Source organism: Eulemur rufifrons, chromosome 8 (assembly GCF_041146395.1).
Source record: "Eulemur rufifrons isolate Redbay chromosome 8, OSU_ERuf_1, whole genome shotgun sequence".
In the NCBI taxonomy this organism is placed as follows: Eukaryota; Metazoa; Chordata; class Mammalia; order Primates; family Lemuridae; genus Eulemur; species Eulemur rufifrons.
The window spans coordinates 110,178,699-110,250,566 of NC_090990.1; the positions used below are offsets into that span (position 1 = coordinate 110,178,699).

Below are 71,868 nucleotides of genomic sequence, written 5' to 3' on the forward strand. Positions count from 1 at the left end.
TGACTTTACTAACAAGTCAGAGTAAGTGTAAATTGAGTCCCTTTCCCAGTAGTAAGTGGCAGAGGTGATGAGCTGCACAGTGACGGTGGTCAGAAAACACAGGGATTGGACAGCAGTAGTTGCTGGTGTGGTTGGCATTATGTGGTCTCCCTTGGCAGGGCAGCTTGCTAGGAGCTTTGTGGGAACTTATCTCCCCAGGAAATTGCACGGCTCCAAGCTGCACCCACCGGCCCCAGAGTCACAGTGTTGGTCCTCTCCTGGTTGGTGCGGCGCAGCGCAGAGGAGAACTGGGCAGGGTGGGGCTCCTACTGCAGCCTGAGAGGGGCATGGGGCGGGCTTGCTCTCCCCGTGTTCCGCCGGGTGGACACTCCACACGTCACTGTGGGAGCAATCTGTGGGACTGACCTGCAGCAGTGCAAAGAGCCTGAGGGCACATGTGGACAGCCAGGCCCCCGTGGGCTCGGAAAGGCTGAGCTCCCCTGGCCAGGTGAGGGTGGGAGGGAGTAGAGACTGGGTGGGCAGTCACAGGGCTAGGAAGGGGCTCTCTGCTTCAAGACAGTAGAGGGGCAGGATCAGAAATGGGACAGGTAGGTTTTCTCTTTGGGAGAAATAAAAAAATCAAATCACTTAACAGCTGTAAACTGACAGTGCACATTTTTTGTTGTGATCTTTCTCTGAAGAACCTAAGGCAACAAAGAACAAAGATGAAGGCAGGCATTTCCTGAACTGCCCACGACATTCGTGGGTGACGTGGTACTGGACATTTACATACACAAATACAAATGTGGACGTGCAGTGACTGGTTTCCTGAAAGGGATTAAAGATGCGTCCCCTAGAAATCTACAAGTGGGTCGACCCGAAGCGATGGGGGACGTGGTCCGGGACGAAAGGCGGGAACTGATTGTTGTAAGGCGAGGCTCCCAAGAATGCACCAGCTCCGCTTTGGTTTACAGCTGTGACAGAAACTCCAGGGAACGGCTTCTTGAGAAGTCCCAGTTACAAAAGTCAGATGTCATCAGTCACTTTTTTTCAGGGTGGACATCCCCTGCTTCCTTCCAAATAAAGTGCAGATGGTCAAAGGCTACTGGTCTATCATCTGCCAGTTTCAGTCAGCAATGGAGAATAAAAAAAGGACACCCCTCTGGTATACATATATATATATATCTATATATATTCTTCTTTTTTTAATATAAACCCACAAATATAGAACTTTTAAACCGACGTCTCAGACTGTAAGCGAAGGACAAATTTGTGAGATTTGGGGTCTATGAACTCTTCAGAGAGGAGGATGAATGGAATTTTCTTCACATTGACCACAAGGCTGAAGTCCAAGCATTTAAGGACGAAAACAATCCCATCCCGTAATCCGTTAGTCACAGCCTCGTCACTAACAAGCCTCCACTGCATAGAGAGCCAGCGATCCTTGTCATACTGCAGGGTGGGGCCCGCGCTGAGGTAACGTTCTAGGAAGGCCTGAAAGCAGAGGAGAAAGGCTATTAGGGAAGAAACACCTCATTTCCAGGGAAGTCCTGCCAGGTGGCCACCCATTCCTACACCTACAAAAAATGTTTTCCAAACAGACCAAGACCTTAGAGCAGAGCCCAGATTATCACAGCGAATTCCCACTGGACCTTCACAATTGCGTCATCGCTGGGGAGGGAAGACTTCTTGGACTTCCTCCTCCTCCTTCGCAGGGTGGTGGTAACCATGGAGGTGAGGGAACGTGGGCTGGCTGCCATCAGCGTTCGCCTGGAAGCCATCGCTGATTCCTCACCCCCTCCATGGGTACAGGCCCCACTAGGCATGTCCCTCTACCTCCTTCTCCTCCTGAACTGAAAGTTCCTCAGGGCCCAGGCAAGGACCAGGCCCGAAGAAGCACTCAGTGAATGTGAGCTAATAGGCACAGGAATATTCTGGCAGGAAAGAAAACTGCTTGCTCTACCACTTCCTGGTTGTGACTTTGCACAAGTTATTTACCCTCTCTGTAAGTGGTGACAGTAACACTACCTGACTCACAGGGCTGCAGTAAGGGCGGAAGGGTTTCCCTCAGAAGGCGCTCACAGCAATGCCTGGCTGTGAGGGAGTCAGTGGTGATTATTTCATGTTGAACCGAGTGCGCACATGGCTATGTGCACCTTGCCTCCCTTCCTTCCCGTGTGTGCTATGCCATCACATGTGCTCTTCCTCCTGCTAAACGCTGTCACGCAGCACGTTCCTCCTTGCCCTTCAAATCTTCTCAAACCACTTCCCCTGAAGCGCTCAGGCAGATTACCACGCCCTCCTCCAAGCCACTATGATCACCAACTCTCGTGTGATGTTTTACCTCCGGAACAATTATTGCTGACTTGCTTGTCCACTCCTCACGCGAGACCTCACTCTCCTGAAGGGCAGGAGCTATGTTTTTTTAAATTTGAATTTCCAATGTGCCTGGCACAGAGGATGAGTTCAACAGCATGTGAATTCAATCAAATATTAATACATACACTGACTTAACTGTGAGAAAAGGGAAAAAGAGTGAGCCAGTAATACTGTTGGAAACATACCGGGATATGTCCATCTGGTCCCAGTCAGAGTCAAGGACAGTTTCTAAGTGGTCTCCCCTTGCACCCACACCTCACTGCTCTGGCCAGGTATATCATGTCTGATCTGTGTGGCATCTACTGCAAGGCAGAAAATAGAGCCTTGCCTATTTTCACACTCTAATATAAAAACAGCACTTACGAATCATTAAAAAAAAAATAACTCAATGATTAGAGAAATGAAACTAATAATTTACAGAAGATTAAATATTAATGGAAAGTTAACATGAAAAAATCTTCTTTCACATAAATAACTAAAGAAATATAAATTAATTTAAAAACATTTTCCTCCTCTTAGATGGACAAAGATTTAAAAGAATGATATGCAAAGATGCCATTTATATGGAGAGACAAAAAGTCCCAGACACCAGGCTGGGCGCGGTGGCTCATGCCTGTAATCCTAGCACTCTGGGAGGCCGAGGTGGGAGGATCGCTCGAGGTCAGGAGTTTGAGACCAGCCTGAGCAAGAGCGAGACCTCATCTCTACTAAAAATAAAAATAAATTACCTGAACAACTAAAAATATATAGAAAAAATTAGCTGGGCATGGTGGCACATGCCTGTAGTCCCAGCTACTCAGGAGGCTGAGGCAGGAGGATTGCTTGAGCCCAGGAGTTTGAGGTTGCTGTGAGCTAGGCTGACAGAGTGACACTGTGAAGAAGAAAGAAGAAGAAGAAAATGTCCCAGACACCAAAGGCAAAAAGTATAAAATGGCAAAACCTCCTAGAAGGACAATTTGGCAGATCTGTAACTTTGATGCAGCTGTTCCTCTACTGGAAATTTATCGTTCAGAAATACTTTCACAAATACTTATGTAAAGAAGTATTCCCTGCAATACTGTTTAGACTAGGGGTTGGCAAACTTTTCTATAAATGTAAATATATTCAGTTTTTTAAGCCATACTATGTCACAGCTACTCAACTCTGCTGGTGCAGAGTGAAAGCAGCCATAGGTCATATGTAAATAAAAGGGAGTGGCTGTGCTCCAATAAAATTTGATTATCAAAACAGCCAGCTCTCACTTTGACTAATGAAACCCTTAATCCAAATGTGCATCCACAGGCAATCAGTTTGGTACAGTAAAATGCAGCTATTAACAGAATGAGTTAGATCTGTATTCACTGACATGAAAAGACAGCCAAGGGATAGCTTTAGGTTAAAAAAAAAAGCAAGAGATATACATATACACATATAGAGGGAGAAAGAGAGAATATGATCCCATGTCTGCTGTTTTCCCATTTCTGCTTTTAAAAATATACAGACATACACCTGAAAGAACATACACCAACTCCTTATCATACGAACTGTTTGAGGTGGATGAAAACTTCACCTTCTACATTATACTTTGCTTTAATGTTTGAATTTTTATACAAATAACAGGTATTATTTTTAATTTAGAAAAGTACAAAATTTTTCAATGAAACAGAAAGCAACCAGGAAACTTAAGAGCCTTGAAAAAAGGAAAACAATTTTCATTCTACATGGCACATGCCATCCCTTTGCTAACGCACACGTATTTTCCTCATTTGCAACCATAGTGTTCATACCTTTTTGCACTCTGCTTTTTGTACCTTAATATTCTAACAAAGATTTTTCTGTGACTCAAAAGGTGATATATACCATAATTTATAAGCCACTGTTACAGTTTCAATTTATTTCCAGTTTGGAGTTATTACAGCTTATTTTACAAAAACCATCTTTGTGTATATTCCTGTATATATCTGATTGTGCGGAACACTCTTCCTAGGAGGGAGATTAGTGAGTCAAAGAATGCAGAGGACCTTATGGTTTCTTACTGAGTATTTCTGTATTGCTTTCCTAAGGGTTGTCAGTGATTGACCACGTAACCAGTAGGACACACATATGGTGCAATGTCTGAACACGGTCCTTATTCTAAACAATAGCTACCAAATGTTACACGCATGCTACATGCCAAATTCATTTATTTTCTATTATATGATTTATATGCCATGTTGCCATGTTTAATGTATTAATAATTCTTATAAAACAACCCTATCGGGTCGATATTACTATGATCCCCATTTTGAAACAAGTGTAGCGTGACCTGTGCACAGTCACCAACCAGTTAAGCGGTGGAACCAGGATTTAAACTCACCTCTCTTTAGAGAAGTCACATGCTACCCCCTTACTCCAGTCTGCCTACTTGGCCACTCCCCTCTATTAGGTATACAGCTGTTTCTTGTAATATCCCTAAAAGTGTGCTAATATAATCCAAAAGACCATTCAGTAAAACGAATTTCACAATATCCAAAATGCCTAATGGCATTATTTCTACTGCTAATAATAATAGCTATTTAGTCAGTCCTTATCATATGACAGGTACTGTTTTAAGTACTTCACATGAATTAAGTCTTTTAGCTCCCAAAACAACCATGAGGTAGTTATTAGTATTATCACCAATTTACAGGTTAGGAAACCGAGGCACAGAGCCATTAAACTACTTACCCAAGGCCACGCAGCTCACTGGTGGAGAAGCCAGGTTAGAATGAGTCAGCTCGGCTCCAGAGTCCACAGAGCACCCCAGTCGCTACTCTACACTGTCTCTCAGTGAAATTCTCTCCTCTGCTAGAATCTAGAGGCCTTCAAAAGGCACATTTAAAAAGCAAATGTAGTAAGATACTATAAAATAAGTGGGAATCACTAATTCTTATTACTTGGTGTTTTAGAGAAGCAGCCTGTGATTTTATCATGTCTAGTAACACCCGAATACGTGACTGGCCAAGCTCAGTGACAAGTCAGGCTGACGCCGGCAGAGCCAGCCCAGGGCAGCGCACCTTTGGGGTCATGCTGTTGGAGATGCAGAAGGCCAGATGCTGCAGGATGCTCTCCATGCTGTGGTAGTGCTGCTGCCGCGTGGTGCGCAGGTACTTCTGGAGGGCCCTGGCCATGGAGGGGAAAATGGCCTGGGCGGCCTCCCTGGGGTCCATCACCTCCCCGGGGGCTTTCTGCTGCTCCTCGGCCTGGAGACGCTGGATGTGGATGAAGGCCTCTTCCACTGCGACCACCAGCCTGGAAGGCGGTGTAACACAGTCATCAGGACAGGGCCTGCCGCTTGAGAACAGAGTCACGCAGAACCTGGAGAGACACCTGCCCACCCTGCTGTGGCCCAATCATGCTGCTCGCATCCTCAGCTGTCCCCCAGAGGGTTGAGAGGGGAGGGAGAAAGGAAGGCAATGCAAAAACAACATGCGAAATGAGGGCCACAGGGGTGAGGAGGAAGGAGCCTCAGGACTGCGAGATGAACTCTCTTTCCAATTCTGCTACTAATAAGCTTGGGAAACTCACTTCAATCCTTTTTTCATCTCTACAATGAAGGGTTAGATAAAAAGAATTCAAAGGCCTCTCAAACTCTGGCTAAAAAAGGTTCTGGGCACAGAGGTGCCTGGTGGTACAGAAACAGCCTTATAAAGAGCCAGAACCTTGTCCCCTTGATCCAGCCACCCACACCAGCAGCCCCCGGGAAAAGGAAGGAAGAGGCACAGCACACGTGATGGAAACCGACGCTGTCCCCTTCAGTCAACACGATCAGACTGTGAAAACCAGCAAGGCTCTGGAGATGTAGGGCAGGCTCGCTCGGAGAGTGGACCAGCAGCATTAGCATCGCTTGGGAATTTCTTAGAAATGCCAATTCTTGGACTCAACCCGAGACCTACTGAACTTTTGCAAGAACCTTTGCAGGGCCTGGAACCTGCGATCTGTGTTTGAATGAGCCCTCCCAGCGATGCCATCCGTGCTCACGTTTGAGAAACACTGGAGCAAAGTACACTTCAAAGGCTCAAGCAGGTCATATTTATAAACAGAAATCTCACTCTAGCAGTAAGAAAAGAAAGAAGTCTACAACACGAGGGCGTTGGCGCCAAGAGGGTGGTATACCTTGCTTTCCGCTTCTTTACTCGCCGCTCGTGCTCGGCCTCTTCGTAATACAGCTCATTGTGGCTTGAGTCCCTGCGGCGGGCGGCGGCAGCGATCATCGCCCGGGACTGCCCAGTGGCATTGTTACTAGGGCCTTTGGGGAAAGGACAGAGGAGGAAGAACAGTTTTAATACTAAGGGGCTGGAAAATTGAGCAGAAAACTAGTAGCACAGTCTGTCAGTGCTGACACCCAGCCCTGTGAAGCACACACCAATCCTGGAGGCAACTTCCCAGGAGGCAAACAATAGCCCCCACTGCGCTCACTACGTACCCCCAAGGCGTGAGAGCAGGGAAGCCTCCCTAGACCCTGATCTGATCAGTGGAAATGGAAAAAGAACTCAGAAGGGGATGAAGAAGGTTCGACAATTAAAACGTTGGCCAAAAACAATACACAGAGTGTGCCGGAGATGTCACTTACCATCTGTTACATCAAGTTTCAGTTTGGCCATAAGGGCAGCTGGGACATCACATTTCAGCAACAAGACAACGAGAAAGAATGAGAGGGACAAGGAGAACATGGACAGACGGGGAACAAAGAAAGTCAAGGGACATAAGACACTGATTACACGCTGGCAAACAAGCCATGATGGAATGCCATGGCAGCCACAACATACAGAAAATGCCAACGTTTGAGGACACACATAATGGCCCATTTATTAATACAGGTTTACAACTCCTGCCTTGTTCTATGACCACCGACCACCTTAACTCTTCAGAAAGATTTTAGGCTTTCTTGCGGATAACCTACTTGGCTGGTGACTTGGTTTCACGAGTGGGAATCACTGGTTGCTAAGTTTTCAGATCATGGGTAAAATTGCCACTAAAAATTGATACTATATATAAATCACTTGACTTGTTGACAACATGATCCTCTCCCAGGGTTTGCACACTCTTGCCTTCACCCAAGGTACCCAGGAAGAAATGACACTGTGTCCTGTTTCTTGCACTGAACCATCCGATACCCTGAAGCTCAGGCTTCCCCAGCCTGGCCTCCAGCCTCCTGACACCCACTCAACTCCAGCTCCTAGCCAGGACTGAGAAATGCCTGTAAGTATCTCACCAGATGCCTGAGATTTCTAGTCTTAGTAGATTTAGGTAGCTTGCTGAGTCTTTGGGTAATCTATCCAAATTTTGAAAAGCAGCTTCTTCCTAACAGCTTTCAACATAAGGTGTTCCCGGCAAGAGGTGGGAAACACATCGCTATTATTTTCAATCATAAAATCCCAAAATGAATGAGCTTCCCACATAGGTAGACTGTAAGTCAATATTCTTCTAAAAATGTCTACCTGCATTAAAAAAGAAAAAGAAAAGAAATTGCTCTGAAATGAGAAAGCACCATAAAGGTAAGCACAGAGAGGAAGTAGAACCAAACGCACCACGAAGTTGAAACTAAGCAGTCGCCCGTGTGCCCGCCACACAGACCACAGACACGGGTTCCAGGCACATACCATCTACATTGTAGACTTTCAGCCCGGCCATGTGCTTGGCTGCTCGGAACTTGGAGGCTGTTAGGAGGTTCGGGTTATAAATGGTGAAATCTTTGTAGTAATTTTCCAGAACCACCAATGCTGCTCGCTGAATACTGAGAAAAAAGAGAAAATTAATGCAAAACTTTTTGATTGAATAAGTAGTTTCTAAGTGAAAATGTTCTGGGTTCAGGTAAAGTAACAAAACAGCAAAGATAACACAGAAGTCTCCTGGGTTCCACCACACCTTTTGTCTCCAGGATGAGAATTTAAAGATAAAGCTAAGACCCGTGGCCAAGTGGCTTCTGTGCCCTCTTCTGGGCTATGTCATCAGCCACATCCCACCTGGCCAATGGTTGAAAGAGGTAGAAGTTACAACTCATAACTTACATTTGGGTTTAGCTATACAGAGCATTTTCTATTTTTCCTCAGTTTACAAAAGAAGAAACTGAGGACCCCAAAAAGGGCTCACTGATGGTCGCAGAGCTAATGAGTGAAAGAATAAAGAACAGATTCAGGTTTCTTAGGTCCCAGTTCAGGGTTTTGTCCCTGTGCCTCACTGTCCCTGGGTGTAAGAAATCCCGGGGTTTGGGTTTCATACAGACCAGAACAATTGCATCCGTACAGGGCATCCATCCATCCATCGACTTAAAAGAAGGCCTCAGCTGAGATCATTTGACCTTCCCTGGTCCGTGAGGCCCCAGCCCTTGGACTGCTGTCTGTGGCCCTTAGCAGAGGGGCACGAAGGAGGCCATCCCTGTCCCTGTGCCCTAGGTCTCCAACCTACCACCTGCGTGGACCGCAGAGAGCAGCAGGCGAGCAGGGAGGAGGCAATCTCAACAAGCAGGAGAGAGGACGTGGGGGGTGCCCATGCTCAGAAACGAGTTTGGGTGGCAAAAGAACACGCTCTTGGTCTCAGATGAAAAGAATCTGTGAAAGAGATTGGAAGAGCAGCTTGCAATGATACAGCAAGGGGGTTTTACACACCTCATTTATTTGACCCTCACAATCATTCGAGGTAAGAAAACGGGGGCTCAAACATCTCTGACCGGCACAACAGCACACCTTTAATAAACAGAAGAGCTGGCACTCCCCTGAGACTCACAAATCCCCAGCGTGGCCTCTCTCCCCGTCACGTGTGGCCTCCGTGTAACAGTGTACATCTTGACATCTCCAGCTCTCTTAAGCTGCTCACCAACTACCAGTGTGCTAAATGCCACAAATACCTTTTTATCTTGCCCTTTAGATCTTCCTTCCTAGTTCTCTGCTAAGGAGATGGGCTTACAAGGATTAGTTACAATAGCCAGAGTGCCAGGACGGGGCTGTCTTTGATGCCTGGATGACCACGCTGCGTTCCAATACTGTCACAGTGGCTCAGGGATCTGCACTTCACACCGAGACAAATGCAGCCCCTTACCTATCAGCTGGAAATTTTGTCCATCCACCTCCTTAGGTGCCCCCGGGGCTCTGCTTTAAGAGTTTAACAGAGTGTAATCTGGAAGTAAGTTGGCTAAGCTCCCTAAGAGCAAAATCCTGGCAAAGCTTTCTTAGTTCTATCGCCAACAGTGCCCAGCTCGGTGATCTGCATTCGGTTGGTATTTAATGTCATCCTGGATGTGTGCAATCGTGTGAGGCTAGGGAACACCGTCAGGGGAAAGTTGGTGAAACCAAACTTGCATAATGGAAATATAATATTTCTAAGAGCAAATCCACATTTTGAAAGTCCTAGTCATTCAATTACTCAGTCATTCACTTGTCATTCTCATATTTAAGTATAATACCTGTGTCTGCCAAGCACTGCGACTAGACAGCTTCTCCTTAGCCAGGTGCATGAACATAAACCGTATGACAAAAAGTGTGCTCTCACTCTGGGATACATGGGGCTGAGTAAGCACAGAGAAGATTTCTTAACTGCCCAGGACAGGGGAGGGTGCAAGAGTAGCTTTCCTGAGCAGGTGGCTCTTGAGTTGGGGTTCGTGTGTCATTACAGATCTTTATACAAAAGTCCACTCTGCTGGCTCTGACACTCTTGCATGGTGATCTCCAGCTCAGTGTGGCCCTAGCCTCCTCCCTGCCCCTGTCCCCGGCATTGTCCACAGAGGGGCACATGATCCTTCATCTCCTGCTCCATCCAGGGATCTACCACCCCCTCTCTTTAATGAGACACACACACAAACACTCCCTTGTGCACCTACACCACCTGCCCCCGTATGTTGCTTTTCCAGAGTCTCTGGGCTTTGGTGAGACAAGGAGCCCCCCTGCACAGAAATAAGTCTCAGTTTAGACTGGGGTCCAAAACCATGTCATCCCACACTCCTGTACTGACACAGAAACATCTCTAGCCTCCTGATCCTTTAGATCAAATCTAAAACTTAAAAGGCACTTTTCACAGATTCTTTTCAGGCCTGTCTTCAAAGCAAAACTCCCCTGTGGTTGTTGGGTTTTGCTTTTCTGTTCAGCCAGGCCACAAGGAGGAGCCCAGGGAATCTCCCTAACTCAGTCAGGGCCTGTGAGGGACGGCCGGGCCAGAGCTTTATGGCTGCGTGCCTCAGCCCTCTGTCCCGTGACCCCAGACAGTGCGCTGCCCGGAGAAGGAGCTTCTGTCCATGGCCAGCTCCAGCAGGGCTCCGCCATGCCACCTGCCTGCACGGGGCCTCCACAGACGCTCCCCACATGGACAGGTCCACAGCCCACCTGAATGCTGCTCAGGAAGGGCCCTGGTGTCCCCTGTGATGTGCCGGGCACCGTGGGATGGGCCCCATGTGTCACAGGCGTGGCTCTCACCGTCCTCGAAGGATCAAGAACCTTTGCTCAGAAAAACCAAAGAGGGGGAAAGTGCCAGCATCCTTCTCTTCCCCCAGCACCGCCGTCTCAACAGGGCACCAGGTGACTCAGAACCTCGCGGCCCGGCCGGCCTCCCAGGCTGCCAAGCCTACGCCGGAGCCGAAGGGCTCTCAGGACACAGTTTACAGACGTCTAAGAGTTGTGCAGACCCGCACCGACAGAAAACAGTCTGCCTGACGCTGGGCGTCTCTAGCAACATTAGGGAATGAGAATTTCCATATAACTGAAAATAACACATAACTGAAGTGCCCAACTTAGAATGGTTCTGATCTTTTGGAATAAAATCCCATATGCCTTTCTTCATCTTTGTGAAGACAGTGAGCTAAGCAATACATGATTTCAGCTTTGTTAATGACTCGGCATGATGACAATGTGTCAGTCACTGAGCTGCACCATGTATATAACACAGGGATGACGTCGGGTCCGATCAGGAGATAGAGGCCATCTGTCCCACGCTGCGGCAAGCCTGAATACTCAGGCTGTTTTGTTTACATTTTTTCTACATTCCCCCTTGTGACAGGCTATCAGTCACTCCCAACTGCTGTGCCGGGGCACTGGCCTAAGTCACAGCCCCACAAGGCCGGGACACAGGGAGCACGCGTTCCCTGGGCCAGTCCAGGGCTCAGCATTCTTCCTGCCTCTCCTCCTCTGCATCCTCCAAGCACGGAACCACACAGGGGTAAAGCAGGACTGACTCCTTTCAGGAAGCCTTTTCCAACTCTTCGGTCCCCACGATCTGTCCCCAAGCACACAGCATCAACAGCCACCACACGTGACTTGTGATGTCTTTGAGGGAGCCAAGACTGGCCAAGCCTAGTCTTGCCCCTTCAAAGTTTATCTACGTAAGTCCCCCATGCGTGAGGGGCTTTCTCCGTGGGATATAATATTTGTTCGCTTAAATTATTCACTCAGCAAACCCTAGCATTCTCCCAGGTCAGTCCTGAGTATCTATTTCATAAAACCATGAACAAAAGCAAACCCTTCAACTAATCCCAAAGTCTAGATTAGATAATCTCTGGGAAAGGAGGGAGGCAAGAAAAATGGAGCCGGTGAGAACTTGCCAGCTCCCTTATCACCATGACATTGGGCGAGAAAGGGCGGTAACTGACTAACAGCTCTCACGCAGGAACCCTGCATTACAGTAGGTGTGGCCTGAGGTATAAACTGCGGGCCTGGTCCCACCAAAACCCTGTGGCATGGAGTTCTCCCAAGACAGAGAACTCTGAGCTCGATTAATGCCACTTGCCAAGGTAGCCTCCAATGTCACTACCCAGGGAAATGCCCTTTCACAGACCACGTGGATTTGTAGAAAACAGTACCCGGAGATGCCTAGTTGTGAGAAAAAATCACTTGAGAGCTACGTGAAAACACAAATACAGGAATACCAGATACACAAATGAAAAGACAACATGGCTAATGGAATATTTGGAACAGAAGAAGCTGATGTTGTCACCGGTGGGAAAGCAACCTCCTTCCTCAGCTGTGCCTGGTCTAGGCTGGCCCAAATCTGAACTCCTGGTCAGGACAGGGCGGCAATGGCTGAGGGGATGTGACAGCCACATTTTAACTCAAAACTCGCTGCTGACCATGCTGCCTCACTGGCCTGTTTTCTTTGCAGGACAAAGAGGGTGGAATGTGAAATGTCATGGTCTTTGGTGTCTAATCAACCACAAAAGCACTTGCAGTGTTGTTGACAACTGTTAAATGACTGCCATGGCAACGGAGAAGAGGGGCTCACCCTTGTGCTACGTTTCTTAAACAGACTCGGAGAGAAGCACCTTGTTAGTTCACATATTATTTCATAAAAATCTGAAAGACATATTTTTGAAAGATAAGTTCTGATAATAAACCAAATTAATGTCCTATGCACCCTCCACCATGCTTGGGCCTCAGTCTACACACAAAGACCTTGGGACGAAGCACACATTGCGTGGAGGGTACAGGCTCCGGCCCCAGACAACACGCCTTTTGGCTCTTTCACCTTGAACAAACTATTTACCTCCCCAAACCTCAGACTCTTCATCTGTAGGATGGGAGCAACAACACAGAAAACCTGCTGTAACATGGTCAGTGGGCTCCAAAGTGTTCAGTGGCATAAAACGTATTACTGAAAGGCTACCGAAATGACTGGGGCAGGCCTGGTACAGGCAGCTTGCCAGGAATTCCAGTTACAGCCTGTGAGATCCAAATATACCAGCTGCTGGCTGATGTGGACATCACCTTGCAGCAGTTAAATCTCATGAGCCTAAACATCAGTAGGGACAATTCTGAACTCTATGACCTGGCCTTACACTCCAAGGGGTGTTGACAATCACCCAGACAATAAGCACCCTTGAGTGATTCAGAGACTGTGACAGAGCTTGTGCATGGGGCGGGGAGAGTGTTCCAGTTGAAGATCCACAGCGGAGGCAAAGCTGAGGTTTGGAGTAAGTCTTAAAAGATGAATGACGGTCACACCATGCGGACAACAGGCTGTAAAGCAAATTCCAGGCAGAGGAAGCAGTGTGAGCGGAAACAGGCTGGTATTAATCCTCCTGAACATCTACTACAGGAGCAATGGGGCCAGTGACCAGTCACAGGACAGCTTTGAGAAACCTGCTGTAGGGAACGGTGTTTCCCAAAATTTGCATCTACCTGGAACCTCAGAATGTGACCTTATTTGGAAACAGGGTCTTTGCAGATGTTATTATCATTGGTTCAGGTAAGGTCTCACTGGTGTCCTTATAAGAAAAGAAGGCTCATGGGGACACATACAGAGAAGAAGGCCACGCGATGCTGGGGGCAGAGACTGAGTGATGCAGCTGCAAGCCAGAGAGCACCCGGGCGTCAGGAACCACTAGAAGGTAGGCAGAAGCGAGGGGGGACTCTTCCCTAGAGCCTTCGGAGGGAGCACGCCCTGCGAAGACCTAGGTTTTGGACTTCTGAGAAACTGAGAGAGAAAACTGTTTTAAAGCCGCCCAGTTTGTGGTACTTTGTTACGGCAAACTTAGGGAAGGAAGGATAGAGGCAGGTGAAGGGCAAGGCTGGGCTGAAGCCATCACTAACTGAGGCTCTGCATGAATATAAGGTGAGGGGGTGAGGGGAGAGGGTGGGCAGGAGAGAGGGTCAGTGGCAGGGACCACCAAGGGAAGCCAGTACTAAAGGCTGCCTGGATACTAAGGCCACCCATCACCTACTCTTTAAGGTAAGGCTGCATTTCAGGGCCCAAACCTAGGTCTTTGTGAAGACCCCCAACCAAGGCGAGACAGGTGATGCCGTCAGTTTTACCCACCTGCTACTTCCCAGAAGCGTCAACAAAAGCTAAATCTACCTGGATGTGTGGGCTCCACTGCTCCCTGCACGTGGAGATAAATGACTTCCGTCTGACAGTCAGGACAATATTTGTGTGAGTCCCAGAGAAGCAAATATAATTAGCTCCTGAATGCCGCCGCCGCCTTCGCTGACAACCAGACACATGAGTGTTTATATCTCCTGACCCTTCTGCCTTTTAATTAAAATGTGTGTTCAACAGCTGCATTGAAGAAGTCAGCTTACACAAGTCCCACACAGATAGCAGGTAATGATCACCCTGGAACTTGAGAAGGACAAGGAGGGGCAAAAGCTGGATTAGCTCATGTGCATTAACAGGTCCAGGTTAAACTGCACACGAGCTGAGAGAAAGCCTGGGTTTTGTGGGGCTTTGTCAGGATAAAGCAGGAGAGCCAGAAGTTGCTGCCTGAGACCTTGACCACCTATCCCGAGAGGGGAAACAGACCAGAGGCTCTGCCCAGCTGGGGAGGCCCGGCTACCCCAACCCAGCCACGCCCCAGGCCTGCTGGCTCCTCAGATACGTGGAAACTTCAGCAACCAAGTTCTTTGAATCACTACGTGCAAGCTGGAAAGTGCCCCTGGCCTCTGCTTTGACTATCCGGCTGAGGACAAGCCCATGGGGTATCCCCACTGAAAGACGCACAAGCAGACTGAAAGCCTGGGATTCCTAATCCCAGAGCTCCAAGGAGGCAGAATCAACACGACTTGGTACTCAGGGAATGGCCTGCAAGTGCAGTCTAGGGACACCCAGGACACTTCTCCATGCCTTTTCTTGTGCCTACTTTAAATTTCTGATAATAAAGTATAACCCTGGAAAATTTCCTCTCTAATACTATAAAGAAAACCACACCCAGAGCGTGCCCAGAGGAGACCACTCTATCAACACTGGGTAAAGTCTGTGAGAACCAGAAGTAGCTAACAGCTCATGCGATGATCTGGTCCTTCTGGTCTCAGGAACTAAACAACACAGAGCTGTCACGCGTACTCCTGGGCATAACGCCACGATCCAGCAGGCAGTCCCGACTGCAGAGACAACACTGTCGGACAACCTCCTTCTGAGCAGCTGAGCTGGTTGTGGCTGGACCCCTCTGGCTGCCTTCCCCACAGCACAGAGGTGCCGACAGACCGCTCCCGCCAGGCACCCACGAGACAGCTTCCCCTCAGCAACAGGTCTGGCTCTGCCACAGTCAGCTGGGGGGCTGGTGGCTCTGCTTGTCGGCCATGGCATAGACCCTGTCACGCTGTCCCTTCCCTGCATGGTCCAACCTGTGCTGCACCTCCCCTGCCTGGGATGGGAACTCAGCTTTCTCAGCACCTTAAATTATGGTGCTGAATCACCCCAAGATAAACAGCAGAGACGCGGGGATCAAAGACAACTGCCTGTTAAGAGTGCTGTAAGAAGTACATTTAGATACACACTAAGAACATCTCCAGACCCACCCAGATGCTCACCTGCCTCAACACCCGTGGCCTGGCCTCGAGTAAACTACAGGTGCACACAAGGAAAAGTCTGGAGCCTGAGGGCTACTGGCCTGTCCAGCTGGATCTCCACTCACAGAGACCGGGCGGGGCCCAGAGCAGAGCTGTGCTGCGGCTTTACAGGAGAGCGAAAGGAGACCCCGTCCACTGGCCTTCCGGAGTGTCACCGCCTCACCACGTGCTGTACCAAATCACACCCATCGATCTGTGTGAGTGTGCAGAAGGCCAGGCCTGGCCTGCAGCATGAGTCCGTTAGGAAACAAACAGCACAGCATGCACGGAGCTCGACCGGCTCCCAGGGGCCCCTCAGGACGGCCACCTAAGCCAGCTTCACCCACCCGCTCCTTCCCCTTGGGCAGCCGCGCTGTGAGGGCGCAAGGCTTGTGGGCAGAGTCGAAGCCGTCCCAGCTGTGGCTGCTGCCAGGAGGCAGCTGAATAAACACAGGGCTTCAGTGTGCAGCACCTTACACTCTCATTAAAGCCACTTTTAACAGGCACCACAGGACCTAACCACAAACGGCAGCTCCATTCCCGCCTTCGAAATTCTCCCACAGCAAAGCAGAGTCTCAGCAAAAGCCTCACACTCTACTTTTCAGCTCTTACTCGTTTTTATCCTTTGCTTTTTTAGGTAGTAGGGGTGAGGGCTGGCAAAATATCTTTATTGAAAAGTAGTTACACAAGTAAAAAAGCACACATTTCTAAAAATGAGATTGTACATGAAACCATGATCGTAATAATATGAGCCAAAACCTCTGATGATCATTTCAAAATAATCCCCAATGTCACAGCCAATGGCTCTGGGCTCTCCTGAGACCGTTGGTGCCAGCCTTCTAGTCTGGAACATGGGATGGAGGTGGGTAGCCTAGCACGACAGCCAAGTCTGATCAGCAGTACAATCACCCTTGGCTATGACTTGACCCGGGCAAAAGATTTCAAAAGGAGCTGGATATATCGTAGATACAGCCTGGAGTAACTTTAACCTCCCTAGGAGACTCTTCCTTCTTCAATTCAAACTAGAAAACCAAAGTGCAGCCCAGAGAAGCAAGGCCCCATTCAAGCTAGGAGGATACATACACGTGCTAGAAAGGACAGGATGAGCTCTACTTAATCAGGGCAGAGTGGACCCCATGGTTTTCTGGAGCTTTGGGGTCAAAAATCACCAGTGTACATAATATTTCCGTCTTAGCCCAGGCTGTCATAGCAAAATACAACAGAGGGGGTGGCTTAAACAACAGAAATTTATTTTCTCACAGTTCTGAAGGATAAAAGTTCAGGATCAAGGTCCTAGCCAATTCGGTTCCTGCTGAGGGCTCCCTTCCTGGCTTACAGACAGCCACCTTCTTCCTATGGCCTCACAGGGCCTTTCCTAAGCATGTGTGTGCAGACAGAGGAGGTCTCTGAAGTCTCTTCTTCTAAGGACACCAGTCCTATGGGATCAGAGCCCTGCGTTATGACCTCATTTAACCTCAATTACTTCCTTAGAGGCCCCATCACCAAATACAGCCACACTGGGGCTTGGAGCTTCAACGTATGAATTTTGGGGAAACACAAACATTCAGTCCATAACAGTCTTTTTCAACACAACAATGGGACAATCACGAACTTCCACTGTTTGAAAAGCAATCCAAGAATCATTTCTTCAAAAGCACGGGCAGTTGGTTCTGTGATCAGTTACCAGACCAAACAATTAAAATCTGCTGGCGGAATCAGGTACAAGGGAACTTGAGTGATATGAATATCCTACAGAACGGGCCACTGTGAGTAGAAAGTGCCCCAGAGTGCTGACTGCTGCATCTGTCCTTGTGGTTTCTGGCCCGCTCCCTGCTGATGACTACCAGGCACCATTTTCATTGATGGTCATGCATCTCTTTAAAGCAGCTCTTCGCCCAGGCTCCAAATATGCTACTTCTGGACTTTTTAACATACAGAAATCAATAAGTAAATCTGTTACAGCCACACACAGAGTGAGAATAACCAGACTCTGAGGACGAGAGCCCGTCCTGGCCGTGCGAGTCTGCTGCACTGCGCTGAGCTTCCGTGTGTTCTCCGCCTCGTGAGTCCTCGCTCCTTCCATCGGGGCTGGGGCTTGCTTCCATCGGGGGATGCAGCAGGTCACACTGCGCCTGCTCCAGGCCCTGGGCCTCAAAAGGCCTGGTAGCTTCTGCTTTTGTGCTCTTTTGCCCCCTGAGCTGTCATTTAAGAACTCTAGCTACCCTAGTGACAAAATACCTAGGAGAGGGCACGCAAAGGAGGAGAGGACCTCAGAATACATGAAAAGAGCCCAGCCCCAGCTGCAAGCGTAATCACACAGGGACCACGGGCAGGACCAGCAAAATGGTGCAGATCTGTGAGAAATACTAAAAAGGCTGTTGTTTTAAGCTACTAAGTTTTGCGGTAGACATTATTCAACAATAGATAAAAGACATCTTCTTTGAGACGTGTGAAATACAGAAGGTACTGACCAAAGGCTCACACCTACAGCTGTGGTCATAAGGACCAAGCTTGGTCCACTGAATGAATAAAATAACTAATGAAGCTCAGGAACAGACCTCAGAGTCCAAGCCGTCTCTGACGATCCTCTGCACTGTCTGTTCCAGCTCTGAAGCTGCGCTTTAAATGCTAGCATGCAGTCTGGCACGTGGCCAGCACTCAAACACTGCTTGTCAGTTCGTTCACGTGCTCTTAAAGCAGTGACGTGAACATGAACCCTCCCTTCACAGGCAGTGAATAATGGTAAAATGGTTAAGATCATTCTGGAACCAGAGAACCTGGGCTCCAATCCTGGCTCCCACGATTACAAACCATGTGAGGCCTTAGACAACTTACTTGACTCTCCTGTGCCTCAGTTTCCTCATTTGAAAAGGAGAATATCGGTACCCATTTCACAGGATTGTCGTGAAGATTAAGTGAGTTGCACGTTAATGGCTTAGAAGGCACATAGTAAGGACTATGTAACTGTTAATAGTCAAGGTTTTCTTTGTTGTTCTACATCTCGGATCTAATCAACTATACCAGCACCTATGTGCCAATAGTCACAGAATTTTCCTTTAAAGATTTCAAAACTGAGAAACTATTAATCAGGGTAGTTAAGTGTCATTTTTAGTCTTTTCTGTTCTTCTAGGTTACTCCCCAAATACAGTCAGATCAAAAATCGCCAGTCTCTGGTGAAATTCTGGAAAAGTTAGCAGCTCACTGTGAGAAAGAGGCCAAGAAAATGACCAGTGAGGTTCGCAAGGAGAGTCACAAACCGACTGTGCGAGACCCCAGGGTGCTGCGGAGAGGACGGTGGGCGAGAGGTGTGATACAGAGGAAAGCGCTGGCTTCTTGTGACTTTGAACAGGTCCCCTATGACCTGTGGCTCGTGACCCTCAACTGTATGAGGGGGATACCAGCACCTCACATGCTTAGACCCCTGACAGGGCAGCAGGGAGGGCGGGCAAATGAGCCCAAACCTAGGAAAGGCCCTCTATAACTCCTAAGGCACTGGGCAAAGGTTTTAATGTAATTGTGGTAACTCACTTTCAATAACAATAACTTTTTACATTTCTGAAAGTTTTGAAATAAGCCCAAAACCCCATTCCTGCCAACAGCAAGTGCCTTTTGTGAGGGCTAACGAGAAGCCTATTTTCTTTAAGAAACCAAAGAGTAGGCATTCTTTTAACAACGCTCAAAAATAGCTCAGTCGATTCAGTAAAACCATCTTTGAAAACAGAAAAAAGGAATTCACCCGCGCCCCGTGCCCGAGCCCAATAGGTTGCTGCTACGTACGGCAGAGGCTTCACATGAAGGGAGAGCAACGGCCTGCGGTTCCGGCTGGGTCTGGCGGAGACCTGCTATTCTGATCTCCCAGACTCACTTTGTCCATCCCCGCTCCCTCTTCCCTCCTGTCTGTTTCCACACTTCACAAAAGGGCTTAGAAGTTATATTTCTGGCCCAGTGACTCTTCCAGCCACCGCTGGGTTCAGACCAGATTTAGCCCTGGCACCGGCGGGTGACCGGGCCCACACAATGCCGGCAGGGAGAGATGCCCGGCCGGCTCTGGCTCCAGCAGACCGGCTGTCAGACGGGCATCCGGCCCTGCCCGAGGGCTGCCTCTGTAAGCAAAGACGTCTCCTTCCCCAGCCATTCTCTCCCCTCATGACCCAGGGGCTCCCTGTGAGGGAAAAAGGGGGCCTTATTAAAGGCAGGGAGAGGAGGAAACAAACGGCCCTGAAGAGCAGCTGAAAGGAAGAGGCTGGGGACCGCCTCAGAACCCTCTCCCCCAGGGCCGCTGACACTCACCACCCTCTGGGTCTCCCTGGGGGGCTGGGGGCACTGGCTTCAGTTCTAGGAGTAAAGACTGGGCAGCTGTTGGTCACAGTGGGGACGGACTAAGGTCTCAGCAATCCTGTGAGCTGTGCAGCACAATCAGCCCGGCCTCGCCCACCCGGTTCTACCCCGACCAGCATAGCTGTGTGGTGAGACACCAGGGCTGCTGCTAATTACGTTTTCTGAACACACCACAGGCATACTTTCCTCGAGTGGTTTGGTTTGCCCCCTCCCTGCCCCCACCCCATCGAGTGGGCAGCTCTACCAGTCTTAGAGGGAGGAGCACGTGGGAGCCCAGGGACGGGAGTCAGCCCCACCACCCTGGGCTACCGAAGGTGAGAAGACGCCCTTCCCTTTCCCACCTGCACAGGTGGGATTCACACCAACGAGGGCTGAAGGCTCCAAAATAAAACCACAGCAGGCCCCAGTCCTGGCCAGTATCTTGGCTACTTACATTTGCAGAGTCCCAGTTTCACTCACCTCCACTGGGACCATAGCCAGACCTCTACACTGTGTTAACTTCAGCAAGACCTGTTCTCAGACAGACCATCTCCTGCTGGGCTTTACAGCTGCCACAGTCTGAAGTCCCCTGTTCTCCTGTGTTCCTATCGCCCACACCCAGGCCTGTTTCAGCATCTGTCTGCTGTACAGAGGTGCACTGGTCTCTCCCCAAATAACTGTGAGCTCCCAGGTTCACAGACCAAGCTTTGCAGGCAGCCATCCTTGTGTTGCTGGACCCCAAGTTCTGGGCTTGCACTTAGCAGATATTTAACATGAGCCTGCTGGTCCCTCCCCAATGTAGAACATGGGGAAGAAAGCTGTCTGAGATGAGTATGCAGCAGGTACCGACTTCCCTTCGGAACCCTATAGGAATCTGCGAAGCATGTGAAATGCCAGATTTTCCTGTGCAGACATGGGAATTGGACATCGATCCCCTCCATGAATCAGTTAGGGTGGCAGCAACCTTGACATTGACAATTCAGTCCTCAGGTGGTACGAGCTGAGCCAGAGGAAGGACAAGGGTGCATGCCAACATGAACACGGTTTGGCAGCGTGGCCTGACTCCAAACCAGCGCTGGGCCACCCCCCTGGACTGCAGCCAGAACTATGACAAAGCCAGTTGTTCTGAAACCCACTAAGGTGTGCCCTTGCAATCCTGGTTGCTTTGCCAGTGACAATATCACAGAAATAGGTACAATTAACTAAGTTCCTACTATGCACCAAGCAGGTTACACACATCAGCATCTACTGCCCCAGGAGGCAGATAAGCCACGGAGAGGGCAAAGGCTTCTGCAGTCAGACTTCCGGGCTCTGTCTTCACCCACTGACCGGCTGAGTGCCACCTGCGTGCCACCTGCGTGCCACGCTCCAGGCCAGGCACCGAGGGTGCCATGAGGAGTGAGGGCAGCCCCTGTCCTCAGGGAGTGCACAGTTTATACAAGAAAACAGATGGAAAAACAGGCCACAAAACACAAAGTGAGACAAGCCATAATGGAGGCATAACTCAGCCCTGGTTTCACGCCATTTGAGTGAATACTAAACAAGGCTGGCCATAGTATTTTGTGCAAATTACTTAAATCCCCAGGTTCTTCATCTGTAACATTGGGATTAATAATATCTATGTCACAGGGTTCTGTAGAAACTAAATATGCAATCTACATAAAGTGCTTACCCTGAGGTACATATAAATAAAGGATCATCACTCTTTTAGTTAACCACAAAATTAGATTTTATGCATAGATTTAAAGCATGACATCCCAATTGATTTCTAACTTTTTTCCTCATGCATACATTTTCAAAACACTCAACCCTTATGCATTTGGAGTCTCTAACCTGCACTTGATTTTTTATTGGAGCGTCACAAGGGTGACTATTACAATTTATTGCCCAAATCAGGATACCTCTGAGAGTGGGGAAGAAAAAAGGGAACAATTAATACTTCCACTGGGACAACAGAGTAAACCAGATATACCATTCTGGGCAAAATGGAACTGCTGGTCACCTTATCTATCATCTACAGGCCAACTTCAGGGTCAACGTAGGCAGCCATCAGCATGTATATTCTTTCTCCATCACTTGTGGGAGTTGTCAACAACTCTGAGAACAGACCCAGCAAAATCCCAGCTTAGACGAGAGCCAGCAACTGCCCTGCCCCATCCAGAGGTCCAGAGTCTCAGCGCACACAGACACCCCACCATCACCCACACATCCCGGCACTCACAAAGCTGCCCCCCAAACCAGAACAGAAGGGAGTCAGACCCTGGTCCGAGCACTTGGCACCTGTCATCGCCCCTCACATGCTGAAGAGCGTCATCCTTCTTGTCTCCCCAGTGTTCCCCCTTACCTTAGGTGTCCCAAGCTGTAGAAGCGGGACTCGCCGTCAGTGGAGCGGACCACCTGCAGCGTGAACATGGGCTGCAGCTGCCTGAGCTCCAGCAGGACGATGGCCAGGTAGTGGATGAAGAGGAGGGCGTCCACGAGGGAGACCGCGTATTGCACGATGCCCTGGTAATTTCGGTCCCGAGAGTCCAAAATTCGGACCCCATAAAAAAGCCAATAGGAAACCACAAAGAGAAAGATGAGGACCAACAAAAGGGCACGAAACACAAACACGCGTGGCATGTCAGCTCTCTGCTTCCGGAAAAAAAGTGCCCAGGTCCCTATGAGCAGAATGAGGAGTTTGAATGCCACGGAGATGAAGAGTCCCTCACAAATTGTGCCACAAGGCTCCAGCTCATCCCTCCACAGGATCGCAGGTAACAGAACGAAGGCGATGGGGGTGAGGAAAACTAGAAGTCCAAGAAAGGAGGCGATGGTGAGGCCCAGGTAGCGCCTGCAGTCCAGCCCCACGCTGTCCTCCATGTCCTTGCTGATCCTGGCAATGTCCTCCTGGGATATGCTGTGCTCCGAGGTGCCCGTGATGGCTGTGGTGGTCTCTCCCCAGTTGTCATCCTGGTGAGAAGACAACAAGGCCATTTGTTAAAGCCACAGAGAGAATATGGAGGGCCTGCCTCATTTACCCGTGAGCACTCAGGGGCTTCTAGAAAATGGAATGTTCTAACTTTAACAATTGTCATTGAAATTTCCAAACTGTATAATGTGTTTACCTTTTCAAATAGAGAAAACATAATTTAATCTTTTTGTTTGAACGATTCATTAACATTGATTATCATCTGGCTGTGTTGAAAAGTGCTGAGAGGCTCTGAGGGCCTGGGGCTGTTTGCCCTGCAATAAACAATCCAGTAGCTAGACTAGCCTGGTGAGCACTCACCTATCCTGTGCTTTCTTTCCAATTCACTTTACGATTCACGCTGGGTATGTGTATTATTACTACACCCTGTGGTAGCCCCGAAGAGCAAAGGCCTTGGCAAGGCAACCTACAAGCTTTACCTGCAGCGAATACACCTATTTCTGCAAACCTCCATGTGATGTTTGCAAGACCCACTTAACAAGTATCAGGATTGAGCAATGTTTGACAATATTTCTCAGTGACTAAGCTAAGCAAATTTAAGAATCTATCTATGGTCAGATCAGCTCAAAAATTCCTTCCAAAACATGTTTTCATGACAAACTAAACATACCATGAGAGAAATTACTTTTTAAGATAATAGCCGGAAGCAGCCAGGACTCTCAAACACTGCTGGTGGAAGGGTATGACTGTCCAGTGCTTCTAGAAAACTTATCTGGCAGTTTCATAAAAACTTAAATGTAACACTGAACTATATGGCCCAGCAATTCCCAGGTTTTACCCAAAGTTAACAAAAATCTATATCCAGAAAAGACTTATACAAGAATGTTCTTAAAAGCTTCATTCATAACAGCCAAAATGGTGCAACCCTAAGGTCCATCCACCAGGAAAATGGATAACAAATTGTGGTAGATTCATACAATGGAATACTATGCAGAAAAAATAATAAAAGAATGAACTGTTGAAACATACCAAAATATGGATAAATCTCAAAATCATTAGGCTGACGGGGGGGTGGGGGTGGGAAACAGTATGATTCCAATTATATTACATTCAAAAACAGGCAAAACTTATCTACAATGATAGAAATCAACACAAGAAGTGGGGATGGGGCAGAGATTGAGTAGAAAGGGCACAAGAGAATTTCCTGGGGTGATGGAAATATATGTCTTAATAGGGGGTGCGTGTTATATGGGCATATTCATCTGTTAAAACTCATCAAACTGTATACTTAAGATCTGTTCATTTCTCTGTGTGTAAATTTAGGTCAATTATTTAAAATGAAAAAAATATATCAGCAAGGGAAGAAAAAGTCATAAATTCAAAGATATACAATTTGCTTTTTTTTTTATTATTTCAGAATACTACAGGGGTACAAATGTTTTAATTACATGATTTGCTTTTGGGGAATTTGAGTCAAAATTGTAAGTGTGCCATCTCCAAGGTAGTGTGCACTGTACCCATTAGGTGTAAATTTACCCATCCCCTCCTCCCCCCTCCCACCTACTTAGTTTCCGTTGAGTTTTACTACCATATGTGCACATGGGTGTTGATCGATTAGTTCCAATTTAATAGTGAGTACATGTGGTGTTTGTTTTTCCACTCTTGTGATACTTCGCTTACAAGAATGGTCTGTAGTTCCATCCAGGTTGTTACAAAGGTATTAGTTCACCATTTTTATGGCTGCATAGTACTCCATAGTATACATATGCCACATTTCATTAAACCACTCATGTATCAATGGGCACTTGGGTTGATTTTGCATCTTTACAATTGTGAATTGTGCTACAATAAACATTTGAGTGCACGTGTCTTTTTGATAAAACGACTTTTTTCCCTTTGGGTAAATACCCAATAGTGGGATTGCTGGATAAAATGGTAGGTCTACTTTTAGTTCTTTGAAGTATACAATTTGCTTTAATATATGGTAAGTTCACAGGATACAGAAAATGACTTCTTTGTAACACTCTTGGTGAAAACAAATATTGGATCCCGTGTTTTGTATTGGGCCGAGTATTCAGTTGATAATCAATGCTGAAATAATTACTACTAGTATCCTATATTCATTTTATTGACCACTATACTGCTCTGATTTAGCTACTCATCCTTTCACCTGCCAGAGTTGCTAACTAGATCCCCTGTCCATTTTAAGAAATTGTGCATGTGAGCCTAAACATTGTAGATGTACAAAGGGTCCTTTCAAACTTAAGGTTCTTAGAACAAAAGGATCTAAAATCCTCTAATCTAATATCCCAGATTTAAAAAAAAAATTTTTTTAGAAATGAGGTCTTATTACGTTGCTGAGGCTGGTCTCAAATTCCTGGCCTCAAGTGATGCTCCCACCTCAGCCTCCCAAGTAGCTGGGACTACAGACGTGGGCCACCGTGCCCAGCTTAATCCCCTAGATTTTCAAGGAAGAAACTGAGGCCTTCAAAGTTGTGATTGCTCCAGGAAACAGCTACTGAGAAATACAGCCTACAATGTTCATCTCAATGCTTCTCCCACCAGATCATCCTGGGGTAAATACAACAGCTTCCCAGGGTAGCTCTTAGTGAGCTACAAGGTATAGTGAAGCTAAAAAAAAAGAAAGAAATATCTTCCCACTGGGCTACCACCACCTCTGAATCCACATCTAGGAGGAAATTGACCTCCCGAAGCACTTAAGGGTAGTCTAATCCTAGGATCAGCCCTCCCAGAGCCAAGATAAGCAGTACAACAGTACTAAAGGCATATATATGCTTGTCGTGGAACAAACCCCACATTCAACCCACAACTGCAGCTTTGGGTCCCAAGAACAACTTGTGTGCTCTGAGGAATTCCAGTTTCAGTCCATCTATTGGATTATAAACGCCTATCTGTGTATCTCCAGGTGTGCATAGATACATGCTTATCTACAGTAATGTATCTTTACAGCTGTGTATGCATACATTGCTTTGTTTATGTGGGGCAAGGCTGGACATGCTTATATTTCAGGATGTGTGGAGGGTGTGCAAACATGTTTCTAGATATAGCTCAGATGTTTATTTAAATCAGGTGGGCTGCCAGACAGTTGGGAACTGGAGAAGAGTCCACACAATGTTTTTTTTTTTAAATTAATAAACTTCTAATGTTCCAAAATTACATGAAATTGGGATTTCACATAAAATTATAATTCTCAGCTTTTCTTAAACACTGCAAGACCCAGTAACACTGAATCCCTGCATTCTTGAGTAACAATTAACTATCTGGAGCTGAGGAGCTGCTGTTCCCTTGACAGAGGAAATGCATTCTCTAGTTTGCCACAGACTCCTTTGCTCCACGCCATGGCACTGACACCAAGGCACTGCACAGATTGCTATTAATCCCAAAGCCTGCTGATATTTTTGCCCCTTCTTTTTGACCCAGGGCAAATTCATTTATGTTTCCCTACCAGGCCCCTGAGTGTGTAGCCCCTGATTTATTTCATAGATCTAGTAGTAATGCTCTGTCTTCACAGGACGGACTTCCTAAAACTACTTAGGTTTTGCTTTCCTTTCTTACACTGTTCCATTTTGGAATGAGTCTCGGGAGACTCTGGCCTATAACTTTCCCCTTCGCTGCCCTGTCAGCCTCGCGGGCTTGTCCTCAACACCCTTCAGAGCAGGCCAGCCAATCACACGTCAGAAGAATCCCCAAGCTACCCAATGGCAGGACAGGCTATCCTTAGGCCAACAAGAGACCACGGGACATAGATAAACTAATTAACATGCTAGAAAAATAAAGATAAAAACCCAAGAGAACCTACTGCAACAAGACTTAGGAAAACATTTACAGAAAGGAGTCTTGGTCAAGTGGCAGTGTGCTTACAGACCACCTTTGAGCCTTACCTGAACTTCCTCTGTCCGAGTAGAATCATTTGCCAACAGAGGCTCTCCGGTGGGGGCTTGAATGGTGACAGACTTTTCTGACGCTCTGACATCTTTATTACGCGGTGATTTGTGTCTCTCTCTAGTTCTCTCCCTGAAAAAAATCCAACCAGCTAGCATATTTATGCCAGGTTAATTAATTCTTTGGGTTCAGTGAGATGTATTATAAATTTGATTTTGAATTTAGGAAATTACACACACACGTGGCACCCATACCTACCCACCCCTCCTTCAAATGAGTAATCTGATCTTTACTCCCTACTTAATTTTTTTCCTGCCATTCCAAGATCCAAAACAAAGACCATCACTCTTCTTTTCTCAACAGTGATCTCATGCTTCCAAAGCCTAAAACTGTAATTCTAGAATTTCTGTAGCTAACGCACATTTTATTGTAATATTTATTAACTTGATTTGGTTGTAATTTGCCTAAACCAATTTTCTAGGATTTTTTTTTTTTTGACTGGGACAACACTGCAGAATATCTAACTTTTGACTTTTGGTCTGTCCAAAAAACTGTGGGACACACTGTACACCTTACACCTTGGACAAGAGAAGAAAGGAAATTGTAAACCAGTACAGAGAATCATTCACTTCTCATTCTTACAAATTCAAAACTAAAAGTCATTCCTATCGGTTCTAGCTGAACTTGAAGACACCCACAGAAACAAACAAACTAGGACAAAAGACACCAAGAGGTGTGAAGGCTGTGTGTGTGTTTTCAGGCCCTTTAAGGAAGCAAATTGCTTCATCATCTTACTCCAGAGGAACTTCCTGGGTGGTCTTCTAGGACAACTGTGAAAACACCCTGCCTTGGGTCAATCCTGAAATTACAAAAGGAACCAATCACTGTGGCCAAGCCCAGAGCTCATGCTGGTCAATAACCACCTATGGAAACTGGCACCCCAGCCTCTGGCTGCCAACAGCAAATCAGGCAGCCCCCACCAAGGGAGGCCCTCAGGGGCTAAGGGTCAGTAAGTTTCCTTAGCCTCCTGTCCCCACCAGCCACCTTGATATCAGTCCTCCTTCCTGTAACCAACTGCACTCATTCCAACGGTCTCCCAGGCAGGATAGAAGTAGCATCGAGGACGCACATTTGGAGACAAATAGATCTCGGCTCTGTCTGGACTAGATGTGTGACCTTGTTTAAGTTATTCAACCTCTGAAAACCTCAATTTTCTTATGTGAGAAGTAGGGACAATGATAATACCACATAATGCACCGCAGTGCTCCATACGGGGTGTGGAGTCAGAGCTAATACACATTAGCTCTTATTATTGCTATTACTACTAGCCAGTGGCAAAGAATCGTGGACTGACTTTGTGAAGCACAGTAGTATACCTTGGAGAGAGATGTAAATGGAACTAGTAACTCCTCTCCATACACATATCTCCCATTAACCGGCTACTTACCTCTAAAAAAATATAGATTTCTTGCCAAAACTTCTACTTTATCAATACTTCCCTGGCATAAGCACTGATTAATTCCTTCAAAGAGCCAGGAGGCTCCCATGGCCCCAGGGAATCTTTCAGTGACAACAACTCTGTCCCTAGAGCGTAATTTATAATTACGATCTATTGCTAAATTAGATTCTAGAAAGAGATGTGTTCTGGTCAACTCAAGTGTTTTAACAAGGCAGCCAGGGAAACCACCAAGTAGGCAGAGAATTTGGTGGTGTACCTAGAGATGCAACTAATAATGCCAGTCATCCCACCCCCACTCCAATTTATAGAGCACTTTGCTAAGTGTTTTACTATATTAATTTCATTCAATCCTAACGATAACCCTAGGAGGCCAATATTATTGCCCCCATTTTACAGATGAGGAAATGAAGGCTCGCAGAATTTCAGTGACTTCCCAAAGTTGTAGTAAGTAGCAGAGGAGGATCTGAATCCAGGTGTGTTGCCACCACCTCTAATCAAACTCACTATGGGGCAATGTTTTGAAGAGCAATAGGAAGATCCTATAGCATAAATATTCCTAATGCTCATCCTCATACCCGACAAACTACTGGAGCTATGAAATATGCCTTTGAAGCTACTGCTAGGAGTCACGATTGGACTGTGACCTTAGCACAAAGCTGTGCGCCCAACACTCAGGGTTGTCAAAGACAATCACTTCAAAGGGCAACCACTGTGAGAAACAATAAACAATTCGGGAGAGATTTCCCATGTGGTTGGTCAATCCTCAGAATGAGCATCAGGCTAAGTCTGGAGTGCTCCTCTGCCCACCCCACCTTCAGCCAGATGGATGAGGCCCCCTCTTCCGCCTTAATCCATTTGCACTTTCCCCAACCACTCTCACAATTATCACACTCTGGGCTACCATCCAAGTCACGTGCTCACCTAACCCATCTAGCTATTCACTAGTCCCATGGGTCAAATCCTGTGACAGCACAAATTCCACTGAAAATCACAATTCTTTCACTGAGCGCCAATTCCTGTAGCCTGAACACTAGCGGGCCAGAAAGCAGGTGGGAAGCCATCCAGGGCTGGAAACAGCCTCCCTGTGGCCAGCCAGGGCTCTAGACCACCAACCCTCCCAGCCTGGCTCTTAAAGGGCCCGGGGCATCCAAATGCAAAACAACTGTCTAACAATTCCCCTGGTAACATCTGAGGTTAACCAGATAAGAGCCTATTATCTGATAACCCAAGGAAGGCTTCTCAGCCTCCAAGCCTGAAATCTTAAACCAGTGCTTCTTAAACTTAAAAAAGTGTGCAAGAAAGCCACCCAGGGTATGAACTCAAGCGCACATTTGTTGGCCCCACCCTCAAAGAACATGTCTGGGAGGGAGACAACAGAAATCTACATTTTCCACCAGCACCCCAGGTGGTCCAGGAAACTTTCCCCAAGATTCTCCCACACAAATGCTCCTGGGGAAAAGGTTGCTGGAGTGACTGCTTGGTGTCTGTGGGTAAGGTGCTGTGTAGACAGCAGGGGCTCAATGATGGGAGCCGTTGAGTGTAAAGCTCCGCTGTATAATGTTACAATATGCAGTGCTTCTTTATTAAAATAGTATTAAGTGAACAAAGTTGGGAGGTAGGCTCAGGACAGCATGCAAGGCTGTCTGAGGAGTGCCCGGAGCCGAGAGCCTCCCACCCACTGTCAGGTGAGAGGCAGGTGTACGGCAGGTCCATCAACGCAGCACTAGCACTGTGCCAGGCACGCAGCTGCTGCTTGTACTGCTCACCAAGGGAGCGGAGACCTGTCAGGCGGATTTTATTGAAAAAATTTCTTAGAAAATTTTATTAGAAATCCCTGGTCCTAAGTTACTACTCCAGGAAGGTCTCTGAGCCAAGCCAGGCCTTCAGAGTGACATCCAACAAAAACACTGCTGCTCAGCGCTTTCCAGTCTGCAGAAGCATGAGTCTCAGTGTGGCCACCTTATTGCAACACGTACCCACACGCTCGTCCCTGTGCCTCAGATGCTGTCACTCCACGGAAAACCTGTGGCTGCTAGATACCCTCTGAGAGACGGTTCCCTGGTGATGATGACCATCGGCTCCTGGTGTCTCAGAGTATGGAAATGGGATGCCAGAGCAGTAAATGGCTATCAAAGCACGGCAAGGGGTGTCATAAACACAGTACACTTGTGTGTTTTTCTCACTCTGCCCAAGTGGTCTGGATCAGCTGTGTGCCTTTGCTGGACAGCTGCGTCAGCACAGGAATCTTTCTTTGTGTCTCTATCTCCGAATCTGTCTCCATGCAACATCTGCCCATGTGAGTCAAGATAAGTACTGCGTATCTGTGTGTGTGAGGGGCGGGGCAAGCGAGCGGCGGCACGCAGGAGGCCCGGGCATGTGTCTGCACTGCGTGTGCGCGTGCAAATGCACCTATTTGGGCGAGTCTACAGCTGAGCCCTTGGGGGCTGTTGTAGCCCCTTCGCTCCAGCCAGAATCCCTGCAATTCCCACTTACAGTCAGCATTTCCTGGGAAGATGATTGAGTCCTGTTTCTGTTGTTTGTCTATTTCTATTTGGGGAAAGCGGCCCCACCGGTTACTCCTCCCTTTCCTCCTCTCCCACCACCCACGACCTGTCCTTTCTCTCCACTGCCTGCCGGGCCTGGCGGGGCCTGGCGGGGCCTGGCGGGCTGCTTCCTCCCGGCTCTGACGGGGTGAGGGCCAGCGCGGGGCAGATGCCGCACTCTAAAAAGCCTCGGAGCAGAGCCACCGATTCCTCCACTGCCCAGGTGCCTCTTTCTGTGCATTTTAGCAAATTAGTCACATGAGGTACCTTTCCCTTCCCTTTTCAAAAGTGGCATTTCCCTTCCAAAGAAACAAGTTAGGCCCGAAACCTGCTGAGCGCACCTACTAACCTTGGAACTCCAGACAAATAACACTGCCTCTCTGTGCCTCGATTTCAGCACCTGTAAAATGGGGCTACCACCTCCAGCCTTTCTAGGACTGCCATGAGGACAGGAGATAATGACTGAATCAGGGCACTCACGCTCTAGACCCAAAGGTGAGACGAGGTGGACGCAGTCTGCTCCATTTTCCCAGCAAGTTAACTGGACACCCCCTGGAGAATGCAGGCATCATGAAATCAGGCCACTGACCTCTTTGTTAAAAAAGAGTCACTTGTCATTTGCTTGGATCCTGGCCAGCCCTCCAGGATGACCACGGTATCATCAGGCATATCAAGTTTGGTGCATTTCACTATTCCTCTCTGAGTTGGAGTCCCATTAAAATGACCGAAACGCAAGGTTCCCCTCCCCACCTTCCAACTCTTCCATTCAAGTTCCCAACAAACCCCCTGAGCAGAGCAGCCTTCACAGGGACACTCCAAGGGAGCAGACACCCTCTGGCAAAGGACTCCACAGCACATAATGTCTAGGGATGACAACCGTCCCCCCACAGCTGCTGTACCCTCCATTGCCCTCAGTCAGAGAATTCGCCACCAAGGAACCCACGAAGCAGACCTACAAATCTCCAAGGCTCATCCCCTCACTCGGAGCTGTCCTCAGAGGAGGCGTTCAGTAACATGCCTTGATTAACTGACTAAAAGTCTCAGCTCGCATTAACGTTCGCCAAGTACTTTCCACATGGGTCCAAGAACGCACTAAGAGATCTGCATGTTGTTTAATTGAAAATTATAGTCTCTTAAAGTTACCACGAGGGCATTGGAGTATCAGTGGCTGGGGGCCCGAGAGGCCTAAGGAAACAGCAGAGCGTAGCAACGGGCCCTGGAGCGTGAACATCGGGACAGGAGTACAGACACAGGAGGCCAGGGACGGTTCCCACACAGAATACCGCGAGCCATCCTCCTCCATTCATCCCCAGGCCCCGAGAGAACCCCAAATTCCCACTTCTGCCATGAGGCGTAGATGAGGGATGCCTGGCACACTGACAAGGGAGCTGCTTTCTCCAGTTAAGCCCAAAGAGTTGATATTTTAAACCAAATCTGATAAGTTTCTGCTATTTTAAACCAAATCTGCTAAGTTTATCCACTGGTTGAAATTTGTGATTAAGTTTTTATCACAGAGGGTTTCTGACTTTCTCAGGATCTAGGCTCTGCCCCTAACTCCTTCTGTTTCCCATCTTGGGCTCCAGAACAAGCTCATTTATATCTTTTCCCCAAATTCTTATAAGAGCAATACATAAAAATTTAGAAAAAAGACAATACCACCATAATCCTATAGTCAGAGACAGGCATGGTCATTGTGTTAATATTCATCTCGTGATTGTATATATAACTATTATAATGTACAAAATTTTGAGCCCTGTTTTTCATAACATGGTCTCATGAACACTTTCTCATGTTATCAAATAATCTTTGAAAACCTTTCATTGATACCTCATTCCATTCATTTTTTAAAATTACAAAATACACACTGGTAAAAAACTCAATGAGTACAGAAAGATAACGCGTACACGGAAGTTGCCGTCAGTCTCCGGCTTTGGCGGAGCCCCCTCCCTGTGGATGACTGCTCCCGACTTGGAGAATGCCCCCCCCCCCCCCCCCCGCAGACCTCTTCCTTTGTGTGTACATCCGCATAGGCTCATGGGTAAATAAGTAAATTAGATATGCATACCTCATTACCGTTTTCAAAAGCAAAATTCCGCTCTGCCTTCAGCTGCCTGTATGGGGAATGGCTCAGCCAGGGAAATACCTCTAACATCACTGTTCCCAAGCCAGTGCAGAGCTGTGATCAAAGGCAGGCACTGGGCTGGGGCCAGTTGGTACCTTGGAACATGGAGCTGAAGTGCTAAGGCATTAATACAGCCACTGGTTAGCGAGCTACTCATGCTGTGTTACCTGCTTTACACGCGTCACTCATTTAATCCTCTCAGCAGCCCTGTAAGGAGGGGACTGCTGTACCCATTTCACAGATGAGGAGGCCAGGGAAGTGGCAGCCTTACAATTTTACCAACTGCATTCCTATCCGGTACACCACCGCCTATTTATTCATTGATTTCTTCATTCACTCACTCCTCTACTCAGCAAACATTCCACAGGTCAGTAACACAGCAGGCCCTAAGAAAATACCAGTGCAGGCCTGTTCATTTTGCAGAGGAGGGAGAATTTGCCCCCATCACCCAGGATAGCATGTTCAGAACCAAGGCTTGTTCACTTAAAGACTAGCCAAAGAGAACTAAGGCACCAGGCCAAGCCCACCAGTTCAGTGTATAGGCCTCAAGGCAAAGTCGTAATGGACAATGAGTCAACAACTTTGAGGGAAAAGCAACAACAAATGAACACTTTTTTACAACTTTCGTTTACATTCTTGGTAAAACTTTGAGAGAACTGACATCTATGAGAAGTGCTTAGAAATAAAAAACATTTCCACTGCAGGGAGAAACTTTAATTTAAAATTAATTGTGAGAAATTAAGGTCATCGACTCTAATGGTGGCTATAAAATATAAATTGCTAGTGCAGTTATTCCCAAGCATGTTAAACACTTTTAAAAAGCTCGGCTTCTCACACGCCAATGGGCTGAACCTCCAGCACCTGAGTCATTGTTTGAAAAGAGGCTAGAAATCCCCACCAACCTGCAGGTTTTCCCAAAAGGAAGAGTGGAATAAATTACAGCTTACATACCCTTGTCTGTGAGATTTTTTCGAATGACTTGAGTAGTAAGAATATCCAGAATATGTAGATTCGGTATCCATAGCAATGGAGGGCTTGGCTTGATGGAGGAGCAGATACTGCTTCTCCTTAGAGGTAGAGAATTTCACCTACTAGACTCATAAAACCACCAGGAGTCTGGGAATCAGAGGAGGAGCCACACATCAACAGGAACAAATTCTGGGGAAAAGGGAGAAAGAAAGATGTCAATCTTCAAAGCCAACCTTAATGGGGCTGAAATGTAAATGACATAACCGCAACCTCCTCTCTGGGGTCTCTACTATGGAACAAGCGAGTGAGGTGAAGCATCTGAACTCTAAATGCTCCACTCACACAGCAACAAGCTTCCTCGGGTGTCTGGGAGGGAGACAGGATAGGTGCTGAGCAAGCCGAACCCCGTCACAGCAGCAGGAAAACCGGAGGTGGAGGAGACCTGGGCACTGGTCCATTTCCTGAGCACGCTCACCAGCTTTGGTTTGGAGGAAGTGGCTTCCCACATCTACAGCCCTAGCAACAGTGCCCAGCCCCCACTGCCAGTTCACTGGTTATAAAAACAATGCCCAGAGAATTTGCTTTGAAGGGATTTGGTTGTTATTTCCAAAAGTCAATTTTTAAAAATTCTCTGTCTCTTTAATCCAGGATCCACGCTCCTGAGAATTTATCTTAGGAAACTATTTTCTTTTTTTTTTTTTTTAAAAAAATTATTATTACTTGTCTGTAATAGGAAAAAGCTAGAAACAATCTAAATGCCCCAAAATCAGAGGAATAGTTAAGGAAAACATGGTTCATCCACCCAAAGAAATATCACATAACTGTTTAAAATGATAATTATAAAGAATGGAAGCTTTTATAATATAATGATAAATTTTAAAAGCGGGACACAGAATTGTATATACGTAGTGAATCTACATTACAGTTACAATCATATAAAATCACTTATGGAAGGACAAAGATTAAAAGGGGACACAGAAAATGAAAGCAGGTGATTTATTACTTGCAGGCTCCTGGGTCTTTTCCCACATTTTCATTAGATATTGCTTTGCAATAAAAATAAATTGGAAACATTTCCAAGTACATTCCTGAGCTCCCACAGGCTAAAGCTTTACTTCTGGAAAACCGAGATCCACAAGTTCTGTCTTTTCCTACACCCCTCACCCCAGGGCTAGTCTCAGCCCAACACGTTCATTCTCCCAGGGCCCCTGGAAGCAGAAACTGCAAACACAGCCAGTGAGATAAGTGTGAAGAAAAAACAAAAGAGCTGCAAATGCCATACCCCTACCCCTACTGGGAGGAGGCCAAGTTTCCCTGACCCCAGCAACAAGTCTGGAGAGAATCAGGCCTCAGGGACATACCAACTCAGCCCCCAGAGCCTCAGATAAATACCAGTTAGGACGTGTTTGCCCTTACCATTCATTCTGCCTGGAATTAAGGCACACTCACTTCCAAGGTCTGCCCACCAGGCCTAGCCTCCCTTGTCCTCGATATCCTGACTTCATTTCACATCTCCTCTGACATTAAGGGCCCAAAGCTAGCCATGGGGAAGCCTGGGTTCTAGGCTGAGCTCAGCCACTCTCTAGTACAACCTGGGATAAACTACTTTGTCTACTTAAGCCTCAGTTTTCTCATTGATCTGAAAATATAAGCAGACACAGTCTCTGAAGCTGGGTTCCAACCTCAGGCTTTGCTTGCTTATTAGTTATGAGACCTCAGTCAAATTAAAGCTATTTGAACATGAATCTATAGAATGCAAATATCAGGTTTTTGTGAAGACTAAATGAGCTAACAACCCTGAGAGTGCCCAGCACAGGCTCCAGATGTTCTAGCTAAATGAAAGCTGGTGGTGTCAGTACTCCCTTCGCCACTTCTGAAAACCCCCACGCTCTCCTTGTCTTTCTCAATAAGAGAAAAGCTTAGAAAGAAGCAGAGCAGAGAGCTAGTGGCTCACCTACAGGTCACCTGCAGTCGGACAGAGCTGGGCTTGCATCTCACTCCACCGCTTCCTAACTAGCTGTGTCCTTAGGCAAGGTAGTTTCCCCTTGGGGCCTCATAGGTTTCCTGCCCCATTAATAGGAAACAAGGCAGCCTATCTGGGGGCGGGGGGGGGGGGACTTTAAAGATCAAATGTAAAAATGAAAATAGCAGAGATTTTTTTTTAAAAAGTTAAGTTTTGCTCCTGGACATATCTCCACTTTCCTAGAATTTCCTAGAAGACTTCAAAAGCCGGCTCATCTTTTTTGTCCCTACTCTCTCTCCTACCATTGTCACTAGCAATCTCCATGAGCTTTCAGCACCTTAGAGTCTTGCTTGCTTTCTGCTCTGAGCTTTGCTGCTTTCTCACCTAGTTCATACCTGGCAGACACCAACATTAGGAGGTACAACCAAGATCTCCAGCCCTTTGTGAACTCAGACTCTTTCCCTGAAAGTCCCTTCCCCAGCTCTCTGCTGCTCCTCAGATTCTAATGCCTGGCTGCTTGGCCCAGAAAACTGCCCTCTTCTAGGTTCATTAACCCTTCACAGGTCCTACACTTCTTTCATGTTCCAACCCATAACTTTGATTCCCTGTTGCATCCCGACTTCTAGCTACTTCTCGCTAAGTGCTGGTGGGGTATCACAGAGGCAGGTGTCCCAAGCCCTGCAAAACCTGGGCCAATCCTAGCTTGGTGCTTCCCAGCTGTGACATCGGGAGTCAGATGCTTGCCTCCCCCAGCTTCTATTTCCCACCCCTGTGAAAAGAGGTCCTTTAATATTATCTCTTCCTAGGGTTGTTGTGAGGATCAAAGGAGACTCTGGAGGTAAAGTGTCTGGCATATGATAACCCAAGTTTCATTTCCTTCCACTTCTGCCAGAGGACGTCATTCTTCATCCCCATTAAAACCTCCAGCTATCCATTAAGGCAACTCCAGGCATGTCCCTCAAAGGAAACCATGGGCTCCCCAGTGCCCTCTGGGGAAAGGCTTTACCTAACTCCACTAACCACCCTTGTCCCAGTTTCCCTCCCACAATTCCTGCCTGTACTTACCCAAGGGGTGGTTTGTATCTGCTGTCACTCCCTCCTTCTCGACTGTCACCCCAAATCCCCATCCTCAACACTACCCTGAAACAACTCTAAGTTAGCCAGAGACTGCTGTGAGCCAAATCCAAAGGTCACATCCTCATCGTCCTCCTCTAGCCCTTCTCAACCCTGTATTCATTCATCCACTTCCGTGGTTAATAAGCAGCTGCGAGAGGCCGAGCTAAGCAGTGCTGCGGCACAGCAGTGACAAAAGCAGGCTGCCTGCCCTCACAGAGCTTCTCTGCAGCTGGCTGGCCTCCAATTTGATGGCACTTATGCCGCTATTTCTCCAACACTCCCTTGCCTCTCCCCCATGAAGTTACCCTTGACACTCAAACCTCTCTCCGTTGTGCATCTCCATCCATGGGTTTACTATAGTATGAGCTCCTTGGAGACAGGAGCTGTGGCTCCTGGATACTCTGAACATAACAGGCACCCAACAAATACCCACTGAAAGAATAAATCCCTAGTGCTCCCCTTGGGATTACCAACATCGCCCACAGTTGCCCTCTAGTGTTCCAGCCTATTCTTTCCAATTTCCTCTCCTAGGTGATACCATCACCCTAACGATACTATGGACCTGACTCTGTGCCATGTTCAGTGCTCTCTCTCACTTCAACCCACACATCCACTGTCACTAAATTCCACCTGTCCTCGAGGATCCTCCCCTTCCTCCAGGCTCCATCAACACCGGGTAACCTACTACAAAGCCTCCAGGTTTCCTCTTAATCCATCAGAAGGAAGTTTAGGCCCCTATTCTAAGTCATACTGTTTCCACCATAGCTATCAACTCTTGTGCCTTCCAAGATCTGATTGAAGCCACAGGAGGCAAGGTAGTAAAATTCAGAGTGATTGCATTTTAAAAGAGGTTGAGCCAAGGTGAGAGCTTCAGTAGACTTAACAGAAGAGCATATCCTGAAGCTTATCACTGCAATGATATATCTATGAGACAGTTTCCTTGCATAGCACAAGAAATTAACAGAATTCCTGATAAGGTCAGAAGGAATCCCTTATCAGAAAAGATAGTAAAGTAACGAAAAGGAATCAGGTTCCCTGGGTAGCAGACCCATAGGCTGTTGCACTGGCCTGAATGGGATGGAGTCATACAAAGGTGTGAATATGGATCCTAGAATCTGGAGCTGTCTCTCTCTCATACTGACCCCTGATATGATCCAGTAACGAAAAGGAATCAGGTTCCCTGGGTAGCAGACCCATAGGCTGTTGCACTGGCCTGAATGGGATGGAGTCATACAAAGGTGTGAATATGGATCCTAGAATCTGGAGCTGTCTCTCTCTCATACTGACCCCTGATATGATCCATATTGTGTTTGGACCAGAGTGACCTTTTAAATTACAATGCAGACACCACTTCCCTGCTTAAAACCCTTCCATGACGTTCCACTGCACTCTAAATAAAATACAGAATCTTTCATTTGGTATGCAATGCCCTGCCCACCACTCCAGCTCCCTCCTCCTCCTCCTCTAGTTCCAGGTCCTGTAAGGCAGAGCCCAGTATATCTGTTGGTATGCATTTTTTCGTTTTTTGTTTTGTTAAGAGACAGGATCTCACTGTGTCATCTAGGCTGGAGTGCAATGGTGGGATCCTAGCTCACTGCAGCCTTGAACTCCTAGGCTCAAGCAATCGTCCCGCCTCAGCCTTCTGGGTAGCAGAGACTACAGGCCCACACTACCACGCCCAGCTTGGTATCCACTCTTTACGTGCCCTGTTTTGCCAAATTCCTACTCGTCCCTCTCCATTTAAATAATGCTTCTTATTTAAGAGGCCTTTCCTGATCCTTGGATCCAAATCAGGATCCTTTCCCACCACCCTGTACTCTTCCTTTCCATTACAACTTCCAATTATATATTTATTTGTGTGATTACTTATTGTCCTGGCTCCTGTAAGCTCCATGAGGACAGGGAGCATCTTCATTGCTGTCTCTCCAGCTCCTAGAACATAGTGGGCAACCACTAAATGTCTGCTGAATGAAGGGTTTTGTGGCAGGTCTCAGGACACGGAGGCCATAGATTCACTATGGGAGAAACCTTAGAGATTATTTAAATCCTTGGTTTTATAGGCGAAAAAAAGATGCAGAGATTAGATAGAGCAGTGATGTCAGAACTATCAAGAATGGAGATGTACCACTGACTCATCGGCAGACCCACTCAGGGGCAGAATTTATATTCCAGACACACTAAGTAAAAACTGGCGGCCGCATCTTTCAGCAGCCACCCAAGAGCATCCTGCCCCACCTGTCACCCACCCCTTAGGAGCCACAGGCTCTGCTTGGGTGGAGGCTGGAGGCGAACACCAGGACGGGGCCAGCTCATCAAACCACATCACACGAAGGCAAGGAGAGCACTGTGAAACAGGTGCACAGAGTACTTTGTCTGAACGGCAGTACCTTAAATTCTGAAATTCCCAGGCAAAAATGTCAGAAAGAACCTCCTTCACCACCCTTTATTAAAAGCAAAGTGAAGACCCGTGGCCTTGAATAGAACCTTCCCCTAAAATCATGTTCACCCATATAAAATATACCTGACTACTACTTAAAAGAAAAACACAGTGGTCAGAAAATCACATGAAGGAAATAACATGTTAATTACAGTGGTAAACATAGGCTAACCTTCATGAAAAGGAAATTATAAACACATCAACTGCTCTGCCCAGAGCTATTGAGTAATTAAGCTCTGGTTTAGAGGATAGTAAGTTACCTTGCAAGGAGTACAGAGACACATCGAATTTAAAGGGCCATTCTACTCCCTCTGCAGCAGATGTATTTCCAAGGGAAAGAAGTTTCTTGCACAACTGTTTATATACACTGTATACATTACTTTGAATATTTAATTTTTACCCTACATAGAATTCCAAAAGGTTTACTCCATTAATTATATTGTCTTGAAGCTAACGTTTTTCTTAAGGTATCCATTTTTAATTATGTGGCACTGAAGGGGAAAATGACAATTTAAATGATTTTGTTTAGAGTCAGCTCTTCTAGAGAAGAGTAGCAAACAAACTAGGTTCTAGAGTTAGACTATCAGCATTCAAACCCTGGCTCCAGTCTTATCAGTACTTGCTGTGTGTGACCTCAGAGCAAGTTAAGTTCTCTCTGCCTCAGTTTCCCTAGCTGCAACAACAGAATTCTATTTACTTACCTTCCAGGCCTGTGGTGGGGATTAAATGAGATAATTCATAAAAATCATTAGCAACTGTCAACCATTGTTATTATTCAGAAAAGTGAAATTCCCTCAGTTAGAAAGAATACCTCTGTAATGACCATTATTAACTATAGCTGAGTAATTTAGTGATTTCCATTCTGTTCCTTGCAGGCCTCCATTTACTGTCCCCAGGTTGGAAGTGAATGTCAGAGAGATCAGAAAAAATTGTGTGTGTGTTAGCATGTTTATTTGGAGAGGCACAGGGAAGGGAGAAGTATGGCAAGGTCTATAAAACATTTTGCTGAACTTGTGGTCTATAAACCACAAAACATTACCCACCTCACTGATGTGAGGATCTGTAGGGCTCGTGGCATTTGTGACAGAGAAACACAACAATTCTTTTATTACAACAAAACTCTTACAAATGAATGATTCTGTGTAATTATTCACAAGGAGAGAAAGTGTCAACTTCATTTTACCTGTTTTGCCAATGATTTCAACTCACCTTGCCAGAATAACTGCTCTTGGCTCCAGGCATTAATTACCTCTGAAACACCTCCAGCAGCTTGGTATAGATTTCTGAGGAGCTGTGAATGGTTAACATGTCTGTTGTGCTCTGATGTATATTTGTTTTCAAGTGATTGCCTTGTCCCCTGCCAGATTTTTAAACTTCAGAAAAACAGACTTCACGGGTACTACCTCCTCTGTAAACCCAATGGTGCTGGGTCCAATGACTGATGTCCAGTAAGTGGGATTCAGAGGGCCACTGCTAGAGACAGACAGCAGCCAAGCACACATGCACCCTTTCATCAAACTTCAGCAGGACCAAGACTGTTAACAGAAGCATGGTCCAGCAACAAGCCCACCTAATCTTATCCATCTTAAGGAAAACAGAATAGCATCATGCCCAAATCACACACCAAACCAACTAGTTGACTTTACAGAGAGATAATGGTAATAACAGTCTTTACAGCTTATAGTTATCAAGGGCTTATTATGTGTTAGGCACTGTTTTAAGTATTTACATGAAATGTCTCACTTAATTCTCAGAACAAGCCGTTAAGAGAAATAAAATATTCATTTCATGTTACAGTTAAAGAAACCAAGCTCACACACTGGTAAGTGCTAGAGCCAGGGCTTGAACTGTGAGAGTCTAACTCCAAAATCTGTGCACTTTGCTATGGAAAATTTACAGCAATGTAGCAATTACCAGAATTGTTTATTTACATAAAGAAGGGGAGGCAACCATCATAAATTGTCCTAAACCACAAATAACCCCACAAAGAATTCTGCAATTTCAATTCCTACTCACAGGTTTGGTGTCCCGGGCATTGTGGGGCGTGTAGGAGAAAAGAAACGAATCTGAAATAGTTCTAGCTCCCAAGGAGCTCGCAGCCCAAAGGTGGAAACCTCCAATTAAAACACAATGTGATAAGGGCCCATTCAACCCAAATAGCTGAAGTCTAGGATATGTGCATTAGGAGGATGAAGGGGGAGGACACGGTCTTCACTCAACATTTATTTATTGTTCAATAGATCAGGGTGTCGTGGGATTGTTTCTTGTTAAGGAAACTCAATTTCTTTTATGGTCTTGTCCTGTTGCTCCATACATAAAATAATAAAAATGTACTGCTTGGCAAGCAGTCCTTACAAATATGCCACTCTCAAAATTCTTCTCCCATTTTTACACTGCCAACATTGTTAACAGTGAAATTTCTCACCAAGCGTTTTCACTAATTAAATTGAGAGACACCAGCGTTTGGGAATGCTTTAATGCACATGGATAGGTGAAGTGTGTTACTTCTTTGAACTGTAGGAAAAAAATTTCCTCCCACAAATCAAAGCCCCAAATATATGACATTGATTTAATTCAACTCTAAAAACTCTATAATTAGTGGTTACATAAAATAGCTAATTACGTCTCCCTGGATTCAGACAGTTTCTGCCATCTTACTTACATAGCCTAGGAGCTGTGTAATCAAACAACCCACCCACTGGAAGGAGAATGCTAATTAGCATTGTTGATTGGTGACACAAGTTATAATATTTTTCAGCAACCCTGTAAAATTTATAAACATGTCGGTGAAAATGCCAGATTCCTTACAGCTTGCTAGCTTTTGGAGTGTCTAAGAATACAACATGAATTTCCAACAAAAGCCCAGTCAAAAGAATTTTAACAAAAATGCACGTGCCAGCCAACACAATCATCATAATAAAGCGCTCTAACACCTCCTAACAAGCATCCAAGAGAGCTCACAACACCTTCCCGGCATAGGCTTGAGACCTGGTAGACCTTGTTTGGAGATGAGAAAGCTGAGCAACAGATTTCCCGGCTCCAAGTCCCATCAGCTCATCACCCAGCAGCCAGGCCACGGCTCCGCCCCTCTCCTGCCTCCACCACAGACGCGTTTAAATTTTTATAAAGCTTCACACTTCTATGGGCGCGAGGCTTGGGGCAGTTCAAAGGCTGCGGGAGGAAATGAGGTCCTGTCGGTGGCGGAGGCTGCCCCAGCGCGGTGAGATTTCCTCCAGCAGGGACACCTCAGGCAGAGACTCGCAGGACGCCTCTGCTCCACCCCGGCGTTTTTGAAAGTAAACTCCTACCTGCCTGTTGCGCTCTCCGAGGCGCAACCCGGCTCGCCCCCCAGGCCTCCAGGGCCGGCTCAATTCTGCAAGCGAGGTGTGAACACAGGCCAGCTCTGTCCCGGTGCCTGGCGAAGGGTCAGGCGGTCCCCGGGCGCTGGCGGTTACCCGGGTCGAGCCCCGCGGAGAGATGGAAACCACGGTGCGCGCCTGGCCCCCGCCCCGCACGGCAGATGCAGCCGCCCGGTGCCTCCACCAACGCTCGGCCACTCCCTGCCCGCCCGCGCGCCTCCCCGGCTAGCACTCCCGAGGGGCGCACCCCCAAGGCCAGCCGGGGGAGAAGGGGACGTCCGAGGGGTGGGCAGGGAACCCTGGGACCCGAGGGAGTGGGGTGCGGCGGAGAGCGCAGGGCAAGGGCAGGAGGGGCGCACCGTGCAGGGACGCGAGCGGAGTGAGGTCCCGGAAAGCACGACCCGGAGCGGTCCCCGCAGGAGGAGAGGGGGCTCCAGCCAGAGGCTGGAGGCCAGTCAACCGGGATATAAGTCCGGTGGTGGGAGTGGGATTGCGGGAGGAGGGCGCAGGGGCACGCGCGGTCCGGGCTGGGGGCGTCTCCCCGCCGGAGGTCTGCCCCGGGGCCGCCGCCGCGCCGCGCTCGGCCTCTCGCGGGACTCACCTCCGCGCCGGCCGTGCGGGCTCCGCGGCCGTGGTCTCGGCTCACAGCGGCCCCGGCTCTGCGGCCTGCGCTGGGCTCCTGTAGAGACAGAGCCCCGCCGCCGCTGCACTGCTGCTTTCCGCTTCCTGTCCCGGCGCCGCCCCGCAGCCCGAGCCCAGCCCTGCGAGCCCGGCGCGGCCGCGAGCCAAGAGCAGCGAGCGCTGCCGCCCCGCCGCGGGCCCGGCCCACCTGCAGCGGAGGGCGGGGCCCGGCCGGCGTCCCCCTGCCCTCCTGTGCCCTCCAGTGCCCTCCCCTCCCCCACATACAAGGGACGCACGCAGAGGCGCGCGCAATCACACTTAGATACACACAGGGGCCTGGGGATGACCCCCCACAGACACACACACACATTCACTTTTACACGGACACGCACAGCCCAGTGCCCACCCTTCTGGCAGACACACACACACATATCATAAACGTACGACCCAGGGATTGACACGCAGCCTCAACGCCCCAACACACATGCAATGTCAAGTTCACATACATACATGCTCACACACATACAATCGTGCACAAAATCCAAGCCCGTTTATGCTCACCAGAGCCCCAACCCACATTTTCACACGGCTCAGGGACTAACTCTCCAACACCGCTACACACGGACACACATTCCAAGAACTGACCTACAAGTAGTCATATGCACACACGCCTCAGCCCATAAACACACACTTAAACTCACATGTAGCCCAGGAGCTGACCCCACAAATACCTACACACACAACACACACACACACCCCACACCCTGCAGGCCACCATTGCCAGCCTCTCCCTCCTCCTCCCCTGAGGCACCAGGGACTACCCCTAGCCCTAGTCTCCTAGAAGCTGTTGGAAGAGCACATCTCTGCAGCTGGGGAGTGGAGGGTTTGGTGCTGATTCAACCAGGTATGCCTCCCTCTCTGAGCCTTTGTTTCCCTATCTGAGAAGCGGTAGGCATGCTAATGTCCACCTTGCAGGATTGCGGTGAGGATGATAGTAAGTGGCCCATGCCCAGTAGTCACTGAACAGCTGGCAACTACTTTCATGAATATTTGCACTCTTCTTACTTAATAGTCTTGTGTTGATAGGATTAGGGATCCATGCTAAACTAGTTGGCCCCCACATGTGTTTAGGCACAGGCTTTTTGAGTGGAGCAGTGTATAATGAAGTGCTGAATTTGTAAGGGTTGTCTGCAGGAGCGCTGTGAGCAGTGGAGTGGGAAATATGCCCACCCTGAGCTGCCCTCCTCACTCCCCCGACCACCTCTTCCTCATCCCCTCTATTTCCAGTTTTCTCCCCCATGTATCACACGTCCTTGAGAGAACACCCATATGTTCAGCGTAGCTGATTTTCACTACTTACAGCCACCAGGCTCTGCTGCCCCCTCAGCGGCCCAGACCATCTGCCCTCCACCCCCCAGCCTCTCAGCGGGCTCCAGAGGGCAGATGCTGCTGACCCAGGCAGCCAAGGCCAGCAGTCTGTCCACCCAAATCAGCCCTCAGGTGCAGAAATGCAGAGCTTTATAAAAACATGTCTCTCTTGTTTAAAATGTTGAACCTTCAAAGTTCAAACAGGCCAGGGATTTCCAATTCTGATGTTCCTGAATAGCCCAACGTAATATACAGATCCTCAATGAGTTTTCAAAGAAAGTAATTCTAATTCACTTTAGGTTATTATGTCTAGCTACCTTACCATACGATGCTTTTGTGGCAAAGAAGAGTAGTCCAAAGTAAACTATTTTGAAATAAAATTCACCTTTAAATGCCATTTGCTGTTCGTTTTTATCCAACAACCTTAAGTCTTCAAGTTGGGAAGGTAAGCATTGGAAAACTTGGGAGCTGGGTGGTGGTTTGCGTAAGCTGGAGGGCTGCCCCAGCTCTTGTTGACTGTCACCAAGTGGTTCAGCCTCATTTGCTTTTTGCCTAAAGTTGAGTCCTCCAGCTCAGCCTTAGTAATACGGGTAATACTGTGGGCACCATCTGCCCTTCTGTTATTTCATGAATCCGTTTGTTCCAAACTCAACTTGGGAAGTGGAATATTATATATTGGGTGCTCTCAAGACTGTGCACTCCAAAAATGGGTGCATGCATGCAGTCTTATTCTCACAGCTTTCTCAAATCCTGGCATGCTACTGTGGTATTATGTCTGTGTTTTGGTTTTCATCCTTGGTGGTTCCTGGCTCACAGCTCCTGGAAGCCTTGTTATTTCCTAAATGACTAGAGCAATGACGATATCTTTTGTTAGTGTTTGGCCTTTTGTCCTTGGTTCCCCAAGCAGCTGTGGAAACAGCTTCAGACCGATAAAGGTGAAAGACAGTCTTTTGTTATTTATTACGAACCCTTTTCAACCACACCTGAGCTTATGTTAATGAGGCGAATTTTGGAAAGTCCCTAGATAACCCTTGAGAGGTGATTGGTTGTCAGGGAGTGCTCAGAGGGCTGGAACATTCAGCCCACAGTTTTTACACATTATTGAGGAGATAAGATGCAAATAACCAATACAAAGTAAGAAGGTGAGCATAAAAATTCAGAGTGCTATGGGAATTCAAATAAGAGAATTTTCTGGTTGGGAGACCTAGGAAAGGCTTCACACCACAGGTGGTATTTGAGTTGGGTCTTGGCAGACAGGAAAAATTGTAGTGGGTAGCTGAGAAGAAAAAACAAACTCTATTTCTTCCTACTATACTCTCACAACGTGGAATGCTTCTGTGACCCAATGTGTGGGAGTGTTTCCCCATACACCAAGCTAGCAACCAATTGTGTGGGAGACGCCAGCTGACAGGGGAGAGGAGCTGAATATTTAAGGTGATCACCAATGGGCAATGATTTAACCAATCCTGCCTACACGGTGAAGCTTCCATAAAAATCCAAAAGGACTGTGTTCAGGAGCTTCCAGATAGCCTGACACATGGAGGCTTCGAGGAAAGTAAAGCAGAACACATCCATGTCCCAGGAGGGTGGCGCATCCGAACTCCATGGTGATGGAACCCCTCCAGACCTCACCCTATGTATCTCTCCATCTCACTGTTTATTTGTATCCTCTAAAATATCCTTTATAATAAACTAGTAAATACAAGTGTTTCCTTGAGTTCTATGGGCCTCGCCAGCAAATTAATTGAACATGATGAGGCAGGTGTGGGAACTAGTTAATCAGAAGTACTGGAGGTCTGAACTTGCAACTGGCACCTAAAGTAGCCTTAGTCTTGGGGACTGAGCCTTCAACCTGTGAGACATGATGCTATACAGGTAGATAGTGTCAGGTTTGATTTGAATTAGAGGACACCCAAGTGGTGTCTGCTGCAGAATGAATGACTACAAAATTGCCCCTGGGAAGTTAATAACCTAACTAGTGAACGATCTAATTGAAAATTTGTGATATATGCACATAAAGGTAGTTAACAACAAAAGACAATACATAAAATGCTAAAGGCACACTTTTTAAAGAAGTTACTTAACCAACCACAAGAATTATGAATCTTTCCCCCCAAAAAAGGTTAAGAAAGGCCTCTGATCCACAAAATAGATTGTGCAAAGTCTATGCTTTAGGGTGGAGACTTTATGAATAGGAGAATCTCTAGTGTGTCACTTAGATACTGTTTGCACCTAATTTATAGACAGTTCTAATTAACTTCATTATCTGATTCCTAAGCCCACTATAGATTAGAAAAATATTAAAAGAGATTCAGGAGGTGACCAAGGGGGTCACTGTGAGGACTGTTTAATTCTAAAGCACTTGCCCTGTCTTTTGACCAGCTGCTCCTCTGGCACGCTGCACATCACAGGAAAATAGCTAGGGACGCACAGTGCCTTAGTTGTAGAAGGCTAGGTGGCTGTTCCGTGTACAGAACTCTATTTAAGAGGATGAGAAGATATGAAATAAATGTTAGAAAGATTTCCATCCAAAGTGTTTGAAATGTTAAAAAGTGCTAATTCTTTAAAGGGCCATTTTCTGTAAAATCTACATGTTTATTATTAATATATGTCTATCGGTTAATAATGCCAGTAATGAAGTGCTATAATATGGGTCATTAATGCCCCAAAAGAGCCACACAGGCCCAGATGGTCAGGGAAAGTTTCCCAAGGGAGGGTCAATTTGTCCTCACCTTGAGGAAAGAGAAATGGAGTAGGCGTAGGTGGGGACAGTGGCTGGGAGAGCGACTGGCCTATCCCAAGTACTCGCTATGCCTGTGTTGAATAAATGGGTCAGTACTGTTTCTATTTGGAGACTGGGCAGACCTTGGTTATCTACTCAAGGGCAGGGAACAGGGCAGCCAGGCTCAAGAGGAGGGCTTATGTTGAGACAGAGGATTCAACATTGAGTGCCTAGGATTAGAAGGTAGAGAACCTAGAATCCAACACTAATGTTTGAATTTCTTTTTCTTAGGAGGACATGCTGAAGCACTACCGGTAAGCCTGAAATGTTCTTTCCAAGGGTTTTTTTTTTTTTTTTTAATTTAAATTTATTTTTTAGAGACAGGGTCTCCCTTTGTCGTCCAGGCTAAACTCCCACCTCAGCTGGGACTACAGGCACACAGGCCACTGGACCAGCTTCTGAACTTTTTAAAACAGGCTAGCAACATGATAAAGTATTCATTCATCCAAAAAACATAAACTTAGTATCTATTAATGCTATGCACCAGGCAATGTGTTAGCTACTAGAGATATAAAGCTAGGTAATGTAACGTTGATCAGGGATTCAACAGTTTATTCACAAATATTTATTGAGCACTTACTGTGTACCAGTGAGTATTCTAGGCTCTGGGGATACATCAAAACAGATTAAAGCTGCATGCATAGAGTTTATATTCTAGTGAGGAGAGAGGGACAAACAAGCAGCGTATATAGGGTGTCCAATGGGAACAAGTGCTAAGGAGAAAATAAAGTCGGAAAGGAGATAGGAGACGCGGGGCGAGGGCATGTACAGTACCTCCGTGCAGGAGCTCCGGCGCGCCAGGGTGAGACTGCTGCAATAGAATGTGACAGTGCCCTGACAGACCAGGGCAGGATGGGAGCACCACGGGAGCACAGAGAAAGCCAGCTCGGCCTGCAGAGAGGGCATGGCTTCACCTGGCTATGACTCCTGGACCAGAAGGAAAAGGATGAGTACTTGGCAGATAAAGAAGGAGGAAGCATGCTGGGCAAAAGCACAGAAGTGTGACAGAGTAGGTCCAGGAAGTCAGGAAGGCGCATCTGCGGTGGCATCTGTGGTGGCGGGCAGTGCTGATGAGCTGGCCGGTGGCAGGGGACCACCCAGGCAGCTGCTGTAGAACTGCAGGTCTGGAGGGATGAGGTTCTGACTGAGACGGTGTTATGGGGGAAGGAAAGGCAGGCGCAGAGTGTGAAGCAGGACAGCTCTTTAGGACACCTGTTGGCAGTTTGGCATGAGGGAGGATGAGGGGGGAGATGGACTGGGATGGGTGGGAGGAGGTGGGCAAGGGCCAGTGCTCAGAGGGCCCTACTGGCAGGCTTGGAAGTTTGGATTTTGTTTGACAGGCCATGGGGAGCCATTGAGGGGTTTTTATGGAGAGGAATAAGAAGAGCAGACCTTGACTGCAGTGTGGAGAGTGGCCTGGTGACAGGGCGAAGTGAAGGCAGAGAGACATAAGAAGCCCACAGTGATGAGCAGGCCTGAGTTAATGCAGCCATTGCAGGGAAACCTCAGTCACACATGGGGAACCAGGAGGAGGAGGAAGTTCAAGGAGAAAAGGTAAGTTCCGTTCTAGGCGTGTTGAGTGTAAGTTACCTGCAGGATGTGCAGGTGCACAGAATAATTGTCCACATTACTGAGCATTTATTATGTGTCAGGCACTGTGCTAAGTATTCTACATGTCTTATTTATTCTTCGCTACAACCTATGATATAGGCATTACATCATCTGCATTTTACAGAAAAGGAAACTTGGGCACAGAAAGATTAGATAACTTGACTAAGATCACACAGCTGCTGATTGGTGGGGACTGGCTTTGAACTCAGTTTTGTTGACCACAGATTCTTCATGTTTAATCCATAAGATATGCTGCTTTCTGGCAGTGTGGGTTTAGAACTCAGAAGAGGAAAAGCTAATGATAGTGAACACAGTTGTCAGAGATTCCGTGTTGCTGGCGATGCAGTAGGGAAGAGAACAAGAGGTGGGTAGAGAAATACAGACGGTGGGAAGCAGAGCTAAGACAGGGACATGCAGAGGTGGGACGGTGCCATTATTTTGTTTCGCCATGAAAAATTCTTAAACCTTTTTATAGACAGGCAGAAGTAACCAGAAAGAGATTCAAAATTTAAGAAAGAAGGGGTAATTTGGGGGGCAAGGATGGTGTGTTCGAGAGCACAGGTGACAGGACTAGCCTTGTACAGGTGCAGTCAGGTGAGACTACCAGGTAGGTGCAGGAGGTCAAGGGTGTCCCAGTATTCTCCGTGAAGTAGGAGGCAAGAAGCTCTGGCAGGACCAGGGAGCCCAGTGTGTGGGGTCAGCTGAGCAGAGTTGTATCTGATGGCTTCTCAGGGCCCTTTGAGACTCTAATTGCCACTGGCATAGAAACCACAGAAACATGCACATTCCCCGAATTTTTACAAACAATTTGAATTGGGCTTACAGATCCTGAGGCCCTTCCAGGGTCCCCAGAGTTAGTATGATACTCTCTAAAGTCTCTTCTATGTCTAGTAATTTTTATCTGTGATGAATCGGGTTTGAGTTGAGGGTAGGATGTTCAAGTGGAAACTTGAAAAAGCAGTTGCATTGGTGGGATTTCCTCTTAAACAGCTTTGCCTGGGCTCGGGAATGTAGTCTGTGGACAGGAAACAAGCGTGCTCTGTATAAAGCCACTGGGCCCCTGGGAGCCTGAACAAGCAGTCATGGTCTGTGGACCAAGTGCACTTACTCCCCAGTCAGCCCCGTCGCTGGTGTCGCGCCAGGCTGCTCTGCAGGCCCCGGCAGGCAGGCCCACTCCCAGGCCCAGCCGCTAGCATTACCTTAGGGGCTGGGAGGAGGGAGCCCAGTGTCAGGTAGATAGATATCAGATCTCAGAAGCAGAATCCTGCCAAGCCTGCAGTCAGCCCCTGTGCTTTGGCAGCCTTGTTATAATTGAAAAGGATAGGAGCCCAGCCAGGGGCAGAGAGCCTGATGAAGACACCAGCCAGTGCACAGGGCGTGGGGCTGCTGGGTGTTCCCCAAATGATTACCCTTGCCTGGGCAGTGCAAAGGATCACACTCGGGGACAACCATGGGCAGAGCTGGACAAGGCTAATGTAATACCTTCTGGAACCTGGAAGTTTCTTCTTTAATGTTGCTTTTTAATCTGTGACATCATCATCAGTAATTCATTAACTATTTATGAGAAACACTTGAATAACACACCACATACAGTGTTAAACTAATTATTTGGACTAACACCAGGTGGCATTACTTCCCCAGCGTGAACCAGCCTCCGGAGCTGCTGGCCCCGGCTCAGACTCCTCCTGGCTGTGGAGGAGACGCAGGCGTGGAAGGAAGGCCTTGGCTTCTGGCCCACGAGCAGATCCACCCTCCCTCCTGAGTCATAAATGGTCTCTGTGGGAGCTGCCGAGGGGAGGGCCAAGTCTGGGCATAGTAGGATGACACTGTTAACCCATCTTAGCAATCAGTGTTTGTATTTATCATGCCTTTTTATTTTCTGTATTTCTGATGCTTTGATTTTTGGGGCCTTGCTGACGCTAGAGGGTCAGCCCCTCCCAGGGCTAGCTAATTCCCAGAAATAATAAAGGCTCACCCATGAGCATACTTTTCACATGGAAACTAACCAATCCAGAGCCGTACCCCAGCCACCTCCTTTATCAGGCTCTTGTGGGACTCGTATGCTGGGCCACTATCCCCCTGCCCAAAACACTCCAGAGCCAGGTAGCAGACAAGTAGAGACAACCCCCACACCCCAGAGCCTGCTGAAATTATTCACACTAGCCAATCCTAAGCCTGCTAACCCTGCCTGGCCTGATTCTTCCCACTGGAACCACAATAAAGGCTCTCATCCGTGTTTTCCATCTGCTCCCTCTGCCTCCTGGCCGACTCTGGCCACGGCATGGCATGCCCTCTCCTCTTGGGAACTATGAGTAGCAAACTACCTTTTCAGTGGCAGTTGTCGCCTGACCTATTGGCTTTGCCATACCTGAGTATAATAAAATGTACATTTTAAAACAGGGTTTGTATTGAATCTTTGCTGATTTGTGAACTATATAAATGGACAGATAGAAACAATATTTATTGTGTTCTTACAATGCGTCAGGCATTATAATAGTCATCTTCCACCTGCTATCTTATTGAATGGTATTTTCCTGGTAACAATCTAAAGTAGAGATTTTATAAAAACTCAAATAGGTTAAATAACTTCCCCTAGGGTCACAAGACTGAGGCTAACCTCAGGTCTTCTGGTTCCCAGCACAGAACTTTCCTACTACACTAGTTGTAGATAACTAAGACAGATTTATTTATTTATTTATTTATTTTTTAAGAGACAGTGGGGTCTCACTATGTTGCCCTGGCTGAACTTGAATTCCTGGGCTCAAGCAATCCTCCTACCTCAGCCTCCCAAGTAGCTAGGACTGCAGGCACACACCACCACACCTGGTAGATTTCTTTTTGTTGTTTCTTTATTCCCTCTTTCTTCCCTGATTAATGATCACTGCCCAGCCCACCCCCCACCGCCATTTTTCTGTCTACCCTTCCCTTCCCATTGCAAAGTTCGTTTGCAATGTTATTTGTCAGTCCCCAACCCCCACTGTGCCCCAGATGAAAATCTAAAGGACAAATAAATTAAAAATTACAGAATATAACAAAATTCCTTTTTCTAATTATAAAAGACTTTAAGTTCTGAACTTATAATTATTTTTACAAGTTCAATAATAAAGTCTTCAAATATGTACTTGGTTTTAAATGTTTTTTAAAAACACCAGGACCAGGACAGAGTAACAGGGCCGGATTTACTCTCCTGCCTGAAATGACTATAAATTAGGACAAAATATATGAAACAACAGTATTCAAGACATTGGACATCAGGCAACAGAAGACAATGATCATTGAGAGGCAGGAAACAAATTAGGTTGTCCCTATAATTGTCCTAGTTTGCTGCCTAGAGAGAGTTTTCAGATTGTGGTGCACAGAGGGGGAACCCAACAGAGCCTCTTGGTCCCCCTGCATTGAAGAGGGAGGCCTAGGATTCCAAGGAGGCCAAGGAGATCAGAGTTTGCAGTGCAGAGTAACAGAGATGAGAGAGCTACAGAGAAAGAGAACTCTAGACTCTACAGGGGATCCCCTCAAGTATTCAGTTGCGTACTGTTCAGCGCAGGTGTGGGAGAAAAGAATCCCTTGAATGGATAAGGTGGAAGAATACCTAGAACTCATGCAGGGAGGTAAACAGTCCCTGTTACAACCAGCCAGGCTGGAAAACCTCACAAACCGTGGAGCATTGGGTAGTGCAATCATAAAGCTATTCCCTCAGTAGTGTGGCAAAAAAGCCCTATATTAAATGTTGCTCTGCTTGTGCTGAACAAAGCTTAGAAGCAAAACCTGGAAGCATCAAACTGTTTCCAAATACTTTGTATTCCAGAACAAAGTTCAAGAATATTTATGGAATACATAAATATCCATCCTCCGACAAAGCAAATGCACAGTGACTAAGATCCTGTTAAAAAATCACCAGGCATGTAAAGAAGCAGGAGACTATGACCCATAATGAGGAGGAAAATTTCTATCAATTGAAACTCAACAGAACTGACACAGATGATACCAGTAGTAGAAAAAGACATTAAAATAGTCATTTAATTGTATTTCATATGTTCAAAAAGCTAGAAGAAAGATTAAACATGATAAGTTAGAGAACTGAAAGATATAAAACAAATCCAAGAACATGGTAATGGATTTATGGGAGAGGGGGCTTCTCTGTGGGGCTCATACTGTACCCATGCCAGGGTAAATTGCAGCCTTGAACTATTGCCCAGCCGCCTTACCTGTAGGCTGTGAGCACTGGATGAGATTGCACAGTGCAGAAAAAAATTCCAAGTTGAGCTTCTAGAGATGAAAATCACAATTTCTGAAATAAGAATTATACTAGACAGGATTAACAAAAGATAAGACATTGTAGAAGAAAAAATTAGTAAACTTGAAGACATAGCAATAGAAACTGTCCAAAATGAAACGTAATGAGAAAAAATAATTTAAAAGTGAACCAAGCAAGTCATGGGAAATTTCAAATGGTATAATATACATGTACTAGGAGTTCCCCAGGAGGAGGATAGAAAAAAATAAATGAAGACATAACAGAGTTAATTTTCCAAACATGATGAAAACTCTAAACTCTCAGATTCAAGAAGTTCAGTGGACTCCAGGCACAATAAACGTGAAGAAAACAACATCAAGATTCATCAAAATAAAATTGCTCAAAACCAGTAACAAAGGGAAAAGCACCCAGAGAAGGGGAAAAAAAGACATATTATATACAGAGGAACTAAGATAAGAACAACAGCAAATTTATTGTCAGAAACAATGCAAGCATGAAGACAATAGAGATAATCTTTAAAGACAATCTTTAAAGTACTGAAAGAAAAAATCTGTTAGCATAGAATATATATAATGTACATCTATAGTGAAAATGTCTTTCAAAAATGAAGACAAAAAAAAGAAATTTTCACACAAAATCTGAAAGAATTAATCACCAGCAAGTTCATTAGCCTTCCCTTCTTCAATGTCTAATTAGTAATTCATCTCATCCAATGTACTTTTTATTTCAGACATTGTAGTTTTAACCTTAAAATTTTATTTGGGTCTCTTATATCATCCATGTTTTAATTTAAATTTTTGAAAATATTGAATGCAGTGATAAGAGCTATTTTAATGCCCTTGTCAGCTAAATTTAACATCCCTATCAACTTCATGTCATTTTCAAGTGATTTATTTTCCTCCTCTTTGCATGCCTGTTAATTTTTTATTGGATGCTAGACATTGTGACTTTTACCTTGTGTGCTGGATATTTTTGTATTCCTATAAATATTCTTGTGCTTTGTTCTGGAATACAGTTAAATTAATTGGAAACAATTTGATCCTTTTAGGTCTTGCTTGTAAATATGTTCAGTGGGACCCAAGTCTAAGGCTAATTACTTCCCAACAATGAGGAAGATCTTTCTGAGTACTCTACCTGATGCTCTATGGATTGTGAGGTTTTCCAGCCTGGCTGGTGGGAATAGGCACTATTCCCAGTCACTGTGAGTGCCATGTACTAGTCCCTCTAATCCTTTTGGGTAGTTCTTTCCTCAGTCTCAGGTAGTTTCCTCACACTCGTGCACTCATCAGTACTCTGTAGAATACTTGAAAGGGACCCTCTCTGGATCTCAAGTTTCTCCCTCTGTGCAGCTGTCTCCTTTCTGGTACTCTACTAAAAAATCTCGTTGCCTTAGTTTTGCTGGACTCACAGCTTCATCTCATCAGATAGTCTTCTAGGCTTTTCCTGGGTTTGCTTTCCCTGAACTCTCTCAAAGGAGTCCACCTGGGCAATCATAGCTCTTACCTTGTTTGTTCTGTATCTCTCAGGAATCGCTCTCCCCTGCTGACTAATGTTCAGTGTCCTAAAAATTATCATTTTGTACATTTTGTCCAGTTTCTTGGTTTCTGGCAGGAGAGTACATGTGGTGACTCTTATTCCATCTTGGTTAAAAGCAGGAGTCCTAGATCATTTACCATTAAATTAATTATATGTGATTGGCTTTACACCTACCACATTACTATTATTTTCTGTTTGTTTGATTTGTTCTTTTCCTGCCTTCGTGTGTATTAATTATTTCTTTGTGATTTAATTTTATGTCCCTTATTAATTCATTAATTATATTCCTTTTTAATTTTTTTCAGTGGTTGGCCTTTGGTAGACAATTTATATCTTTGCCTTGTATCTATCTTCAAATATTTCATATATAGTATAAGAAACTTAACAACAATATACTTACAATCTCTCCCTCCAATCCTTTTGTGCCATTTCTGTCACATATTTCACTTTAAGGTATCTTACAAACTGCATGACGCCGTTATTCTTTGATCTTTAGTCAGCCAATTATCTTATTATGCAATTAAGATAAGTAATTAGAGTAATGCCCACCCCACTACCCCTTTTTTAAGAGACAGAGTCTCACTATATTACTCAGGCTGGTCTCAAACCTCTGGCCTCAAGTGATCTTCCCACCCCAGCCTCCTGAGTAGCTGGGCCTGTAGGCATGAGTCACCACACACTACAGAATAATACCTTTTATATTTATCTTAATGTTTATCTCATATGTGCTCTTCCACTCCTTGACTATATTCAAGTTTCTATTTGGTATCATACTCCTTTTACATGAAACTTAAATATTCCATGAACTTAAATTTTAACATTTCTTGGGGAACAGGTCTGGCTGAAATTAATTCTCTTAGATTTTGTTTGTTTGAAAAAGTATTTTGGCTTCATTTTTGAGATATTTTTTTTTCTGGGTGCAGAATTCTGTAATGATAGGGTTTCCCCCCCAATTCTTTAAAGATATCACTCTGTTTGTTCTGGCTTGTATAGCTTCTGACAAGATTGTTGTATTTCTAGTCTTTGTTTCTCTATATATGGTTCTATTTTCTTTGGCTGCCTTCAAGTTTTCTCTTTATGTTTGGGTTTAGCAGTTTGGCAATGATGTTTCTAGGCTGTGGTTCCCAAGCACCAGGCCATGGACAGATACCAGTCCACGTCCTGTTAGGAACCAGGCTGCACAGCAGGAGGTGAGCAGTGGGTGAGCAACTGAAACTTCATCTGTATTTACAGCCGCTCCCCATCAATCATATCACTGCCTGAGCTCCGCCTCCTGTCAGATCAGTTACTGCCTCCCATCACCTCCAGAAGGACCATCTAGTTGCAGGAAAACAAGCTCAGGTACCCCACTTTGTGCCACAGTTGAGGGACCCCAAAAGCACTCCACTCTGGGTTTCATTCCCCAGGGGAAGCTTGGATCACTGAGCACAAGTGTTTCAGGGCATCCTGTTCTAGGAGGAATGAGGGCAAAGCCCAGGCTATTCCAGACAGTTCCTTCTTATGTCAGCATATTGCATTCTCAGAGCATTCCACCAAATTGCAAGCAAGAGGAGAAACAGCTGGGTCAGCCAGAGTCATTTGGGGACCTGTTCTCTGGCACACCTAGAAATATAAATGCCTCTTCTCCTGTTAGGCCATTAGTGTGTATGTAGGAATGGCAGGTGGGAGGTGAGGAGGTGGGAGTTTAGCCAGTCTGGTCAAGAGTTGAGCAGGTTTGGGCTTCAAATTCTTCATAGCAGTGGGCTGCCATTACTATCTGCTTAGGATGGTCTGGGATGCCAGTGACTTTTTCTCCGTGTTTCTGCCTGCCCCTCAACTTTCAGCTATTCCTGAGCGCTGACACCATGGAGGGGAGTCTCTCACACTGCATCACCCTCTTCCTCAGCAGTAGAGTTCTTGTTACTCGGTGCTAGGCTCATGGTGTGGCACGAGTTATTCTCTCACCCTGGACTGGTCTCAGTCTTAGGTGAACTCTGTGCACCTGGGACCAGGGGTGAGGCTTTGTTGACATTCCTGTCCTCCTCACTGTGGCAGCCAAAGTCTGCTTTGTATCTGTTACTACTCTTGGGTGGAAATTGACAGCTCATTCCCAGCCATGCAGTACTCTTTTTGGTGTCAGTGTAGGATTCCAGACCCAAGCGGCTTCCTGCCCTCCCTAGGAGTAGAGGAGTTTGCTTCTACCCTTCTTCCAGTAGCAATGCTCTTTGCCTGTGTCCTGGGAGAGGGTTTCCTACCTTTTCCAGAGAAAAGTGGGTTTTACTTCTGGTCTTCTCCAAGAAGCCATGGATCTAGAAATTTCGCTCTCTCATTCCTAATGCCTTAAGGCTTTTGCTTCGTGGGAGAAAAGATCCAGGGAAGCAAGCAGGCTTTGTACCTGTCCCCTCAGCTGTCCCCTCAGCTATCCGTTACCTTCCTCCCTCCTGTGCCAGCAAGGAGTCTCCCTTCAGGCCCTGCCCTGCCCCCAGGCTTGGAGGCTTATGAAAGAGAACTTGCCAGTGAGAACAGCCTCTCCTAATTTGTTAACATATTAGTTTACTTCTTCTTACTCGCTTGTTTGGAGACCACGTCTTTCTCCCATGCTGTGAAGAAGGAGAGACTTCGTGTGTGTCCAGCCTTGCATCTGAGGGCCTTGTCCCTCCTTGGGGTTTAGTTTACTTGGTTGCCTTTTGATTTCAGCTCTCTCACAGGCTCCTAAAACTTATAATTTTGTAGCTTATCCAGCTTTTCATTATTGTTACAGCAGGACTAACATGCTTTCCAGCTTTCTCCATCCTAAGAGGAAGTCCCATTTTCTTACCATCGCATTCTCTCTTTTCTCTCAATGAGCACAAGAGGTGAGTTTCTCATTTTACACGCAGGAACTAAGCTCTCAAAGAGGTTACGTACTTGGACTGGCAGGCGATGAGACCTGTGTGAGGTCTTCGCAGGGATGGGGAGAAGGGAGGCAGGCAGAAAGCCTGAGGGTCCTGGGAGGGGGGAGGGCATGGGAAATAGAGAGGGTCACAAATGCTCATACCTCTATCCGAGGCAAGAACTTAGCCGTCAACCAAGAACAGAAACCTGATTGGGAGGATTTCTGAAACACCTTGACCCGGAATTGTCCCCACATAGGGTGGGGAAGGACAGTAAAATGACTGTGCTGAGAACATCTGCCACAATTCACTCCATCCAGGACCGCCTGGCCCTACCTCCCTTCAAGCTGTGTTTCCCAGCAGTCCCTCAACCCACTCCAACCCCGCCATCCACAACGCAGAGACCCCAGCCTGCTTTCTCAAACATGCTCCCTTTCCAGCCTGTGTGGCCTTCTTTGAGGTGTTCCCTCAATGAAGTTACTCTACCCTGCGCCCACAAGTCTGACTTCTCTTGACAATCCTGCCCGTCCAAAGCTGAGAACAGGGGGAAAAAGCTCTGTGTGTGTCCAAGAGAGCAAGCAACTGTGTGCATGATGTGTGTGAAATGAAAGGGTGTGGGTGTGAGTAGCAGGAGGAGCTACTTTGCCCCAGCAAAGTTGTGACACAGCTCAGAGGCCAGGAGAGGAATTGTTGATACAATCACAATTTTAGAGCAGCCCTGGAGAAATGTGTTTCACCTGTCAGTACTAATGTTTCAGGGGAGATGCAAGTGCCTAGCTATAAGCAAGACAGAATTAGCATAGAGGGTAGTAAGGACAGCACATGTTGGGGTAACAGTTTGCAGAGCACTTGCCCGGGTGTCTGCTTGTGGGCCTTATAACTACCCCATGGAGGGGGCCAAGCAAGTATCATGTCCTGCCCAGGTCACCCAGTGAGTACACTGTGGAGAAGGGTTTGAATCCAGCTGTTCGGAATACAGATCCAATACTTCTCGTTATCCAGGTCGCCTCTGAAGTACAGGAGAGGACTCTCCCCCAGGGTGACGGTATGAAGAGAGGCCTATTGAGGCACCCCATGTGGCAGACGGAGTGAGCAGAGAGGCGGTGAAGGCACCTGTGGGATACAGCTTGAGGCTTTGGGGAAAGGGTGATGCTACAGTGCATGAAATTCCACCAGTAGGGATGCAACACTACCAAGTTCTCCATACTGTGTCTGTCTTAAGATGCAGATCTTCCAAAGAAGAGTAGTACGTTTGATTCCTTTGGCTTGGCTTTATATTAGAATAAGTGTTAGAACTGAGTTCAAATCCGGACTCTACCAATTATCAAAAGGAGCTCTGTGAACCTTTTGTTTGTAGTTTTGAACCCTTCTGAGCATTCATTTCCTCATCAGATTCATTTTCTTATCAGAAAAAACCCACAGATCTGTCATGAGGATGAAAAGAGATAATGAGCATAAAATGCCACTCACAGTGGCTGCCCCAGAATCACTCATTGGTTCATTTATTCACCGAATATTTATTGAGCAACTACTAAGTGCCAGGTGCTGTTCTGCATGCTGGGAATTCAGTAATGAATAAATTTCCCACTATCTTGGAGTTCATATTCTAGAGTAGGGGGATAGAAAATAAATAAATAAACAAGTAACTGTAAAATACGTCTGATGGTAAGAACTTTGGAGACCAATCAGGCTAGGGGAAAGGGAGCATGGGGGAGAAGCGCCACTATTACAATCTTACATAGGGCTGCCAAGAAGACCACTTCCATGAGATGACGTTTGACCAGGGCCTGAAGGAAGCAAGGGAGTGAGTGTCCAAGCCCTGGGGAGCAGGAGCTGGCAGGACAGGGAAGAGGAAACATGGAGGTCTTGAGTCTGTAGCATGTGTGACAAGTGTGAGGAGCAGCCTGAAGGGTGGGGCAGCTGGAGCAGAGTGGGGAAGTGGAGAGTCAGGGAGACAAGGCAGGGGCTGACGGTGGGAGGCAGCCCTGGCTTATGTCATATGTCACATAGGACTTGTGGCCCATGGGAAGAACCACAGCTTTTAGCTGACATGGGAGCCATAGGCACATTATGAGAGAGCACTGACATGGTCCTCCCTCCAACCTGGATACTGTATTGAGTACAGATGGCAGGGAGCAGGGAGGTGTAGAACCAGAGAAACCATTTCAAGTGATTGCAGTAAAAGGAAATAATGGCTATGACCTTGGTTGTAACCCTGGATTCTGTAGAGATTGGAGCTGACAGGATGTGCTGATGGATAGAATATGGCACGTGAGAGAAAGAACAAGGATGAGTCTACGTTGTTTGGCTTGAGCAACTGGAAGGACAGACTTGCCATTTACTAAAGTTAAGGAAGACCACAGGAGGAGCAAGTTTGGAACGGGGTGAGATGTAGGTTGGTTTTAGACATGGGAGGTTTGACACCCAAGAGGAACGGTCAAGTACATGAATGGATATGCGAGTCTGGCTTGCAGGGGAGAGGTTAAGGCTGGACATAAAAATAGACGGAGTGGGGCAGGGCAGTATTCAGAGAACTGTTCATTCTTTCTCCCATTTAGATATGGTTTTAAGAGGGTATAGAGAAGGCCCTAGAAATGAAGGACCAGGCTCCGAGTAGACCCCACCTGTTCACATCAGGCTCCATCCCTTTCTAGGTGACTCCCCTGCTTCCAGTTCATTTCCTCATCCACAGAGAAGGAGGTGGACAAGACACCCTAAGGCCTGGCATAGTATGGTTCTGTGGATGGCTTGTGAAGATTAGGTAACACATCAATCGTGTGATCATTTGTGTGGGTTCATCTCTCAGTGAGAGTTAGAACTCACAAAGGCAGGTGTTAAAGGGGATGGGTGAAATCCCACCTGGAAGAGTGTAGGGCACGCTCTTCAGAATGGAAGGGAGAAAAAGATGGGCTTCACGGTGCTGCCCAGGCCTGCTCTGCAGAGTCTGTTCATTTTGTAGCTCAAACCCAAAATCTCCATCTTCCTGAGAGGATTCACTGCCTTTCCTACAGGGGCCTGTCTCCCTACCTGAAAGTCCCTCACACCCACAGCTGCACAACTCAATATAGGCTTCCAGTCCTATAACAGACAGAAGGAGTTCTTGGGCCCAAAACCTACCAGTCTGTGATTGGTGGCTCCGCAGACAGCGTCTGTGATGATTACTTTTATGTGTCAACTTGACTGGACTAAGAGATGCCCACATAGGTGCTAAGACATTATTTCTGAGTGTTTCTGTGAGGATGTTTCAGGAAGAAATTAGCATTTAAATCAGTGGACTGAGTCAAGGAGATCCAGCCTCACCAATGTGGGTGGGCACCATCCAAGCCAAACTTAGGGGGCCCAAACTTAGTAAAATGCTGGAGGAAGGCTGAATTCTCTTTTCTTTAGCAAAGACTTCATCTCCTCCTGCCCTTGGACATCAGGGCTCCTAGTTCTTGGGCTCTCAGACCCTGAGACTGCCCCTTCCCCACCCCTCAGCCTCCAATTGGGAATACACCATTGGGTCCCCTGGTTCTCAGCCCTTCTGACTCAGAACGAGTCACACCACTGGCTTTCCTGGTTCTCCAGCTTGCAGATGGGGCTTCTTGGCCTCTGTAATTGTGGGAGCCAATTCCCATTATTAATTTCCTCTTATATACCTATAAATATCCCATTGATTCTCTTTCTCTGAATAACGCTGATCAATACAGTATTCTAATCAGGTGGAAACTTAGCCAAGAGAAAAATTAGCGTGACGTTAGCATTTCAAGTTGTAAAAAGAGGGGACTTATGAAACAAATTGTCTTAAAAAACAAAAGCCGTCAAGTCAAATTAAGCAAGAGTATAAGCAAACCATGAATACAGGGCTTGCTGGGTTCTAAGTAAAAATGGTTAAGAATTATACCCAATAAGTGGCTCACTGGGAATTGTGCAGGAAAGAGTGATGCCCACAGTCAGGGGGTGGTTGGTGGAGTTCCAGCTCCAGGCCTTTCACAGCAGGAATAGGATGCCACCTCCATTGGTCCAAGGGAAGGCACAGGTAAGAATGATCAAGGACATGGCTCTTACACTCCAGTTTGTATAAAAATCACCTTTTAAATTTACAGATTGCCAGATCCAACCCCAAAGATTCAGTATGTCTAGGATGTGGCCTGGGATTCTGCATGTAACAAGCACCTCAGGTGATTCTGCTTCAAGCGATCATTGGCCACCCTTGAAGCAACACTGCTACCACAGGGGAGGGTCCCAGCCAAGGAGGCTGGGGGACTCTTAAAAGTCCTACCTTTCAATACCACCACATTGGGGATTAAATGTCCAACACATGAAATTTGGGGAACGCATTCAAACCATAGCAGGGAGGGTTCCAGTTTTAGGGAAGTGTTTTATTGACAATGGAGACTGAAGACTAGACCTATGGACAGACCGGCAAGACCACGGTGGAATCAGGTTGCTAATTGGGCCTGTGCAGGCTCACTTATGGTGGCCAAGTGTTAGGTCCATATAAACAAGACCTTCTCTCAGCCCCCCAAATGGCAGGCAGGGGAGTGGAGGAACTAGGAAGAAGTAGAGGCAGGAGGAGGGTATCAGCAACTCCACCTGGGGTGAACAGGTAAGGGAGAAGTGGAGGATTTGCTGCCAAGCTATATGATATACCAACATAATTTAGGAGGTGTGTGTGTTTGTGCCATGGCTAACTGAAATGAAAAGACCTTTTTTTCCCCAAAAGATTCATTAATGGAAGTGTCACAACTAAACTGGTCCACCCTGGCTGAGTATAAAAGGGCTTGGTTTTGAATGCAGAGTCAAATTTTATAATGAAAAAAAAAACCTGTCATGGAAACTTGTGCATCTAAATGGGTATAAGTGCTCTAGCGGGGTGGGCTAGCATGGCACTTTCCGTTAAGTCTGGTGTGGAGGAAAGGTTAGACTCTACTTATAACTTGAGGAGGTGTAAGCTCGCCAGCCCATAGGTATGAAGTCTTGTTAGCTTGTATGACCACCCCATCTAGGCTCAGTACCTCCACCTGTGCCAACACAGTATCACAGAAAAGTGGGTGAAGAGACAGGTAGGCAAGTGATATATACATAGAGAGGGTGCAGAAACATCTCACACCAGGAAGCAAAATTAGGCATCTTTTCAACCTGCATCTTGGATAGCATCATTCTGCCGAGATTGTAATTTTTTTCCTAGATTGTGGAAGCAATCTATAATCTTGGACAAGTATACAAATAAGTATAGAGATAATGAAAAAAATGGATGAGAAATTTTTCAGCGTGAGTTGTGTTATATGGAATCCATCATAAGTCTTGAAATCATTAAATTATTGCTTTGCTTTGTATATGTTTTGTTTGCTTTTCTGTTTTCATGATGTTTGAAATGGGTAAGAGAATCTGATTTACCACATTTATAAGATTGATTTATTAATTTATAAAAGTAGCATAATTGCTGAGAACAATTTTGCTTGTTAAGTCTGCCACGACAGGAGTTTCAATTGCCTGGAAGAGTCTGATATATTAAATTTGTGATTATAGTTTCAAATGTCTAAGGAAATATGATTAATTAAAAAATAAGTGGAGTAAACATTTAAGAATGATTTAATCTATTAAATTTAAGTTAGTTGAACATTGATCAAAGAGACAGTAGAAATGATTTTTAAAATTATTTTTAATTGCTAACTTTGTAAATGGAACAAGATTTGTAGGTTGAACTTAAAGCTTTAAGATAATCTAGGTTTTAAAAATTAAAGCTTTAATATATTGCATAATTAGATTTTAAAAAATGAACTGTTACTTGTATTTTCCAGGTACAAAAGCCTCCTTTGCCCATACGAAGGAAAAAAAGGATAACTGCATTCTTATTAGCCCCTTGCAGAGTTGCTCTTAGTCCTGCCCCATATCGGTTGTTATTGCTCTTTTTAATTTCTGCCAAACTTATGAGTCAAAAGTGACATTTCATTATTGCTTTTATTATATTTCTATGACTACAGTGACGTTGAACATCTTTTCACTTTGAATTGGACATTTCTGGTTGTCTCAAAATATCTGCTGAAAACTAAAAGTGGTAGATGATAAATACTAGTGCATTCAAAGAGAGGCACTGGACCCATCTGCATGGGATGCTGAGGGATGGCCAAGCTGCCCGGAGGTCCCTACCCACCTCAGGCCTGTAAAGAGAGAGGAAGGAAGGAGATCCTAAAAGGGAACCAATGGGAGTGAAGAACACTGTAGTTTCTCCTCCTCTCCCCTACATGGGGGATGCCTTACCCTCAAGTCAAGTATAGGTGCCCAAAGAATGCCACTCTTAGAAAATAAGGGAAGTGTTTTACTTGCAATTAGAGGTGACTGACATTTTCGTACCTGGCTGGCTGTTTACCAGAGGGAGGGGACAGGGCAGGAGGGAGGGTTATACGCATCCTTTCAAAGGACACAGTAAGGGCTCTACTGAAAATGAAGCTGTAACACTGCCTCATTTTGGGCTCTTCATGCCAGTGGAGCAGCAGGCAAAGAAAGGAGTTGCAGTACTGGTAGGGGCGGTCGGCCCTAGCTACCATGGAGATCTAGGGGTTCTGCTACACAACACAAGAACATCTGGAAGCCAGGGGCTATACTTTCCATAGCTCAGCAAAGGCTCTGGCCCCTCTGCAGTGCACGTCTGAAGCACCACACGAAGCAGGCAACCTGGGCCCACTGAAGTGCTGGCTGAGGGGAAGGGAAATCTAGGTGGCGGAGGAGGGACATGATGAATATAAACTCTAGCTTTGGCACCAGCTGCAGGAGTGCACACTCCAGTTTATTTGCTCCATCTTGTGTTTTAAGTCTGGCTGCACCTTGAAGGCTCGTAACAGCTTGGACATAGTGCTAGGCAGGAGTCTGAGTGGTGCAAAGGGTAGTTGGTTGTGTCAGACGACACCTCTTACGTCTGGCTTCACATCTTCCCAGCACCCCTTTTTTACTCTAGTTACTGCTGGGGCAGCCAGCTGGGCACAGGGATCAACTGACCACATCTGGTGTGCGCTGCATCGCAGGTGTCTGGTTTTGCACATCCAGTTTGCATATCTCTTCCCCGGGGTTGCTCTGGCACCCCCACGTGAAGGGCCCCATGAGCCCACCCAGCCAGGATGAGGCGTGCACAAACCTGGAAATTTGAGGGCGGTAAAGCCAGCGTCTTCCAGGAAACAGATGCTGACTGTATCAGTTGCGTCTTCCAGGAAACAGATGCTGAAATGGACTTAGGAGTGCAAGAGGTTTATGTGGGTGTAACGCCTACGAAAGATTAAGTGAAAATGGGGTGGGGGGAGAAGCAGAACTGGGTAGGAAAATCCTTCAGCAGTTCAGACACCTCTGAAAGAAAACAGGAAAGGATGTAGGGTTGGGCAGAGAGAGAGCGCCTCAAATGGTCGGGCACATCTGACCAGGTCTTAGCCCAACAGGGAGCTCTGGAGCAAAGACTGCCCACGTTGGGCAGAAATGGCAAGGCCCTAGGACCCCCACCATGCTTGCTCACCTGGTTCTGCCCCAGAGGACCATGACTTTGGCTCAAAAGCTGAGGGGGGTCCCGAAGACACTGCAGCTGGAGGCTTTCAGCTAAGTGCCCTCCTTGCAGCTAAACAGCAAGTTCTTCCTTGAAGGGAGATCCGAGGAGGACTCCACGGCTGCACACGAACCAATGGGTGAGGGAACCAGTGGATTAAATCTCCCCTCTTCTGGCCCTAGGGCAGAGGATTCTGCATCCTCCAGGGCTCCACGGAGGGTTCCCAGCAAGACTGAGCCCCAGCTGCTTACAGCAATAGTGAGCTCGATCATGCACCCTTGGCCTGATCTTCCGTCTTTCCTTTTACTCTTCCCTAGTCCCTCACTCCTGTTCCTTGAAATCACTTCTCAAAATAAATGCTCTGCATGCTAGCCTTGTTCTCAAGCTCTGCTTTTGTGGGAACCGGGCTAAGACAGCTGGCTCTACTGGATTTTCAAATTCAACAGTGCCCTCTTCTGTTGGAACAGTGAAGTTCAGTTTCTTCAATGAATGGTGCCTGTGTGTGTGTTGTAAATGGTATGCATACTTCTGATTTTGTGACACTATCTCTTTCTTTCTTTTGTATTTTTTTCTTTTTTGAGACAAGATCCCCCTCTGTTGCCCAGGCTAGAGTGCAGCGGCATGATCGTAGCTCACTGCAACCTCAAACTCCCGGACTCAAGCAGTCCACCTGCCTCCACCTCCTGAATAGCTAGGACTACAGGTGTGAGCCACCACTCCCAGTGAATTCTTTTATTTTTTGTAGAGATGGGATCTTGCTATGTTGCCCAGTCTGGTCTTAAACTCCTGGCCTCTAGTGATCCTCCCACCTGGGAGGTGATGGGATTACAGGCATGAGCCACCATGCCTGGCATGACACTGTTTCTGATGACACTAAATTCAGATGTTTCTTCTTTTCTTTTACTATGCAGCCTATAAAGGATGCCTCCTTCTTCCAAGTTACCTCCCTCTTCCCCTAAAGTCCATATGACTCACATACTTTCTAACGCTCTTTATTTTGCTCAGGTCTCCTTAGTCTCAAGCTTATTGTCAGTATTTCTCCACGCAGGATGGAGGGCTCTCCTTCTCGTGCTGTATTCTGGTGAAGGGTATTTATTTTCTGCTACTGCTTGGATCTTGTTGCACTTCTCTTGCACAAAATCCCTGCTTGGTTCTCCATTCCAGAGAAAGCTCTAAAGCTGGGTCTACTCCTGGTATAGATTTATACCCCACCTATATGTAAATTATCTTCCAATATAGGTATGGGTTAAGAGTAATCTTGTTCTCCTCATCGTCCTGTATAGTTTTTGGAGGATGTCTGTAGAGTTCTTTAGGTGGTTGTCACTGTTCTATGAGAATTAAAAGTCCTGATTCAATTTCTATTCTAGTTTATTTCTTCTTGACTCGGTATTGAAGTTATACCCAGACGATTGTCATCTTACCTAGGCTTTCACATTTATTGGCATAAAATTTATTAAAATATCTGCTTACTATTTTTTAAATCTTTGCTGTAGTTTTTTGTCCCTCTCTTCATTGCTAGTTTATTTGTGCCTTTTCTATTTTTTATAGATCATTCTATCATAGGTTTTTCTAAAGTATTCACATTTTCAGTGAACCAACTTTTGGGTTTGTTGATCTATATCTTTGTTTTTCATTTTATTAATTCCTATTCTTTTTTTTTTTTTTTTTGAGACAGGGTCTCACTCTGTTGCCCAGACTAGAGTGCCATGGTATCAGCCTAGCTCACAGCAACCTCAAACTCCTGGGCTCAAGTGATCCTCCTTACTCAGCCTCCCAAGTAGCTGGGACTACAGGCATGCACCACCATGCCTGGCTAATTTTTTCTGTATATATTTTTAGTTGTCCAGATAATTTCTTTCTAATTTAGTAGAGACAAGGTCTCACTCTTGCTCAGGCTGGTCTCGAACTCCTGAGCTCAAACGATCCAGCCGCCTCAGCCTCCCAGAGTGCTAGGATTACAGGCGTGAGCCACTGCACCTGGCCTATTATTTCTTTCTATTTCCTTTGCATTTCTTCTATTCCTTTTCTAACTTCTTAATTGTATAATTAACTCACTAATTTTCAATCCTTCTTTTCTAATATAGATATTTAAAGTATAAAGTTTCATCTTAGATAATTCTAGCTGTATTCCAAAAGTTTTTATATGTAGTATTTTCATCGTCATTCACTTTTAAGTTGTCTTAGCCCAGGTCCTTTAGAAAGCAGAGCCTGAGGCCGGGCGCGGTGGCTCACGCCTGTAATCCTAGCACTCTGGGAGGCCGAGGCGGGTGGATCGCTCAAGGTCAGGAGTTCGAGACCAGCCTGAGCAAGAGCGAGACCCCGTCTCTACTAAAAAATGGAAGGAAATTATCTGGCCAACTAAAATATATATATAGAAAAAATTAGCCGGGCATAGTGGTGCATGCCTGTAGTCCCAGCTACTCGGGAGGCTGAGGCAGTAGGATCGCTTAAGCCCAGGAGTTTGAGGTTGCTGTGAGCTAGGCTGATGCCACGGCACTCACTCTAGCCAGGGCAACAAAGCGACACTCTGTCTCAAAAAAAAAAAAAAAAAAAAAAGAAAGCAGAGCCTGAAGCAATAAGGAAGATGTTAACATGCTTGGACAGCACAAGCCCAGGGCAGTGAGGATGAGAGAACAAGAAGCGAGGCAAGGGAACATGCAACGAAATGTGATACCAGCCTCGCTGTGCCACGTACTACTTCACAAGGAGCCACAAACAGGCAGGTGGTTACTCAGCAGCTGTGGTCCCTCAGTGTGTTAAATTTCTCCGGAAAGGCTGCAATGAGGGACCCACCTCAGAGTTAACTGCAGGGGAGAGAAAGGGGGAGGGACTTATTTCCCCAGCTGCCTTTCATCTCCCACTTCCCAACAGTCAAGATTCACACCATGGGAAACTCATTACCCTGCATTTCCAGAATGTTCTTCCCTGGCTTCCCAGGAAGCCAGGTCCCATGCTCCAAAGTGAGGTGCTTCACTGAAGTTCAAAGTATAGAGGCAACCTGGCATGGGTGGACCCCTAACCAAGAGAGAGAAAGAAGGAGATGGTTGAGAGACTGAGGCATACAAAGTTTGTTTCCCCAAACCTAAGTAATATCTAATTTCCAATGTGATGAATTTTTTGACCCATGAGTTACTGGAAAGTATGTTTCTAAGTTTTCAAATGTAGGGATTTTTAAGGCTATCATTTTAAAAATGGATGTTATGTGTGCTTCAGGAAAATGTATAGTCTCCAGTTGTATACAGAATTTCATGTATGTCCATTAGATAATTGTGTTGTTCAAATCTTCAGTATTCTTGCAGATATTCCATCAGGACTGGTCCATTAGTTACTGAGAAAGTATGGGAAAATCCATCATGATGGAAATTCTCTTTGTAGGTCTGTCAATTTTGCTGTTTATAGATTAGGGCTACTAGTTACATATATGTTTGGAATCTCTATTTTTTTCTGCTAAAGTAAATCTTTCATCTTCATGTAGCAATTTCTTTAACTGTAATAATACAATTTGCCTTAAAGTCTATTTTGCTAATTTTAATAAATAGCTATACTACTTTCTTTTGGTAACATTTGCTTGTTATACCTTTTTCCATCCTTTTGTATTCAGTTTTTCTGTATCCTTATTTTCCAGCTATATCTCTTAACCAACAATACATAGATGAAGTTTTAAAAATCTAGTCTGACAATCTTTATCTTTTAAGTAGAGCTTTTTTTTTTTTTTTTTTTTTTTTTGAGACAGAGTCTCACTCTGTTGCCCGGGCTAGAGTGAGTGCCATGGCGTCAGCCTAGCTCACAGCAACCTCAAACTCCTGGGCTTAAGCGATCCTCCTGCCTCAGCCTCCCGAGTAGCTGGGACTACAGGCATGCGCCACCATGCCCGGCTAATTTTTTGTATATATATATTTTAGTTGTCCATATAATTTCTTTCTATTTTTAGTAGAGACGGGGTCTCGCTCTTGCTCAGGCTGGTCTCGAACTCCTGACCTCGAGTGATCCACCCGCCTCGGCCTCCCAGAGTGCTAGGATTACAGGCGTGAGCCACCACGCCCGGCCTTAAGTAGAGCTTTTAAGCCATTCATATTTATTATGATTATTGATAGATGGATTTATTTCTATCATCTTATTTTTTACATTCTTTTTATCTTACTTTTTTCTTATTTCTTGTCTTCTTTTGAATTAATTAAATATGTTTTCTTATTACATTTTCTACTTTACTAGTTCAGAAGTTATTCACTCTGTCTCATATTATAGTAATCTAGAAATTTTAACATGCATACTAATCAAAGTTAATCAATGTTTTTACTATCCTCTGAAAAAATAAGAGACTCTTAGAACACAAACTTTGACCATCCCTTTGCAACTTACATGCTATTGTTGTCATGCTGTTATCAGTCTCTCTTTAAATTTTATAAGGCATTATCATTAATAAATGACTGCATTATAGTCAGTTTTACTTAGATTTACTCATATCTTTATTGTTTTATTTTTTTCAATCTTTCTCACAACTCACCTATTTCTTCTGGAATAAGTTTTCTTCTTTTTAAAGAACACCCTTTGGAATTTCTTTTAATAATGGTCCTTTGTGGTCAACTCCTTCAGTTTTTGTTTGCCTAAAAATGAATTTATTTCATCTTTTTTATTTGAAAAATATTTTTGTTATATAATTCTCGTTATTTTTCTCATGGCAAATTGAAGATATTATTCTATCATATTTTATCTCACATTGTTATCATTGAGCAATTATCTGTTCAATTGTCAGTTTTTATAGTTAATCTCTCTTTTCCCTACTTTAATATTCTTTTTTGTGTGTGTGTGTGTTCTACAGTCTTTATATAGACTTATTTTTATTTAGGTAGTTGATTTAATAACACTTAGACCTTCATTATGTGTCAAGTATTTCCAAGCACTGTACAAATATTAATTCATTTAAATCTCTGAACAACCTTATGAGATATTATTAAGTATCTTTACATATGGGGGAACTGAGGCCCAGAGATATTAAGTAACATTGGTTACACAGCTAGTAGTGGTAGACCATGATTTAAATCAAGGCAGTATGGACCTAGAGTCTTGCTTATCAATATAGAAATATTCAGATTGTTTAACTTCTTGAGTTGGCTTTGGTAATTTGTGTCTTTCAAGAAATTAATTCATTTAATTTAAATTTTATGGAATATATTGGCATAAAGTCTTTTGTAGTATTCTTTTATTATCCTTTTAAATGTATGTAGAATCTATAATGATATACTCTTTTCCATATCAGTTATTAAAATTGGTGTCTAGGCCGGGCGCGGTGGCTCACGCCTGTAATCCTAGCACTCTGGGAGGCCGAGGCGGGTGGATTGCTCGAGGTCAGGAGTTCGAGACCAGCTTGAGCAAGAGTGAGACCCCGTCTCTACTAAAAATAGAAAGAAATTATATGGACAACTAAAATATATATATACAAAAAATTAGCCGGGCATGGTGGCACATGTCTGTAGTCCCAGCCATTCGGGAGGCTGAGGCAGTAGGATCGCTTAAGCCCAGGAGTTTGAGGTTGCTGTGAGCTAGGCTGACGCCACGGCACTCACTCTAGCCCGGGCAACAGAGTGAGACTCTGTCTCAAAAAAAAAATAAAATAAAATAAAATAAAATAAAATTGGTGTCTTCTGCTCTCATCTTTATTTACTTTCTTTGCTTGCTCTGGGTCTAATTTGTTCTTTTTTCTTTTCCTAATTTTCTTTTTCTTTTTCTTTCTTTCTTTCTTCTTTTCTTTTCTTTTTTTTTTTTTTAAGAGACGGGGTCTTTCTCCGTTGCCCAGTACAGGTACAATCATAGCTCACTGCAGCCTTGAACTTTTAGGCTCAAGTGATTCTCCCACCTCAGCCTCCCAAAGTTCTGGAATTACAGGCATGAGCCACTGTGCCTAGCCAATTCTTTTCCTAATTTTTTGAAGTAAAAGTTGAGACTACTGATTTGAAAACTTCCTTATTTTCTAACATAAACATTGAACGCAGTAAATCTCCCTCTGAGCACTGCTTTAATTTTAGTATGTTGTAATTTCATTTTCACTAAGTTCAAAACATTTTCTAGTTTCCCATATGGTTTCTTTGATGCATGAGTTGTTTCAAATATTTTTTGTTTAAAATACAAATATCTGGAGCTTTTACAAATCTTTCTGTTACTGATTTTTAGTTTAACTCCACTGTTGTCAGAAAACATACTTTGTACAATTTCATTTCTTTTAATTTACTAAGATGTGTTTTATGGCCCAGAATACGATCTATCTTGGTGAAATTGAACGTGCACTTGAAAATAATGTACATTATGCTATTGTCATTGTGTGCAGTGTTCTATAAATGTCAATTAGGTCAAGTTGTTTCAATAGTGTTATTCAGGTTTTCTATACCATTGCTGATTTTCTATTTATTCTGTCATTATTGAGAGGGTGTTGGAATCTTCAGCTATAACTGTGGGTTTATTGATTTCTCCTGTTAGTTCTATCGGTTTTGCTTTCTCTAATTTTAAGATCAGTCATCAGGTGTGTACACATTTAGGATTGTTATGTATTTTGGTGAATTAACCTCTTAATCATTATGTGATCACTGTCTTTATCCCTGGTAATATTCCTTGTTCTTAAGTTTACTTTGTATGACATTAAT

At 45.9% G+C, this 71,868-nt stretch overlaps 1 protein-coding gene and 1 non-coding gene across 3 annotated transcripts; one reads left to right on the forward strand and one right to left on the reverse strand.

The window, feature by feature from the left end:
* Window positions 1-1,149: 1,149 nt before the first annotated feature.
* On the reverse strand, window positions 1,150-33,888 carry VANGL1 (VANGL planar cell polarity protein 1). Of its 2 annotated transcripts, none has more exons than XM_069478929.1 (7): window positions 33,806-33,888; window positions 26,736-26,862; window positions 22,261-22,868; window positions 7,959-8,092; window positions 6,472-6,604; window positions 5,373-5,607; window positions 1,150-1,473 (listed from the first exon to the last, which is right to left on the reverse strand). In XM_069478929.1, exons 1-7 carry the CDS (start codon window positions 33,874-33,876, stop codon window positions 1,213-1,215), a joined length of 1,569 nt encoding a protein of 522 aa, XP_069335030.1. In that variant the 5' UTR covers window positions 33,877-33,888; the 3' UTR covers window positions 1,150-1,212. The 2 variants fall into 2 exon arrangements, with proteins under 2 accessions (XP_069335030.1, XP_069335029.1); XM_069478928.1 differs by having other exon boundaries at window positions 26,730-26,862.
* A 19,295-nt stretch (window positions 33,889-53,183) lies between these two features.
* LOC138391177 (small nucleolar RNA SNORA42/SNORA80 family) lies at window positions 53,184-53,321 on the forward strand. The gene has a single exon (XR_011234791.1). It is a non-coding gene; the product is annotated as a small nucleolar RNA SNORA42/SNORA80 family (small nucleolar RNA).
* The last annotated feature ends 18,547 nt before the right edge of the window (window positions 53,322-71,868 follow it).

What these genes read in the sequence shown, in the direction of transcription:
- VANGL1 (XM_069478928.1), bottom strand. Translation starts at nt 33,876, where the DNA reads ATGGATACCGAATCTACATATTCTGGATATTCTTACTACTCAAGTCAT. An exon ending in AAAAAATCTCACAGACAAGG is followed by an intron (nt 26,863 to 33,805) that starts GTATGTAAGCTG and finishes GATTTTTTTCAG; the next exon opens with GGAGAGAACTAGAGAGAGAC. An exon ending in TACAGCTTGGGACACCTAAG is followed by an intron (nt 8,093 to 22,260) that starts GTAAGGGGGAAC and finishes CTTTTTTCTCAG; the next exon opens with TATTCAGCGAGCAGCATTGG.